Raw genomic sequence first — 72,089 nt, forward strand, 5'->3', positions numbered from 1 at the left:
GAACTGCAATGAATGGCAAGTTCATCGGGGGGGGGGGGGGGGGGGATTTTGTCCTCTTACATGTTTTGTAAAATGTACATTTATTGTGACACTAACTATAACAATAATGCTCAATTAGCCAGTTTGAAAGGTCAGATACTTACAGAGACGAGGTGTAACTGTTCATAGTATGTGGGGGGGGGGAGGGAGGGGACACAATTGAAAGGTTCTGGTGGTATGCAGCAGAGTTCTGGATAGGGCATATAAACCCTGGCAGAAATCTGGGGCTGGGGGGGAGGGATATGTGACCCCGCGTGCTCCTCCACATGTTGTCTCTGAATATTTATGCAGGAGGAATTCAGTCTAGATTAAAATAATGATGTTATGTTATTTTAAAATAGGTGGATACAATCATTAGTATAGGTTTTATATGCATTTTTTTCACTTCTACCAATGGACAGTTAAACAAATTGTTTCATATAGGCTTCTTGCTTAGTAGTATGAAATAAAGGCACGTTTGTGCTAATATGATGAATTTGAGCCTGTTAACATTATGGATAATCTCTTCTGTGCTAGCTGCTTTCCAGTCCCAATGACACACGAAAAAGTGAAGAATACAATATAAAGTGTATAGTAATATTACAACATAAAGTTGGGTCAGCTGCAGATTCAAGCAACATATTTACTTGGCAGGAAGTTCTTTTTTTCTGTTGAAAATAGTTTTGTTAGTGGGAAGCAAAAAACATTAAAATAATATTAATAATAATAGCCCCAATCCTTCAATGATATCCTCACAGGCTCTGGGATCTGCCCCTGCTGATGTCATTATGGGACTGAGGTCAAGGTTTCTACATCTGTAATTAAAAAGGAATATTTGAATTGAAATATTTTTGGATCTAGCAGAATTAATATCATAAACTCAAACACAATGATGTATCTCCAAGAATTTACTCAAATGTCAAAAAATCCCTAGAACATCCAGACGGATCTAATTAAACAAAAGGATTGGGCAGCACAACAGCAGATGAGTTTAAATCAAATGAAAAACAAGCTACTTTGGGGAATATAATCTGAACTCACATGCACTGATGAGATTTGAGCTGGCAGCATTCTTCCAGGAAAGAGTTCTAGGTAAAACTATGGATAAATGATTGTATAGCAAGTGTAAGGATTTGGGGATATGTCTGTACTAGGGTGGTCAATTAATCACAGTTAACTCACATGATTAACTCAAAAAATTAATCAAAATTAAAAACATTAATCGCAGTTTTAATTGCACTGCTAAACAATAGAATACCAATTGAAATTTAATAAATATTTTGGATGTTTTTCTACATTTTCAAATATATTGATTTCAATTGCAACACAGAATACAAAACGTACAGTGCTCACTTTATATTATTATTTTTAATTCCAAATATTTGCACTGTAAAAGTGAAAAAAGAAATAGTATTTTTCAATTCACTTCATATAAGTGCAACTTACTAATATAGATATTTTTGTTAAATAACAGCACTCAAAAATGTCTGATCTGGTATTTCAGTTCTCAAGTTCCCATGTTACATACAACCCAGTGTTCTTCAGCATCCATATGTGAAATTCAACCTCGCTGAAAAATAATTTGCAGAGCAGTAATCACTGATCTTTAGGATGTAAATAATCACATCCTTTATCTCTAACTTTACAAGCTGGAACAGCACACACAAATTGATATAATAAAATGCAGATTGGATTTATATCCACACATATGTATAAACCACAAACTTACTGGGGAAAAAATCTGGGGAAAATAACCAGAGCAATGAGCATATTCATGTTCCAAAATGCAATATTAAAGATATAAATCTAAATAAATGAGAAATGTACTTGATTTTTTGAAAGTAAAACTGACTTTCAAATATAGTCAATCTAGTATTATTCATAGGAAAGCAAGCTTTGTTTATGTTCAATTAAGGTAGAACTAATCAAGTTAAAAAAATATTTTATAATCTGGGAAATACGCTCTTACGGAACCGTCAGGTAATTTCTTCTACGTAAACAAATATTTCAATCAATTTCAGGAATTATCCCTTTTTTTTTATATAATTGCACTTCATTTAATGATACTAATGACTTACAATATATTTCCAACCAAAATTCTGACTTTCTGTTGTTGTTCTATTGCTTTTGATATTTAGTAAAATTTACATTTCTATGTACTATCTACACAAATTAAAATACACTGTAGTTTAATTATAGTACTTACATTTCTCCAAAGACTTTAGGTAGTTGGAAATTAAGTTCTTCATGTGTACCAGTGTTTTCTTAATGTATATGCAGAGTTTTATAAGGATTAAAATTCATTTTTTGTTTTACTAAAACTCACTCAAAGACACAGACATTCACCATTCTTTCCACGGTCAAACTGAAAGTGTTTAATACAACCTTAACCATAGTGCAGCTACTGCTGCCCCATAATATTTAGGTTTGGTTTACTTTTGGGTTTATCTCCAAAGTGACCTGCCAGCCATACTGAATGTAACTAGGAAGGTAGTGAACAAGGCTCAGAAAGATTCTAGCCACTCCTGACAGCTAACCAGATGCTGCTGGAAAGGTGTAATGAATTTATATGGTAAATTTATAGTTTACTGGTTAAAATGAATGCAAAGTTTTTGATGTGGCTCCCAATCACCTGTTGCTTCATATCTAGTGATAGCTCCTTCATCTCTATCACTCAAGCTGAATTTGACAGTACCCTTGATTTGGGTTTGGTTTATAGTTAGGTACAGTACTCTGTACAATGCAATTTAATTTCACAGTATTTAGTCACAGAACTCTTCCACAGTTCAAAACACAAAACATTTTGATTTCATCAAAGCAGCATTTTTCAACATTTTTGTTCACTGCTCAAAAAAAGTTTCAACTAGCTTTAATATTTGAAAGTCTTTTTGGGCAGCAACCATGGCAGTTTTAAATTGCTGGCCTCCTGTGAGCAAACATTTACTCAGTAGAAAGATGGCACTTCATTCCCAAATTGTGATGCAGGCAGATCCCTGATTTCCCTGCAGGCTGAACCACCAGTTTCTTATCTTTGGAAGCAAGCCAGCTGCTGTGTGTCATGCAGTAGGTGCACTGACGAACTTCAGCAAATTTGGCTATGTGGCTTCACATTACTCTTTTAATTATTCTGGGAGAGCGTCAATTTACACTTTTTTTCCAAATCTGATTTTTCTTTGTTTGGGCAGAAATGAAGGATGCTAAGACATGGGGACATTGTTCATGTAAGTCTTTGTCCCAGTTGATTCTTCTTAAGCAAGGTTCAGATAAATCTCTGTCCTTATATTTCCAGTGTCCGAGGAAGTTCTCCCTGAATATAATTAATCTGAAGTGACTTTTGAGACTTTTCTTTTTTATTTCCAAAACCAAATTCAGATCAATGTATACATTATCACTGGCATGTGATTTATGTTTAATTGTAAAATATACTTAAAAACAACACAGTACAAACCCAAGAATACAGGATAACTATGTTTATACATATGCCATCAGCAGCAGCAAAAATTATGGAGTAGAGTTTGGAGAAGTAAGTAGTATGCAAAGCAAATGCCAAATAGTCAGTTAAAGCAGTTAACATCTAATCAATCCATTATGCTCAATAAATAAGTGACCACGCAGCTTGTCCTGGGTCAGAAAGCCAGAACAAAGTATACAGCACCCATCAAATATTTAAGTGGAGAGGTCCTGTAGAGAGGCATAAGGATGGGACTGGGCTGGGCTGAAGTGCAGATGTGGAGATCTCACCAGAGCTGTGGAAAAATCAAAAAGCACAATCTGGGAGCTGTCTTGATGTCCTAGCCAGGTGATAAAGGACAGGGGAGGGCTTTTCTCCTTCCCAGGAAGTATCAAGACTGCTGGGGTCTTTGTTAGCATGTGGAGAGTGTGCTGGCCAATGGTTGCCCACATCTGCCATAATAGATCTGCAAAACTTCTTGTCCCAGTGCCATCCACTCTCTGGTAGTTCACTGCCTATTCTCTGTTTAGATGACTGAGCCCCCGCTGGTATTTCAAATAAAATAGATGAATAAATATTTGAGATCTCAGAAACTAGAAGAGATAGCACAGGAATTGCTAAAGGCTGGTAGCTGCAGCAGGTGTAAATTGTCATTTGACTTTAATTGGACTATGACAATTTACATCAGCTGAGAATCTGGGCCAGTGGGTCCAAAGCTACTATCACTGAACTCAAAAGACTTCAATGGGTGAAGGATTCAGCCCGACTGGTATGCTATCAAAATGGGATTATAAATCTTGATGCAGCAAAGCACTAAAGTATGTGCATAGCTTTAAGCATGTAAGTAATCTCACTGAACTCAGAAGGACTATGTACGTACTTTGTTGCAAAAAGCCCATAATTTCCATCTCTAGTAAAATACTGCATATCAGTAGATAAAATAAGAACATTAGTCTCTGAAGAAATGAAATTTGCATTATGGAAAAATTGTTTCTGTGGATAAGATTTTTATTGTGAAAACAACTCAGTATGCTAACACCTTTCTTACACATATTTTAAAAAGATACATCAGGGTATTGTCTTTACAGACAAAATTAAACAAAAGAATCTGCTCTCTCAGTATAATATGTTTCTAGGCATGACAATATAGATGTGTAATATCTATGTAATATTAAAAGCAATACAATTACATTGTTGGTAACTGATAAGGTTTTTACCTGATAACGACCAGGGTCAGGAGTTTAAAAGCTGCAGCAGAATATGCTTTGCACATAAAAACACCATAAAGTTGTACACTGAAAGTCAGAGTTAGAAGATTTAAAGGATAATACAGTGTTGCCAGTTCTCACAATTTTATTGCAAGTCTCATGATATTTGGTGTTTTTCTTAAAGCCCCAACTGCTGGAATCAAGACATTAAAGACATGAGAATCTCAGCTGTCTTAAAAACACACAAGGGTCTAGCCCATATGGTTGTGGAGAAGAGCTTGAAAATGTGAAGCAAGTGCACCCAAGATACTCAGAAACCAAACAGTAAATAAAAACAGTCCATAATTAATTACTGAACATTCCTCATGATTTTTAAGCCAATCTCATGGTTTTGGGGGGCTGACCTCTGAGTTTGCCTGGCTTGAGGTTGGCAGCACTGTGTTTATGAATTGTCTGAATGCTTTGTGGTCTGTCACAATATTTAAAAGTCTATCTTATAGAGTAAGTGATAACTAATCCTATTATATGCATTTAAGGTAAAAATAAGGGCATATTTCCCAGATGGAAAACTGGGAAATAGAAGTAAAAGATCTAAAAAAAGAACTAAAAAAAAAAAAGCCACATGGTGGCTTAACAACCACGTAAAAGAAGCAGTGAGAGATAAAAAGACTTCCTTTAAAAAGTGGAAGTCAAATCCTAGTGAGGCAAATAGAAAAGAGCATAAACACTGCCAAATTAAGTGCAAGAATGTAATAAGAAAAGCCAAAGAGGAGTTTGAAGAATGGCTAGCCAAAAACTTCAAAGGTAATAACAAAATGTTTTTTAAGTACATCAGAAGTCAGAAGCCTGCTAAACAACCAGTGGGGCCCCTTGATAATCGAGATACAAAAGGAGCGCTTAAAGACGATAAAGTCATTGCGGAGAAACTAAATGGATTCTTTGCTTCAGTCTTCACGGCTGAGGATGTTAGAGAGATTCCCAAACCTGAGCTGGCTTTTGTAGGTGACAAATCTGAGGAACTGTCACAGATTGAAGTATCACGAGAGGAGGTTTTGGAATTAATTGATAAACTTAACATTAACAAGTCACCGGGACCAGATGGCATTCACCCAAGAGTTCTGAAAGACCTCAAATGTGAAGTTGCAGAACTGTTAACTAAGGTTTGTAACCTGTCCTTTAAATTGCCATCGGTACCCAATGACTGGAAGTTAGCTAATGTAACTCCAATATTTAAAAAGGGCTCTAGAGGTGATCCCAGCAATTACAGACCAATTTGTCTGTACCAGGCAAATTAGTCAAAACAATAGTTAAGAATAAAATTGTCCGACACATAGAAAAACATAAACTGTTGAGCAATAGTCAACATAGTTTCTGTAAAGGGAAATCATGTTTTACTAATCTATTAGAATTCTTTGAAGGGGTCAACAAACATGTGGACCAGGGGGATCCAGTGGACATAGTGTACTTAGATTTCCAGAAAGCCTTTGACAAGGTCCCTCACCAAAGGCTCTTAGGTAAATTAAGCTGCCATGGGATAAAAGGGAAGGTCCTTTCATGGATTGAGAATTGGTTAAAAGACAGGGAACACAGGGTAGGAATTAATGGTAAATTCTCAGAATGGAGAAGGGTAACTAGTGGTGTTCCCCAAGAGTCAGTCTTTGGACCGATCCTATTCAACTTATTCTTAAATGTTCTGGAGAAAGGGGTAAACAGTGAGGTTGCAAAGTTTGCAGATGATACTAAACTGCTATAGATAGTTAAGACCAAAGCAGACTGTGAAGAACTTCAAAAAGATCTCACAAAACTAAGTGATTGGGCAACAAAATGGCAAATGAAATGTAATTTGGATAAATGTAAAGTAATGCACATGGGAAAAAATAACCCCAACTATACATACAATATGATGGGGGCTAATTTAGCTACAACAAGTCAGGAAAAAGATCTTGGAGTCATCTTGGATAGTTCTCTGAAAATGTCCTCGCAGTGTGCAGAGACGGTCAAAAAAGCAAACAGGATGTTAGGAATCATTAAAAAGGGGATAGAGAATAAGACTGAGAATATATTATTGCCCTTATATAAATCGATGGTAGGCTCTCATCTCGAATACTGCATACAGATGTGGTCTCCTCATCTCAAAAAAGATATACTGGCACTAGAAAAGGTTCAGAAAAGGGCAACTAAAATGATTAAGGGTTTGGAACGGGTCCCATATGAGGAGAGATTAAAGAGGCTAGGACTCTTCAGCTTGGAAAAGAGGAGACTAAGGGGGGATATGATAGAGGTATATAAAATCATGAGTGATGTGGAGAAAGTGGATAAGGAAAAGTTATTTACTTATTCCCATAATACAAGAACTAGGGATCATCAAATGAAATTAATAGGCAGCAGGTTTAAAACAAATAGGAAGTTCTTCTTCACGCAGCGCACAGTCAACTTGTGGAACTCCTTACCTGAGGAGGTTGTGAAGGCCAGGACTATAACAGAGTTTAAAAGAGAACTGGATAAATTCATGGTGGTTAAGTCCACTAATGGCTATTAGCCAGGATGAGTAAGGAATGGTGTCCCTAGGCTGTGTCTGTCAGAGGGTGGAGATGGATGGCAGGAGAGAGATCACTTGATCATTGCCTGTTAGGTTCACTCCCTCTGGGGCACCTGGCATTGGTCACTGTCGGTAGACAGGATACTGGGCTAGATGGACCTTTGGTCTGACCCGGTACGGTCTTTCTTATGTTCTTATGTTCTCATAAATCCAAAACACTTGTCAAAAACGTAAATTTTTAAGATTTCTGGCATCACATACATCAGTGGTTTTCGAACTTTTTTTCTGGCAATCCAGTTGAAGAAAATGTTGATGCCCATGACCCAATTGAGCTGGGGATGAGGGGTTTGGGGTGTGGGAGAGGCTCAGGGCTGGAGCAGAGAGTTGAGGTGCGGGGGTGAGGGCTGCGGGTGAGGCTGGGAATGAGAGGTTCAGGGTGCGGGAGGGGGTCAGGGATCTGGGTGAAGGCTCTGGGGTGGGGCTGGGGATGAGGGCATTGGGGTGCAGGAAGGGACTCTGGATTTGGGGGGGCTCAGGGCTGGGGCAGGGGATTGGGGTGTGGGGTTGAGGTGCGGGCTTACCTTGGAAGCTCCCGGTCAGTGGCACAGCAAGCTAAGGCAGGCTTCCTGCCTGTCCTGGCACCGTGGACCATGCTGCGCCCCGGACGTAGCCAGCAGCAGGTCCGGCTCCTAGGCAGAGGCGAGCAAGCAACTCCATGCAGCTCTCGTCCACAGGCACCATCCTCCCCAGCTCCCATTGGCCAGGAATTGGGCAATGGGAGTGCAGAGCCAGTGCTCGGGGTGGGGTCAGTGCGTGGAGCCCTGTGGCCCCGCTGCCTAGGAGTCGGACCTGCTGCTGGCCGCTTCCGGGGCACAGCACGGTGTCAGAACAGGTGGGGACTAGCCTGCCTTAGCTGCGCAGCACCGCCGATGGGACTTTTAACGGCCTGGTTGGCAGTGCTGACCAGAGCCACTGCGATCCAGGGCCTTACATTCTGCGACCCAGTACTGGGTCGTGACCTGCAGTTTGAAAACCACTGACATACATAATAGTACCTGTATGTTCATACTATTGACATTTTCCCTTGTTCTTATATATTTCCGAATACATGATTGCAGTAACAATTGGAGCAAGAGTACCATCAGATTAGTGGGGTAATGAACAATTGAAAACCAAATTCCTGCCCTCCTTTTCCAGATGGAAGCTAGGAAATGAGTAGGCACCTGAATACAATATGCACTTGTATAACTTCCCATTGCACTGCTTTAAAGAGCTGCTGTGTCCAATACTGAAAGAGCACAGGCCACACTTACAGGAAATAGAAGGTAGAACTTTGCTTAGGCCTCCTCAACCACCCAGAAGGTAGATCCAAATGGAAGTGACGATTCCTTAGTCTTTTAAAATTGAGGCATTTGCAGTTTGTGGACACTCTCACTGTTCCATTCTTCCTCCTCCAGCTTACTAAGAAACCTAAGCTATACAGCAACACGCATGTCCAAATTCATCCCTAACAGAGTTCACCCATCTAAGTAAATTGGAATAGTACACACATCTTTGAGATCAAGATTTGGCCAATATTATATAATCAGTTGCCACTGTTATCTCAAAGGCTATTGGTATGTTTTAATATATTTAGAAGTGTTTGTACTCTAATATGAACATGACATTTGCTGGTATAAACAAACATTCAAATATATTTAATATACATATGTCTATTGACTTTTTGGTACATGTGTATAATACTCAGGCTTGATCAAAACCAAACAATTTCCGCAGTCACTGCAGTGGGAAAATTGTGAGTTTTCTGTTCCCATTTTAGAGCAGTATGTCACTTTTCACTGGAGGATACTTTAACCATATCTCACTCTATATTCTCACCTCTATCTAGCTAAAGAGTCTAAACATTATTATTTCTATTTTCTGCCTGGCATTTACATTCTGCTTAACTGGGTGATTTCACCTTCCTTTTTGATAACTCTCACACTCACGCAGAGTTTGAAAGAGATGATTTCCCTCTCCCCCTCTTATTAATTACATACATGTTGATGGCTAAAATCTTGTGCTAATTAATGCTACCTTTTTTCAAGCTGCAACTTTGCTATGTGTTAAACTACCTCCTCTGATATATCAAACATGATCCATCTGTGGGAGAATTATTCTTAAGCAAGAATCATGGAAAAAATTTTAATTTGGTTTCTATGGATTCTCAGTCCAGGAAGAGAGAAGAGACAATGATGCATCATGCTGTGCTGTCAGAATTGAATCAGAAAGAAAATCTTCAAGATAATTATCTTTATGATATTGCATATTATTATGGTAATGTTGTAATGTTGTAATAAAGTTACAGTGGCATGAGTCATGAATAGTACTGAGAGAGAACCTCTTAAATGCTGGAACAAACTTATTTCCCACCACATCTGTTTAGCTCTGGGTTTTAATACCATATCCACCTCTGTAGTATCTGAACACATCATCTATTTCACGACTGTTTGTAATGATATTGGGGATGTTCCAGTATAATCGCATTATTCAGGAGGAAAGGAAGTGCTCTTAGGATATCCCATGGTACATTCATTGGAGAACTGATGGAATCTTCACAAGAATAACTTGCTCTCCTAGGTTGGTTCTGTACCTGTTAACATTCTCTTTCAAGGTTGTCCATACAATTGGTTGAGCCTCAAGCTTCCATGGGGTACGGGAAAATCTAAACACTTTGAGGCAGGGACGATAGGTGAAATCTTGGCTCACTGAAGTCAACGGCAGGACTCCCAATGACTTCAATAGGGTCAGAATTCCACCACATGTCCTCATATTTGTTTGTACAGCACTTCCACGCAGGGTCAGTGCCTTAGTGTGCTAACTTCTGAGCACTGTCTTAATATAAATATTGACATAACAATGATAATGGCCAAGATCTTTTTTCAATGGGTCGGTGCTGAACATTTGAAAAAAGGACTGAGGAGCCTACTTAGGAGCCCTACTTAGGCAGCCATTTTGGAAAAGTCTTTTCTATTATATATTTTATTTTGATTAATATGAATTTGCCTCTCTGTGTATCCGCTCCCAGAAGACATTGGATTGACCCTGTGTCACAGACTGAGTACAGAACCACGGAGATCACAAAAAGTTGTGCCTAATGCAGGTCTTGTTCTCCATCCTCGGATGAACACTCACACGCCCATTGAATTTCTACAGATGCACATATAATTCCAAGAGATTGTCTATTCAAGAAAATTTACCTGCATAACTATACTGGTATAACTCTCCATGTGGACATTCTTATTTTGGTATAAGAGTGTCCGCACAAGAAGTTATACCAGTAAATTTCCTTACATAGATAAGCTCTAAGAAGCAAGTTGATGATGAACCATTTAAATGCACTTTTTAAAATGAATTAGATCTTCCATAAATCTTATCTGTTCCAGGCCATGTTATCCCTTTGCAGAGAATGGAGACTTTAGAACAGAGATGGGCAAACTACGGCCCGTGAGCTGTTTTAAGCTGGCCCACGAGCTCCAGCTGGGATGCTAAGTCGGAGGCCACACCATGCGGGTTGGCCCCGCTCCAGTGCTCCAGCCTCTCCACACACCCCAACCCTCTGCCCCAGCCCTGATCCCGCCATACAATTTCTATTCCCCGATGTGGTCTTCAGGTAGGGTGACCAGATAGCAAGTGTAAAAAATTGGGCCAGGGGGTGGGGGGTAATAGAAGCCCATATAAAAAAAAGTCTCAAATATTGGGACTGTTCCTATAAAATTGGGACATCTGGTCACCCTATCCTCAGGCCAAAAAGTTTGCCCACTCCTGGTTTAGAAGAGATAGTGAGTTAACCAAGCATTGAAATTTATGCTTCATTTCTTCCAGATGCCCTTTACAGTGATGGAATTTTCTATCAGTAGATGGCCATATCATCTTACAGCTTATTTCCCCCTTCTGGTTCCTTGAATCAAACTTTAAAAGGGCAAAAGCTCTGAACTCTGTGGTGTGCTCGTTTTAGGAGCAATTTATGAGAGGCAAGGGAGTTCTTCCATTGTAGAACATGAATACCACAGAGCTGGTCAAAGCCTTATCAAATAAACCTCATACCAAAATAGATGAAAAAAGTTCAAACTCCATCCCCCCACACACAGAGGCTCCCACCTCTCTAACAACAGACCGCAAGATGCACTTCTGGTTGTTTAAGCACAGTCATGCTGTATCAAAGTGTAAAACAAAAGATAGCGGAATCCTTATTAGTCACGAGAGTCTGTGCATTTGTCATAGCACTTCTGTAACAAGGTCATCCTGCTCTTAAATGCTTGTCAGATGAATTTATACACAGCTTCAATATATATTCTATACAAAAAGCTACTTACTAGAGCGTCACGGTTGCAGTTAAGAATTCAAAAGGCAGATAATAGCAAAGCTCTAGCGCAATAGGTCCTGATCCCTAACTGGGACTCTTATGTGCTGCCGTAATCTAAATAATTAATAAAATATACGTGTATATTTATGCATCCCCAATTCTGTGCTCCCATCTGTATGCATTACACTATCATCTTTAATTACATAGTCACTTACTATGTCTCAAGTTACACAATATCAGGCAATTTCTTTGACAAGCAATACACATGGATAATACTTTGTATTATTTCATCATCAACGATCTAAAATTTTTCTGTGTTGATGTAGAGCCTGCTGCTCCACTCTATTATATTGGTATCATTCTATTGCAGTCAATGGAGTTACTCAAACTTAACATTGATGTAATGGGGTTGAGATTTAATATGGTAAGTTCTTCTCTCAGCTATATAATGTAATAATACTGTTAATGTCCATGCAGTACACATTTTCTGGGCAACCAACAGCAAAGCCTTCAATAAGATGCAATTCAGGGAGTAAAAATTCTTTTAAATCCCACTTTAGCTGAGAAATATTGTAATATATCACTACATTTTCAGTATTGCCATAAAGATATGTAGTATGTTGTATAACTACAGTTTATTGTACCTATATCAATGACTTTTCATTTCACTTCTTCACATATACAATGTATCAAATAGTTCTACAGAATGCTATACATGCTGTAGCAAAAGGCTGCATGATATTCTACTGTATTATTAGAGAAGCAGTATGTGTTTATGTAATTAAAGACTATCACATTGCACATGAATAACAGAGCAGAGTTAAGATTGCACATGCAACCTTAACTTTGTCATTTCCAAATTTTGGAGAGCCTCACTTTGCAATTTTAAACACTTATTTAAAGTAGATTAAAAAAAAAAAAAAAGAAAGAAAACAGGAAAGGAGAAAAAAAAGTGCCGTTTCCTTCAGTAGGATTTCTAAGCTCTGCTACCTTCCAATAATTTGGCAATAGCATGTGTAATTTCCATCATGTTGATCCATTTGGCTAGACACCACACACACCTTGAGAAATCTCTGAGAGACCATTCCCTGGGGAGTTATGGAACTCTAAAGGTCCATCAGAACTCCCTCCTGCACATGTTACAAAGTGCACAGCTGCCCTCCATACTTTACAAGATCTGCTGGGATTACAGGCTCCTCTGGGGAAGAGCGGGGGGAAAGTCTAAGTTATAGCACATGAATACCATAGTGTGGTGAATTACAAGGTCCTTTACAGACCTTACAAATCTAAGGGCTGGTCCACACTAACCCCCCAGTTCGAACTAAGATACGCAACTTCAGCTATGTGAATAACGTAGCTGAAGTCGAAGTATCTTAGTTCGAACTACAAGGTACTTACCGCGGGTCCACACGTGGCAGGCAGGCTCCCCCATCGACTCCGCGTACTCCTCTAGCGGGGCAGGAGTACCGGTGTCGACGACGAGCACTTCCGGGATCGATTAATCGCGTCTAGACAAGACGCGATAAATCGATCCCAGAAGATCGATTGCTTCCCGCCGAACCCGGAGGTAAGTATAGATGTACTCTTAGATTAACTTAATTTTGTAATTACCACCTAGATCCTACATTGAGACTTGCATTAGAAACAGATACATGCAGGACACAGGAATGTCCTCTAAAAATGTCTGAAAAAATATGCTGAAACTTTTTCGGAAAGATCGAAGCTGCAGACAAAAACAAGGTGTGAAGAGTGTCCTCAGGTCACGAAGCCCTCATTCACCCCCTTAAGAGGTACAAGTTGTCAATATCTAGATACAACGGAAGTAGCTTACCTACATTGAGGACTGCATCCAATTTGCAGCCACCACCTATCTTAAACAAAATCTGATTGGATTCACCCTGGTTATAAATTACACCTCCTAGGGCAGCCTGCACTTTAGGGGAATTTGCTTGAGGGAGGTCAGGCAATAGAACATCTGCCTCTTTCCCCCGCTTGGAGCTTTAAATTTCCACCAGGGGCTCCACAGCTGGCAGTAGCAACATGCTGAGCAAGCAGTTTTCACCAGCACCACACACTTCTCAAGATGCACTGGTATCCTACAGAGTTTCCAGCTGCTTTGTATGACCCCAGCCAATCCCTGCTGGACCAGCACCAACAGGTGTGGGTGAAACTCTTCAACCCAACTCTCGTTGCTAGGTGACTTATGATGATAGTTGTTTAAGGCAGGTGTAATAATAGGGGCCCTTATGAGGCTCCCCTGTACTTTCTGAAAAAGCACCTCTTCCTTCCCCAGTTGTGTTGTCAGTGCAGGAGATGCAGAAGAACAATTGTAAATGTCAAAAATACATGAATGAGGGATTAGGGCCAAGAAATGGAAAGGTCATGAACAGCTTCATTTCTGCTCTCTCAGTGACATACTACAGCAGCTGTTAAATACAAAAGATTCATCAGTAATTTGAATGTGTCACTCTGCATTTAATGTCTCAGATAACACTGCTCTACAGCCAAAATGCTTCTGAAATAAATGTAGTCAAACTTTACTAATTCTGGGTCACTGAGAACGAAAATGATGCTTAAAATTGTTGATTGGCTCTAGTTTTCAAGATATGCTATTGGGTCAGTATATATGACCTTTGACTTGGGAATGGCGGAGGATAAGTGAGTTATAAAGGGAAGGGATCTCAATTTAAACCAGAAATGACTAAAATACATCTTTGACTGGATCTATGAATAAATCTATGACTGGGTTTGGACAGTACTTGCTTTTTAGGCAAAACAATGAATGATGCAATCTGAAGCTGGTATTGTGTCATACATGATATGAATTGCATCATGTTATTCCTAGAAGTCATGGATGATGCAATCATAATGAAGCTTACATCACTCTGCTGAACAAATTGCCCTATATCAGCTCTAGAAATCATACAGTGTCATGTTCTCTTATTTGTCAGTGTTTGATTTTGCAAAGGGACACATTTCTGTTTAGCCAAAGTGAGCAGAGATGCCTCGTACTTGTGTGAACAGTGCAGATAAGTTCTGCTATGTTTGTGGTGAAGTGACTTTTGCATCACAAAAGCGCAGTATAACCACTATGGTTAAGAAAGCCAATCACCTTTATTTTGGCTGCAAAATTGGAGATCAGGACAAGAGGTGGGCCCCACACATATGCTGCAACACTTGTGCAACAAATCTTCGCCAGTGGTTGAACAGGAAAAGGAAATCTATGCCTTTTGCAGTGCCAATGATTTGGAGAGAGCCAACAGATCATACCAGCAATTGTTACTTCTGCATGGTGCCTCCAGTTGGGAAAGGTGTGTCAGAGAAGAAAAAGTGGACTGTGCATTATCCAAACATTCCATCAGCTATACGCCCAGTACCCCACGGAGAAGGACTGCCGGTTCCTGATGCACCAGAATCATTCTCACTTGAGTCAGACGAGGAAGAGGAAGAGGATGAAACTTCTGGTCCTGAACCATCAATGTCACAGGACCCACATTTTCTCCCATCCTCCTCCTCTGAACCACACCTCATAACACAAGGTGAACTGAATGACCTTGTCAGGGATTTGGAACTACCCAAGAGTAAGGCAGAGCTGTTGGGCTCCAGACTACAGCAGTGGAATCTCCTGGCAGGTGATGTTAGGGTTTCCATGTTCCGTGACCGTCAAAAGGATCTTGTCCCATTCTTCTTCATGGAAGGTGATCTTGTAGCCTGCAACCACATCGATGGTGTGATGGCAGCCCTCAACATCGTTCACGATCCAGATGAGTGGAGACTGTTCATTGATTCATCGAAGACGAGTCTTAAAGCTGTTTTACTGCATAATGGCAATGTTTTGCCATCAATTCCAGTTGGTCATGCAGTCCATATGAAGGAAACCTATAACAACATGAAACAACTTTTGAGGTGCATAAACTATGACCAACATCAGTGGCAGCTTTGTGGCGATTTGAAGGTTGTTGCTCTCTTGCTTGGTCTGCAGACTGGCTACACAAAGTACTGCTGTTTTCTCTGCGAATGGGATAGTCATGCAAGAGATTCCCACTACATCAAGAAAGATTGGCCACTCCGACAGTCATTGGAGCCTGGGAGGAAAAGTGTTCAGCATCCACCACTTGTTGAATCAAGGAAGATTTTGTTACCATCCTTACACATCAAGCTGGGTCTGATGAAGAACTTTGTCAAGGCCATTGACAAAAACACAAGCAGCTTTCAAGTACCTCTGTGGAAAATTTCCAAGGTTAAGGAAAGCTAAGATAAAGGAAGGTGTCTTTGTTGGTCCTCAGATTCATGAACTTCTTCAAGATGATGCATTTGACCATGACTGCGTGGCAAGGAAAAGATGGCATGGAAAGCCTTCCAGTTAGTGGCAATAAATTTTCTCGGAAACAACGAGGCAGACAACTACAGGTTGTTGGTGGAAAACCTCCTCAAGGCACACAAAAGCCTTGGTTGCAACATGTCACTAAAGATAAATTTTTTGCACTCTCATCTAGATTTTTTCCCACCGAACTGCGGAGCAGTGAGCGACGAGCACGGCGAGCGATTTCACCAGGACATTGCAACAATGGAGAAACGCTATCAGGCCAAATGGAGCCCATCAGTGCTTGCAGACTATTGCTGGACAATGACAAGAGATGCTCCATTTAATGAATACAAGAGACAAGCCAAGAAGCGCCGAGTAGACACTGAATAGGACTAAACTATGTACATAATAGTTTTTTGCCTTTTGTTTCATAATAAATTTTATTTATATAACCCTTTTGCTGATTTTTAAAGTGTTACATAAACAGGACAGGTGAAATGTTATCATGTAAAGCAACCATAAACACATGAAAAGACCTAGGTTTACAATTTATGATTAAAACTCTACTATCTACACAATATACATAGACATAAAATGTAAAAACTTAAATATCTTAGAAACGGTAGCCAATCAGTTGTTTTAATTGTCATATTTGAATTCAGCACATCAAAATACATAATAAATAGCACATTTTATCTCTGAAGCAGACGACTTCTCAAAAATTGTAGTCAAGTGTAATCAGTCTCATTTTGCTGTTTGTTATTATAATCCATTTGGTACTAATGGACTGTCATTCAGTCTCACCTATAACAGGTGTGGTTGGCCACCACTGAGAATGGATGTGCTCACACTCACAGCAAGAGTTATATACACAACAGGCTTCAGGATTTTAATTATGAGATGGCAACTGAGTCCACTGAGGTTTCCTCTGCTCAGCTTCTGTAAAGGATGATTTGGAGGGTATTGTTCAATCTGGGCTCCTGAATGCCCAGAGAAGTGCACAGATTCTTTTTATCCAAGACAAACATAAAAGCCCTCACAGCTTATGCCCATAGGGAAAGAAATATGGTTACAACTGCACCATGCACCTGACACACATGGCTTTGTCTCACCAAACACAGCTTCTTGCATGATCAGGAAATTAGCAGAATGGTCATTGGGAAATAGTTTGACCTCTCTCCTCTCTGAAGAGCACCCATAATCCTTCATTAACAAGTCACTCCTTCCAGCTCAATGCCCCTTACAAAATACTGCCTATTTTCCTCTGGCTGAAGACACCAATCAAGTATAAGTTCCACATGGCACTCTGTTACATTTTGTATTGCGCATACTATGGATTGCATTGCAGCTTCAGACTGTAAACTCTCAGTCCCTTGGTACAACTTTCAAAAGTGCCTAAATTGGATTTTCAAAAGTGATTTAGGAGCACTTAGTAGGCTAGGTCCATTTAACTTTCAATGAGACTTAGGCTCCTAAATCATATACATTTTTAACAACAGTGTTGAGAATGGATTAGCTCTCAGGCTTTTATTTGCACCATATACATTAGTGTCAAGTAACAGAGGGGTAGCCGTGTTAGTCTGAATCTGTAAAAAGCAACAGAGGGTCCTATGGCACCTTTAAGACTAACAGAAGTATTGGGAGCATAAGCTTTCGTGGGTAAGAACCTCACTTCTTCAGATGCAAGTCTAACAGAAGTATTGGGAGCATAAGCTTTCGTGGGTAAGAACCTCACTTCTTCAGATGCAAGACTAACAGAAGTATTGGGAGCATAAGCTTTCGTGGGTAAGAACCTCACTTCTTCAGATGCAAGCTTATGTTCCCAATATTTCTGTTAGTCTTAAAGGTGCCACAGGACCCTTTGTTGCTATATACATTAGTGTGTACCATATAGAGACAGGCAGGAGATCTGGAAAATCCCAAATTATAATTCTGACTCCAGGTCACCCCGGGCAACTGTCCCAAACTTCCATGCCTCATGTTTCTTGTGTGTAACCTGGAGATACTTAAATACCACTAAGTGAGGACTAATTAATGTTTGTAAAGAGCTTTGAAGGTATTTAGTACTATATATTATTATGTACTTGCCCGTTTGGATATTATATTGGGTAACAAACACCCACTCCCCCCAAAAGGCAAAACAGCCTCTAGCATCTTAGGTCAAGAAGCCATTGATATGCAAAGCTATCATGCTATTTTCTGCTTTTTTCTTCTTTATTCTCTAGATGCTGTTTTTGGCACATCTGACAAAACTTGTAATTTCTGGAATGTACATTTTGTTTTACAGTTGTGGCACTTTGTGGAGAAAGCAGGGCTAATGACCCACCAGCTCTGGGGCTGATTATTTCAGCCAGTAAAACTCCAACATCTGTTTCTGTAATAAAAATCCAAGAAGAGCAATGTAAATCATTTTTTCACCTCCATTTCTCCAGCATTTTAAAAAGCTGATCACCTACAGTCCTGGTCCTGGTCGCAAATGAGGTTGCAGTGTCTGAACTGATGGCATTCAATAAGATCAATATCTAAAACAGTAAAAAGTCAATGAGGCATACATTTGAAGTGGAATCTGTTGGAGCTCTAGCCTCAAGGAGTCAAATTAGCTGGTCTGGTTTATACAGCAGTGTTGTGTGCAATTCCCTGAAAAAGTAAAACATCTTTCAACTTAAAGATAACAGTGTTGTTTGAAAGAATTATTTTATCTGCAGTCCTGTGTTATATTACTGTCCTTTACTGAAAATTCTCTGCCAGACTATTTTGGGGCACTAAATATTTTGTATCTTAAAGCTAATAATGTCTGACAGTCAAAGGCAATGGCCACAATTAATTAAGAGGCCAATGGACATAAAGGCTGTTACACCAAATATTTGTATAAACAAAATGAATTTATGAGAGGTTGAGAAACATGGATTAATATTCACTACTCAATCATTAGGAATGTTTAGAAGACCATTAATTTACTTTTCTAAAACTGCAGGCAAATTTACAGTAATTTTGTGCAGTCTGTCTCTTAAAGATAGATCAGATGGGCAAATAATTTCAATATGAACCTTGCATCATTTGTGCTCCTTGTTAAATATACCACTAGGAGTTGTTGTTTTAAAGAAAGAACAACAAGGCACTCAGAGGAAAATGGTTACTACAATCTTCAGTGAGAGAGAAGCCTGTGTATTAAAAAGTGTAGACCTAGAAGTCTCATGACACTGAATCATGTTTTAAAGTATAGATATTACACATGTATGTAATCGAGAATATCCAAGGAATAAATACAGACAAAAAATCTAAGGAATAAATTAATCAGCAAATTCTGGACTACTTAATCACTTAGGTGCCTATTTGCTCCCATTGGAGCCGATAGAAAAATTCTCATTAATTTTAATGGGGATAAGATCTGGCGCTAAGAATATAAATGGTGCATTTACATGGGGCGGTAAATAATTCAGAGACAAAGGAGATGCATAAAGCCCAGGCCCAGCAGAGCACTGGAATGCTGTTCTGTGACTGATCTTTAAAATGTTCCAGTTACACTTACTTATCTCTTTTCCTTTGAATTGTCTCCTCCAACTCCATATACTGTTCTTTGAGCTAGCCAATAGTATTATTCATTCATTTTAAACTATAACATCATTATTATGATTCTACAACACATGAATGTGTTGACATACTTATAAAGTACTATTTCAATAAAGCAGTTGTTTTTACATTGTTTAAATGCTTTGCTAGTTATCTATTTAACCCCAATCACAATCCAATCCGAAACCAGCTTTTAACACAGCTCCCAAAACTACTCTAATCCTAACCTCCATAACCATGAATTTTAGATTCTTCTCATCCACTGTGCCGTTACTCAGTTCTGACCTATTGCACCATTGGCCACAACCTACTGAGCAGGGCCGGCTTTAGGCCGATTCCCCCGAATCGGGCCCCGCGCTCCCGGTCTTCGGCGGCATTTCGGCAGCGGGCCCCGTCGAAACTATTCGAATTGGGCCCCGCACTTCCTAAAGCCGGCCCTGCTACTGGGCCACGGTCCTCCTTATACTGTTCTGTTAAACTGCTGCAGGATTTCAACATATATGCATCTGGGGAGAAAGCTGAATATGGCACCACATCAGTAAATCAACTTAAGCACATGCTTAAATCCACCCTGTTCAGGAAAGCACTTAATGATGTGCTTAAATACTTTGCTGAACTGACGCCTGTTTCCCTACCATGTAGAAGTCTGGAGTGATTGTAGCTCACTGGAGACTACTGAACATGGGGCCAATACAGTGAAATAGCAAGTTATCTAATAGCCCAGCTTTAAAAAAAATATTTTACACTTCAAAAAGATGTCAGATTAACATCCCTAGAGACTGAACTCCTCTCTGGAGGCAGTGTTGTCCAACGGATAGTGCACTGGACTGGGACTCAGGAGCCCAGGCTTCTGCTCCTGAGTGAATTGCTGCATTACCTCAGGCAAGTTTCTTCATTTCTCTGTGCCTCCATTTTTCCCTCCCACATTTTGTCTTGCCTAGTTGTAAAGCTCTTGGGGCCAGGATTGTCTCTTACCATTGTACAATGCCTAGCATACTAGGGCCCCAATCTCACTTGATACCTCTAGGCACTACTGTAATACAAATAATATATAATAATCTATTTATGCACAGACCAGTGCAACATGGGCAGCAGCTCCATAAGTTCCCCTGTTTAATGGAATGCTAAACCAGATTATATTGTTCCATCAGTAAGTGGCACTGAAGCCAATCCATACCTGGTAGAGGCCCATGACACCCTGCACTGAGCCTACATTTTGATATGGAGAAACCATCTCTAGGGCATCATATTTGCAAGCACAGTAATTCTGATGCACACAGAGAAAGTTTGTGTACAATATTTATAAAACCTCAAATCTGAAAGTGACGTTTCATTATACAAGGGATCTCTCCTCCACGTAAAAGGCTAAATTCTGGTTTAACATACCCAGGACAATCCTACTGATGTCAGTGGACTGCACAGCATGCAACTAAGAGCAGAATGTTTCCCCAAAGCTATTTGTACATGTATTTCTAGTGTGGCAGACAAGAATGGCATGTAAGATGGCTTGGCTGTATTTTATGCTTGAGTTTGCTTTCATCTCTCCTTTTTATTTTTATTTTTTGTTAAAGGAGGAACAACTTCTAGATCCTTGAGCACAGTGTGTATACATCAACAAAATGGTCTTTTAATCCTATCATAAATAAATCAGAAAACATATGTTATCCAGTAATTGCAAATTTGGCACTAAGAACATGAACAATTCCTCTTTCGTCACTAACAATGTGTCACTTCCAATGAGGCCAGTCGTTTAAGAGAGACAAATCCGAGATGCCAAAGTTTAGCATTTGACAGTCACTGTATGAACAGTCTGCTAAGAGAAGATCTAGACAAAGTATGTGCAATATCAGGGAGGGGACCTGGCTGTACCTCAGTCACAGAGCACAGTGATGCAGTAACATGTATCGGTTTCATTTATCCTTGTGAACAAATTAATTAATAAAGAGAAAACTTTGCATTGTAAGACCTCTAAGTGAGCAGATTTCAAGTGTCAAAAATCAAGGGAATCATGTAAGCTTCCTTTCTGTTATTTGTAAGACTTGCAAGGTTGTCAATATTTTTCCTGTGGTAAAGTATAATACCTTGCTGAGATATATGTTTTAAGCACAGGAAATTCCTCAGAAGAGTGAAAATATTGGAGTGTAATAAATATTGACTTTTCCAGTTTATCCACCATACTGCAGGACAGAACAAGGGTCTACAGACTACTACTAAGGCTTGATATACTGTGCCACGTGTGCTACAGGACATAGGCACCGAGTGGGTAAGGGCAGAACGCCAGCATTTGCAATGAATCTTCACTGTTGCTTTAAGTAAGGCTCTTGGGGGTAAAATCTTAAAAGTGGTGCCAGGGATTTTGGCACATGACTCCATTGAGGTTAATGTGGTTCACACAGCCAAATCCCTTCACAGTGCTCTAAACATTTACTCCTTATGCTGTTTTCATATATTATTTTTGCAATTATATTTTGTTATTAACAGTTTTACCTAGGGCCAGTTGCTTAGTTTTTTTCCATGTCTCTATTCTCTGTCTGTAAAAATAGGAACAACAACTTACCACCTTTCTAAAACACTTTGAAATCCTCCAATAAAAAGCACTATATAATGAGTACAAAGTAGCATTAATATTTAGTACATTAGTAATCCATAGGCAGTATGAAGCCATTCAGCTGTCCCTGAAGGAGGAAAGAAACTTCTAAAATAGCTAACATGAACATTATGAATGTTGCCAACTCTCACAATATTTGGAGTTAATTAATTAATAAGTTAATTTGAAAGAGAAATTTTTAAAATATTTTCCATCAATATCTAAATAGTATGTGCAAGTCCAATAGCAGTTACATTAAAATGATACGGGTGTATCAGCTCTAGAAAACCATATCACAGTAGTAGTCAGGTCAGGGCAGATGTTCATGAGAGTGGTAAAAATGCCTGAGCTCTGCCTCCATTAGGGGCTTACACCACAGCTACTACCAATGCTGATACACTGTTGTTGGCAGTTGCTGTTAAGACTTGTTTTTCTAACACAGATGATCTCTGTGCGGGTGTCACGTCGGGAAAGAGCCTACTGGGTACAGCTGGACCAAAAAGACCATGCATCCAGCTGGTGTTGGAAAATAAAAATCTTTACTTAAAAAGAAAACAAGTCAACCCTGTCCCAAGCTGGGTGGGGGTTAGTATCAGGGCCAGGGGTAAAGAACCATCTAATTCATAGCTAGACCTTCCCTTCTCTCAGGAAGACTTGGGCTCACTTCCACCCACCAAGTGGTTGAACAGTCTGTTGACTGAGTCTTCCCTTTTCCTTGGAAGTATCTTGTCTTATTGTCTGACTGTAGTTTCCAGGCCTGTGAACCAGCTCCATATAAGGAGAGGTATCCCTTTGGTCAGGGCAGTCACTTTTGTACCTTTTCCCCACTTGTTATTAATTCAGTTGCAGGTGCTTCCTCCAGACCTTGCACTTTTGGCAGATGTTGTGGAGCAGGACGAATTTAAATCTGTATTACCAAGATAGACCACTTACCCATTCTTGTCCTGACCTAGTGTGGGGTTTGCATACCCCATCACAAGGCTATATTGGCAGGGGCAACCTTTGGTCAGATAATTCCCTTGGCTAACCAGAAGTTGCCTCCTCCTAAAAGGCAGTCACCTGGGGAAGAAAACTCCCCTGTGAACAAGCTGAATGCCAACTTCACTCTCAACAGAGCAAACACACACACTGAGATAGGGTCAAAACCCCACTCTCCTTCCTGGGATTCTCCTTTATGATATGCTTTAAATAGATAAAAGCACTCTTGGCTTCCTGAAGAGCAGGGTGTTTCTCACATTATTCAAGAAATGTTTCCTGTCTGACTCTAGTACTTTTTGCCTCAGAGAAAGAGCACAAACCCTTTCATACTCACAGATTGGAGCTACCTTGTCTGACTGCCAGTCGAGTAACCCTGCTGCTCTGTGCAGAGCCCTGGAAACTGATATCCAGTCACATGCCCTCTATATTTTAAGACAAGTCTATTTGCATACCAAATGCCATGTGAATTACCATTGACACATACATTTTCTGTATTTGTCCATCTTCAGAACTGTCACAATGTCAACAGGGCAAGTGCATAGTTTGGGCTTAACTCCTTGATTCTGTTATGCATTTTAGTGGAGTATTTTTTTTACTATATTCATTTTTTAATTAATTTTAAAGAAAAAATAGAAGATTGGTACAAGCGTCTATTACATTTTACAGTTTGACTTCAGGTCTCCTGTGCACTATGTATGGAACAACATGCTATGTTTTCATGTCTGTCTAGCCTCTCAAACTGTGCCCTCTCCTGGCTGGAATGTTATTGGCAGTTCGGCTGAAGTATGTGTGTATGGGATTATTTATTATCCTCCAACAGTTGCAACATACAAAGGATAAAGTCCTAAGGAAGGGGGAGGAGAAGATGAGAAAAGAGGCTACTTTTGCTGTCATAATTCTACCAAATCTCAATTCCGCTTCTCCCTCCTCCCTCCCCCCGTGAGTACAAGTTAGACAATTTTTCCCTCTGTTTTCTCTTTCAAATCTTAGATTTTTTTCTCATGAAAGACACTCCTATTAAACAGCCTAGTTAGTGGAAAGTATACAAAACTTGGAGGCTAGTAGAGGTGGTCAGGAAACTGCAATGAACAGAAAAATGAGAAAAAGAGCTACTGGTGAAATTGTGTAGAGATAATCAAAGCTATGTTTTTGATTTGATGGGGTTAGAGCTCTGTCATGCAGTCTCATAGAAATTCAATTAAAAATACATTTCGGATTATTCCCAGCCCCAGATTAAGCCATGCTTGACAAAAATATCTCAGATTGATGTTGGTATAATCATAGTGGGAGGAGAAGCCTGGAACATGTTCCAAAATTGGTAAATATCTAGTCTACGACCCAGAGATAATTAGAAATATAATGAATAAGCTATTTCACTGGAATAATATCTCAGCTACTTAAGGCTGATCTCCTCTCTAGTCATTGACTGCTCTATTTATTGCTGTTACTTGTACAGTGTTATGGTACATTTAATATATTCAAGAAACTTCTGTTCTTTATCCATCAAACTACGAGACAGAAATCAATTTTAAAACTGAACAACTAAATAACACTGTTAAAACCAAGCTATATTCCTAGTTTAAAACCATTGCTTTAGAAAACAAAAGGCTTGGTCCTACACCTATTGAAGTCAATGGCAAAACTCCCAATGACTTCTAAGACCCTGACCTTCCAATAGACTCAGTGCAGTCATGCTTGTGATATGGGCGATTGTGTCTTTAACAGATGAGCGTCTCAGACAGAGAACCTGGTCTGTGTTATTGTTACGCACAGCCAATTGCCAGACACAAAATAAAGCAGAGCTGTTGCAAGCATTTTAAGCACTGAAGCCCCTATCATCAGGCGTATTAGATGCCTAACTCCCATAGAAATCAATTATTTCAATGGGAATTAGGCACCTAAATCTCTTTGAGGATCTGGACTTGAGCGACCAGTGAGCACCACAATTTCCAAGTACCCATGAAGTATCCCTGAAGTCAACAGAACTCTGCACTGGGCCAGGGGTCTGACTGTGTAGAATATGTTGCAGGATCAATACAAAATTTGCAGTTAGTTGGACAACGTGCAATTTAGATTTCAATCTTATGCAACTTCAAAATAGCTGCATAAAGCCCTTGTACTCCAAGTCCCTCTCTGTATGGCGTCCACAGTGGGAATGGCAATTCAAGGTCAGATTCAGGAAGAGTGGGCTCTTAGTTCAGCAATTTTGGGGCCTGTAAACATCACAATATCACATACAATATTTGATGGGCCATGCCTATTCAACATTATGACATGTGAGGACTCCTGCAATTATAAAGCTGTTAAAAAGAGGATGGTGAGCCTCCATGTCTGCAGAGGGTCGGACAAGAAGTAATTGACTTAATCTGCAGTAAGAGAGATTTTAGGGAAAAACTCTTAAGGGTAGTTAAGTACTGGACAAGGTTACCAAAGGAGGTTGTGGAGTCCCCACCACTGAAGGTTTTTAAGAACAGGTTAGATACACAGCTGTCAGGAATGGTCTAGGTGTACCTGGCACAGAGGGATGGACTAGATGACTTCCTGAGGTCCCTTCTAGCCTTACAGCTTTATGATTCTATGCAACTTCATGCTATGGCCTGCATCAGCCTAGTCAATAATCCAGCCCTGTACCAAGTGATCTCCAACTTCAGCATTAACATAGTAATGCAGTGAAACAGTGGGCCAAATTCTATTCCCTGTATGAATCCAGTCAGACATCAAGCAAGAGTTTCGCCTCCCTTGCACCAGGGTACTGGTGCAACTTCATCAGCGTCAACGGAGTTATTGCTTATTTACACCAATGTGAGTAAGGCAATAAGTGGATCAGGGATGGTTAAGAGAGAGGAATTGTGTATCCGTTATGTGGGTGTAACTGACTTCATTTGAGTTACTCCAGATTTACCTCAGTGTCAATGACAGGAAAATCTGGCCCACTATCTAAAAATTATAAATGGAAACAGTGCATTTTAAACTGCTGAAGAAATGCCAGCAGCACAGTTTTTCCCTATCGCACTCATCTGTTTTGATTCACTCCTTGTATGCTGGATTTTCCATCACTACGCTCTTAAAAAACCTTTGTCTCCTTTATTTCCACATGTAATAATCTTTCTCGCCACATAATTTACTACACATGCTATCAGTAATAATAATAATAATAATTTTCAATATGAACTGAAAATCAAGCAGTAAAATGAAGTCCCAGGGTTCTTTCTTGCAATTTAATTTGTAAAGCCTCTTGAGTTGTAGTCTCACAGCTGATGGTATTAACTAGAGGCACCTCTGGGATATATTACAGTTTCTCATGTTCAGTCAAAGACTATGTATTATCATAGTGATGCTTTTCATGTTACTATATATAAAGACTGTGACAAATTTGGGGGTTTAGATCATATAGATACGTGTTTAAGACGGTGTTGTCCAAACTTTGCAATGCTGGCCATCTCATTAGCAATTTACCAAGTCCCTGAGGCCACACCCTGTTTGTGAATGCATTGATAAATGTTCATACTGTGGTGTATTGAAAAATGTGTTAAAATTATAAGCTATCAATTTAAGTTTGTAAGGGGTTTCAGGGTCCTGCTTGCAGGTGAGGGGGCTCTATTGGGACGTGTGCAATCTAGCAGCAGTCAGTCTGCATGGTCGGATGAGTTGTGCCCCTCTGCCTTAGAGAGCAACCTGTTTTTTCTCTCTGTTTTTGGTTCTTGTGTGTAAAGTTTCTAGATTTTACAAAATAACAGTGGTTGGTTGGCAGGGGACGGGGGGGAGGACTTGACTGAATCAATGTAAACATATTTCAAAACATTTGACTTTGAATTGAGAAGGGTCTGAAGAACAGCTTGAAATTTTTGGGAAAAGTGATGGGATTCTCCAAAAATGCCAGGATTTTAATTTAGCCTCTGTTCTCTTCATTCAACACTCTCTCCTCCATCTTTACTTTTCAAGCAGCAGTGAGAAGTTTAATGTCTTAACAATACCTATACCTGGCCATTTTGAGCACTGGGGATGACAAAATCTCAGAATTTAGGGTTTTTCCTGGAACCTTCATATTCAAGGTATCTTGGGTGTGTTTTACAAATAAATAAAAGGTGATGAGAATACCAAGTGATACTCTGAGGACAGAAGGAGGTAATACATCTAGGTATTGTGGAGGCCAGTGCTCTATGAATATGGAGACCGGCTAGATTAGACAGAGAGGTAATCAGAAGGCAATAATGGCATTCTACAAAAGTATGACATTAGCAGACAAACTTATCATTAAAATACTTATCAATCACATCCAATAGATAAAGTTACATATGCACAGATATAACAGAATACAAGTTTCATAAGGGTACTAAGATGCTGATGGTCTATTACAAGTCACAAACCTACATAATGGTCAGCTAGCGCCTTTACTTAATCAAATGATTATATTACAAACAAACTCAAAACATTGACGAGTCAACTACAAATATTCTCTAACAAATGAACACTGTTTATATTAGCATAAGGTTTCGCCTTTGGTTAGCTAAAATAACTCTTAGCTGGTTACTCAAATGACCCTCAGACTGCTTCCTTCTAGCAATCAAGAATTAATTCCTTGGACTTGAACCCCAGCCTACCATTTTTTGCACACAAAATTATGTGTGCTTAGCAGGGCTGATAGAGAAATGATGTTTCAGGAAATAGATAAAACATATTTAGATCATTTCCTCTGACACACACAGTAGTAGCAAGTAGCAGGTTGTTGCCAAATATTGTGATAATTTGCTAATGGAAGGAGTGTTGGACTAACTGTCTTGTCCCTCAATTTACTCATTTTGCCAATGTTTTAAATGGCAGCATCTCACAGAAGTTTTACTCTGTTGACAGATATTCAGGAATATATTAGGGAGAGCTGGATTTTTTTTTTTTTGTTTAACATAAGTCAAAATGATATATTTCAATCATTTCAAAACTTAGTTTTTTGAATCAAACAATTTGTCAAAACCAAGCCTTTCCAATGAAAAGTGACAGTTTTGACAAACTGGTATTTTCCAGTGACAAAAAGTTGTTGCAAAAAAATTGCTGACCAGCTCTAACAGTAGGTAACTATTTTCTTCTAACATGTATTTTCACTCTGTTATTTCCTTTCCATCTTGGAGTATCTCTCTTTGGTTTCTTAAAAGTGATGCCATTGGAAGACACTCCGGCTATAAAACAATTCCATTTCTCATCATATAATTGCCTGAGTACAAACACAGTGGTTATTCACCTGGTGCATCAGGAGAACCACTCTCCTGAGTGACTGAAAAGAAGTGGTCCATCATTAAAATAACAGTCTCACTGAGAATGTTATATTCATAGTGAGAACTGGGATTTACTGCACTCAACTATCCAGTATCCATATCAAAAGGTAAGAGCTAAGAGTACGTTGACTGGAAGTGAAAGAATCTCAAAAGATTCAGAGTTCAGGATCAGCTTGCATAAGCATGGTCTGAACCTCCAGAGGTTGCAGAATTGGTTGGAAATCTTGCGAGAACAAGCCATCTCAGCAGAAACATCACAATCAGCCTCTCATAGTATAATAATTTCTGGTCCAAAATAAAACAGTGAAGAGGTGGGGAAATGATAAATAATGGGGAAAACAAAACAAAAACAAAAAACCCAACAACCTAGCGTTCTTGAACTTAACCTGCCTTCTGTGATGGGAGTCTCTTTGGAACAGATTGTCTCCTGTTAAGCAGAAGAGTCACTGACCTTTTATGTTCAAAACCAGCAAAACTTGTTAAGTATGCATAAGCTAGCTAGGAAAGAGGAAGCAAGAGAGCTTCCCATTACTTAAGTGAACTGACAATTACTTCCCTACAAAGTAAAGCAGTAGAGTATTAATATACTGGAATGTCCCTACGCAAATGCAGAGTCATGAAAAACATGCACAAAAAGTTGTTAGTGATGTTAAAATTCCATAAACTCCATCATTTAATCTAGTGAGCTGAGAAGAAACATTTGCTTATCAGAACTTGAATATCAATATAGAGGAATTAGATCTATATGTAAGTCCAGTGGTCTGAAGCTCTAGGTAAGGAGCTCTATATTTCTATATATAAATATAGTGTTCCTGTGTTTTCACAAATTAATGTTGTGTTCCCTATTTCACTACTGAAGTTTTCCATGTTTCATACAAAGACTCGGTGCTGGTGTGTGGGGAAATACTGCCTATTAAGTTTGTTCAGCTAAGGTACTATTTAATGATCCCAGAAAGTCTGGGTGGGATCTTGAATTGGTAGTATTTGTTAGAGGGCTCTCTAGCTATTTGAACCCAGTCCTTGTTGCTGCTAACAGCATCTGCAGAGGGGTTACATAGAAAAAGAAGAGGTAGAGTGCTGTTGCTGAATGTTAAAATTAATTACATCGGCAATCTGCAATTCAGGAAACAAGAGCACGGTGGTGAAAATCTTTGTAAAAAGAGAAATGACATGAGTACTGGAAGAGAGGAAGGAGAAAACATTAATGGGCCAGTTTTTGAGGTGATCTAAACCACAACACACCATAAGAGATTTTAACTACTCGTGTCAATTGCCAAACATGCCTCAGCAATTTCTAAATTAGGAAGGCAGCAAGAACTAATGCAAAAATACCTGATGAGGTTAGAAAAACAAACAACCTATCAAGATTGCCCCTAACCAGAACTGAAGTATCTGTACTTAGAAGTTGGTCCAATAAAAGATATTACCTCACCTACCTTGTCCCTGTCAAAACACCTGGATTCAGTTTGGAATAATACGAGCTAATGCATTTGGGGGGAGGGGGAAGGAATGGTCTGAAACACACAAATACACAATGTGAGAACTTAACTGGGAAGCAGTACATTTGAGAAAGACCCCAGCATAGCATGGATTGTGAGTGGTTTATGGTGCTTTACACTCACTCTAGGCCACTAAAGGGGGTCTACAGCCCGAGTCCCAGCTGTAGAAGGGTAATTCTGGTTCAAGGTGTTCAAAAGTTCTTTTTTTTTTTCTTTTCTTTTTTTCCAATTTTTTGATTTCAGACAATATTTTTGAACAAACAGTACCCTACTTCTGTATTTCAGAAGGGAAATCTTTGTTTTTTCTTTCTCTCTTTCTCAGCAATATGGTGGAATTGAAGGCTCATATTTTATGAGATAATAACTAGAGAGCTGTGATTCATCCTTTTGCTTTCTTGTTGAGTATTGTATGTACTGACATTTGTGAAACCATATTTCTCACCCTTACAATATCTGAAACTACGGAATACATTTTTTAAGTGAGCTTCGGCTACCGTAGGCTGCTTGTAAAAAAAAACAAAACAGAATTTGTGCCTTAAGACTTAACAACTGTCTCTTTGAAACAAGCAAGTAAATAAAATATACAATATTACTGCTCCAAAATTAGAGATAGAGTGCAGGTACATGCTCAGATGGATTACAGGAGAATTCTCAGTACATACATTATGTAGGCAGCGTGAGGGAAAGAAGAATGTTCTTCTAGGCACTGGGTTGGGATTCAGGAGATCTAAATTCTGTTCCTGGCTCTGCACAGACTTCCCATGTGACCTTGGCCAAGACACTTGATCTCTCTCTGTGCCTCAGTTTTCAATCTGTAAAATGGGGATAGTACTTCCTTTCCTCAGAGGGGTATTGTGAAGATAAATTAGTGGGGCACACAAATATTATAGTAGTGAGGGCCATGGAAATAGATATTACTACTGTATATTCCTGGGAATGCAACCCATTCTAAAAAAGGACACAGCATTTGACAAGAGCCAATATAAGATCTAGTGTGTGGAATATTTCTATGGAATACTGCATTTTCAGTTTAAAGATTTTAAATTTCCAAGACTTAAACAATTGCATTACTATCCTTATAAAAAATATTAACATAATTAAGGCCTTATCGATGTAGTGGTCCAAACCACTGAAACTTTCAATAATGTTTCGAGCTATTACTGTAGTATTTTTAATAAGGGAGTATTTTTCTGGTTTTTATTTAGCTGTATTTAAGGGACCAAACTTTTCCTGCAGTCACTAAATATGTGCAATGCCATAAATATGAAATGAATTCTATTTGGTAGATGTAACTTAATTGGTTACATGGATGTAGCTAAGAAAAAAAAATCTTATCTCACTTTGTTCAGTGTTACTATGGGCCCCATCCTGGATTACTCGCATGTCTAAAACTTCCACTGAAGTTAATGGAACATTGGAATACACACCGATAAGGCCTTAATTATGCAACTGTAACAAGTCTCAGCTCATGAGTTTTCTAACCCACCAGCCAGAAGAAGAATAGGCTATCATTATTTGACAAGTGCTAACATAGTATCATATCTTGTTGTACTTGAAAAGTTTAATAAAAAGAGAATTATAAAAAAACATTAAAATGACACACACAGGATATTTAATAAAGCAGATTTAAAGCTGGTGTTTGATATTCCAGTTCTACACAACTACTATTCATTTTTATTGTTATTAAAAATGATCGAGAGGCAAACATTTCACATTTTTCCCACCACATGAGATTCTTGTAAATGCCCTCCTCTTGAAAAGAGATAGCACAGAATGAAGCTGACTGGTAAGTAGAGACATCTAGTAGCAAGAATGGCTTGTGACCATGACTGCAAAGTCAAGGCACAGATGGGGATTTAATATCCCAGCAATATATAGATGAACATAATCATTCATGCTATGCTTTCCTCATAGGAAGTTTCTCTTTCAGAGAAGGATGCTACAGCAAGTTTGTGCTGCCATTGCTCTACAACAGGTCCAGCCATAGGAAAAAGCAATATGCAGATTGTTAGGTACTGTGTCTCCAGGCAGCCTACCACAGTGGTGAGCCTCCATAATGCCCCTGTGCATGGGCTGGGGCTTAAGAACCACTCTGCAGTTCCTTATGTTTCAGGTTTGAGGCTTTCATTGTTTTCACTATAAGAAAAGTAATAATTTAACCCAGCAACAACCCTCCCCCCAAAAAACCACTTCAACCAACCACAACCTAACCAGACCCTCTTGTCACAGCCTAATCCAGCGGGTTTAGAGCTGACCCAGATACATATGCAGAGGTGAGCCTGTGGCTGTCTTTAGTTTAAAATAAATAAATGAAACCAAAATGTTCCCACTTCCAGCAGCTGAAGAATTTTAAAAGGAGGGTGGTGACTTCAGCAAAGAGTACAGCCAAGCTTTGCATTTGGCCACACACAGTGCTCAAGTCTAGACTGATTGGCCCAGACATCGCTTCAGCCACATGTTTTCAAATTAAATTAAACCTCCTGATCAAAGAACTAGGATCACTCAAAGCTTGCCATAACTTCTTAATGATACATCTTATTATTTGATTGGAGAAAGAAGTAAAGCAGTGATATTCAATAATTTCATCCCTGGGTTAAAGAGAGCTGCTTACGCTGGAGGAGCAATACAGAAAAGCAACATCCCATTAAGTACATATTTTATACAAACTTCTGAACAAAAAGGTGAGTGACAGCTGAGTGTGCTGCACTAGGCAAAGAGGTAGAGGCATGCATGTGAGCCAGCGTCCTGTTTAAAAAACACTCTGGTAGCCCACAAAAGGGAAAAATCCATTGTGGGATACAAATAAACACACACAGTAGTTGACCCCATCATATGAAAAGTTTTGTTGTGACTCTGAGCAGTAATGTAGCCTTTCCTACCCAGTGTGTTAATATCACTTGTTTCTGCCTTAATCAGGTCAGCAATGAACATTTCATTGTGAAAATATTTACAGTGTAGAAACTCTCATGTGAAGACTCATAGACTTTAAGTCAGAAGGGACCATCAGGATCATCTAGTGTGACCTCCTGCACATCACAGGCCACAGAACCTCACCCACCCGCTCCTGCAATAGGCCCATAACCTCTGGCTGGGATACTGAAGCCCTCAAATCATGATTTAAAGACTTCACATTACAGAGTATCCACTGTTTACTTTAACCAGTCAGCAGTGCCCGATGCTGCAAAGGAAGGTGAAAAATCCCTGAGACAATAAAGGGTCATAGTGTGTGTGTGTGTGTGTGTGTGGGGGGGGGGTTTGACAGTGAGAAGGAAGGTTGTCTTCATCCACACAAATCAAATCTGTTGGGGTTCACATCTTTGGGAATGGATGCCCTGTCCTTCCTGTAGGGAGGAGAGCTCTGTGTATGTGTAAGGACAGACAGGAAAGGAAAAACAAACAAACCAAACCACAATATCCATGTTGTATATAAAATCAGCACCGCTGATATGACTTGTGCAATTTGCTGAGGTCCAGAATTTAGCACAAAACAACCTCTACCCTCTTAAAACCTCGCTCGTAGGTCTAATTAGACCCAGTGATAGTGGGGTTCCTGAGGGTGGCTTTTCTCCACCTGCCTGCTCCAATCCAGAGAAGTCCGCACAACCAAGTCCTGCTCTGATGTGTGCTTACCTGGTTCAGGTCTGCGACATCAGCTCTTCCACCACTGGTCTGATCAGTCCTCACTAGCTTGGGAAGTGCTGTGAAGCCAGCACTGTCTTGCTACCAGTCTGATCAGTCCTCACTGCAAAGCCAGCTCTGTACAAGCCAGTTCAGCTTGGTCCAGTCCTGCAGGATCACTCCACCCATGGTTCAAATCTCTAGAGAGAGAACCCAGAGAAAACTGGACCCTTAATGTCCCTGCTCTCTGAAATAGGGCTCCTAACCTCAAAAGCAAGCCCTTGTTGAACTTGAATCCTGTTCCCTCATCAGAGTCCATTGCCTTTGAAGGCATGGTGATCATTTACTCCAGGCATTTCTGCACAATACCTATGTCCTTTCATCAATACAGGTACAGTAACAATCATTATATAATCAAATTTCCACTACAGCAAAACAGATTGTGGAACTATGGGTAAGCAATATTATATTTCATGTAAATGAGGCTGTCCAGAGCTTGCTTTTCCCCTGTAGAGGCAGCAGAAAGTTCCATTCTTTTAAGCCTTCTAGCTCTAGGGCTAACACAGATGGAAAGCAATAAGGAAAATTATTTCCGCATTCATCTCTGTTCTCTTTTTTGCTCTATGCATGTATCTGCACAGGGGGTAAAGGGACATTAGACAAATTTAGATCTTTATTAACCGTACAGATGTGCTTTGTAAATGTTTTACTGTTGTAATGAAACAACAGAACTCAAAACACAATAAAAGTCAGTGCTAGCCTTTATTTAAACAATTCTCTGGGTGTGCTAGAATTTGGTGACCTGTCCCTCCCCCACAAAACAATTGGAAACAAATATTCTCCTCCAACCCCAATGTCACCTCTAATTTTGTGGTCCCCTGGGCAGCTATGCATTTCATCCACTCTGCCATCCAGTCTTGACAACCTGTAAAACAAGTGAACTTTTTAGTGTTTCATAAAATTACACTTCAGGTCTTCATTTATAATGTGTGGCAGGTAAATTTTAAGGGATTGGCAAATTGACTGTATATGGGTTAATCATTACATTCACTCTGAGATTAGAGTCTGTTCAGCCATGTCAGAATAACATGACTTAAAAATTAAGAGCCTGTGATAGGAAACACCATTGTGACAGACAGATGGAGCTAATCACAAAACAGTAGTTTAATGAGGTGATACCACATGACCATCATGTTGAGCTTTTGTCCCAAACATTTTACCACAGCTATGTTTATAACAGAATTCATTTATGGCTCAGGGACAGTTTTGAGCTTTGTGTAAATGACAAACTGCACGGATATTATTTATCAGTGGGCTAGCAACTAATACAGGGAGGCCTGACTTCATAAATCTGTACATCTGGATATGCCAAAGGCCTAAAAACAGTATTGTAGCATGTACTGGGTGTACTTGTGACTTGCTTACTGAAAACCTAAACATCTTCTTGAGTTTAACCAGGATTTAGCACTGCAGAAATATAAGCCCATTCCGAGTTGGGAAAAGACTTGGATGCAGTTTCTGGTTCTGTTGCCTCTGCAATAAAACTGGACCATTCTGCCTCAGGCATCAGAGTAGGAGTCAGGAGACTCAGGTTTTATTACCAGGTTTGCCACTGACGTACCATTAGATTTTTTTTGAATTAATGCTTTATTTGCCAAAAAATGCAGGTTTTTTTACACTTTTTGATTTGCCAAACTATTTAGAAAAGTGTCATTTTTGGTTCAACCCAAAACAACATTCCCCCCCCCCCTCGATTTTTTGAAATTGCCAGAGAACCAAAATAGGGGTGTGAAGAGGCGGGCCCTCATGGAAGGGATGGAGTGGGGGCGGGGCCAAGGGCGGCGGGGGGTGGTGTCAGTAATGCAACCCTCAGGCCAATGTACTAGTCCTCATGTGGCCCTCATGGTCATTTGAGTTTGAGACCCCTGATGTAGGCAATCCCCTCTTCTGGAACTCTCAGCTCACAAGAATTGCTTCCAAGTATAAATAAAGCAGAGAGCAAAGTATTTGCTCAAAAGGACACCTGCATAACAAACAGTAACAATAATATTGTGTTTCTTCAAAGCCTAAAAACTTCCTCACATATACCTCTACCTCGATATAACGCGACCTGATATAACACGAATTCGGATATAACGCAGTAAAGCAGTGCTTCGGGGGGGTGGGGCTGCACACTCCGGTGGATCAAAGCAAGTTCAATATAATGGGGTTTCACCTATAACGCGGTAAGATTTTTTGGCTCCTGAGGACAGCGTTATATGGAGGTAGAGGCGTACTAAGAAAAAAAACCCAATCTAGTAAAGCTATGTGTAACATCACCATCTGATGACTGCTGCCATAACAGTGCTTTGTTCATTTAGTTAAGATTTTTGGAGTGTCTTAATTATACACCTGTGACCCAATTTGCCACTCATGTAGATGTGAGCCACTCCCATTTGACTTCTTTGGGAAATATGTGTATCCCATAAAGGGAGAACAGGATCCCAGAGTTTTAATATGGATATTAATATAGAAGGGAATTTTTAAAGCACATTGAACATTCTCCTACAAAGTTTATGGCTATAAGGTATTTCTTTAATTTTATGGCATGGGTCTGGCCGAACAGGAAAATGAGACTGTCCTGGAGTTCCTTTTTCCAGCTTGATTGAGAGACGTAATCAAACACATCTTTGGCATAAGAAGTCAGAGGAATTATGACCACTTATGCCAGAAGTGAATTTAGGCCATTGGATCTATTTTCATTTTGTTGATAAATCCCCAAAATATCCAATCTCCAAAGCCTTTCAAAGAAAGACAATTCAGTGATCAGTAAAGCAAGCAATTCTCTGCAACAGGATATTTGATATAGCTCAATTCCTCCATTACCGGGGTAAAACACATCTACTAATTTACTGTAAGGTTCAGGCAGAATTGTGAAAGAAGAGCTACACCATTTGAAAAATCTGAGCTTCATAACTGGAAGTTTTGAGCTGTCACTATTTAATGACATCACCATATAGCAAAAGGAGGAAGTGATGCAGAGACCTTCCCTTCTTCAGCCTCAGGCAACGGATTTTAAAATAAGATGATGTGAGTCTGGATATTACATTTTGGATGTTGGTCAAGTCTGCATACTGCAACCTTTGCGGAGTATATAATCTTTGCAGCCCTTGCTCAGATAATTGTCTGTTTTGTGTCACTTGGAGCTCTAAGTTCAAAAACACAAGCCAATGTTCTGGTTTTGCTTTACAGCATGTTCTTCGCATCACGTCAAGTGATGTTTGTTTCCTTTCCACTGTGATCCCAATTTCTATAAAGTGATGTAATACACTGCAAAGAGGGGCAAATAAAAGATTTTAAATATGCATTCCACTGTGAAGTGCAACAAGTCAAGTCTTTGGAAGGCTGAAACCAGTTTTTTCAAAACAAAAAACAAAAAAACAAAAAGGCATTGCAGTTTAGTTTGGGTGAAGTGGTTCTGTTAAATTAAGAAGTCAAGTACTCCCAAACTGAAGCCCATCCTTCAGGCTGAACTGAGGTTCCAGAAATCTGTGATAGGGACTCCATCTTCCTCCCAATACAGCCCCTATATCTTCCAGTCCCACCTCTCCCCTTACTTGCTCAAAGAATATGATCCAGTAAGAGAGAGAGAGAGAGGGTGAGGGAGGGGGAAGCCCAGGTCTTACTAACCACTCTCTTACATTGGAGTTTCTTCTTTTGAGGCAGCTAGACAGAATGCTCTCCCACTATGACATTTGCTCTTAAGGGAAAAGTTTGGAGGTTTGCTTCCTTGGTCCATTCTAGTTTCATCCTGTTGGGATAACCAGGTTCCTAGCTTGTAGCCCAGAGCCAGGAAGCTTTCTGCTGGATCTCATTAATCTGAGTAATGGTATTAGTCCCAGCGTCCAGACCAGATTTCAGTTTGGGTTACAAACTGTAGAGAGAATTTTGTCTGTGTGTGCAGAATGTAGTTGCATACAACACTGTTAACTCTTCTACCCGAGCAGCTAGTCAAAATTCAGGGCTTGCATGTTGTTTCTGTTAGAATGAGAAATTGATGACAGCATCGGGTCTCTTTGTACATCTTTACAGAATGCCCCTTTCAGCCAGCATTCAGCCAAAAAAGCTCTCTCTCTCCAGGCTTTTCTCTGCACCAACACTGAGCTCTTGTTCAGGATGTGTCTGGAGCATCTCTCTCTCTCTCTTGCTTTCTTACACACACTCACACCCCTCCCCACACCCACACCCAGGGCTGACTCCAGGCACCAACGCAGCAAGCAGGTGCTTGGGGCGGCCCATGGAAGGGGCGGCACGTCCGGCTCTTTGGCAGCAACTCGGCGGTGGGTCCCTCAGTCCCTCTCGGAGGGAAGGACTTGCCGCCGAATTGCCGCCGAAGAATGAAGCAGCAAACACGCTGGAGTCAGCCCTGCCCACACCTTTCCACCAAACAATACCCAGAGAATCCTCCCTTCCACCACCACACAGTTCAAATTCCTGAGCAGACTCACATGTGTCTTTGTTTTGGGCAGTGACATTTGCCTTGATTTGGTTTGAGGTTCCTATTGTTTCTTACATTTATCCCAAGTGAAGAGCAGTTGCTACACTCACCAGTTTTAATGAGGTTTAACCCAGCCTATAACAATATTCTTCTTTGCTTATTGCCCTGTAGTGTAGTGTTGCTATGTGCTGTTAAATAGCTGTTGCACCTCACAACAGAGGTATTTCAGTGATGGCAGAGTAGCTTTCTGTTCACAATTTATAAAGGGCTTTGGGATCTTTTCAGCCACATAATACTACATAATTGTAAGACTTAATTAAATTTTAATATCAGGAATTATTGATTACAAATCAGAGCTGTGGCTAGAGAGTTAGGAGAAACTCCTTTACTCTCCTGCAGTAATTGGGAAGATTAGATAATAGAATAATAATATAAAAAAATAGAAAAGGATAGAATAATAGAATCGTAGGACTGAAAGGGACCTCCAGAAGTCATCTAGTCCAGTCCCCTGCACACATGGCAGAACTAAGTATCACCTAGACCAGGGATTCTCAACCTTTTTTTTTTTTTCTGAGGTCCTCACAACATGCTATAAGGTGCATGCCCCACCTGTCACAACCATTCTTCTGCATATAAAAACCAGGGTCAGCATTAGGGGGTAGCAAGCACAGCAATTGCCTGTGGCCCCATCCCACAGGGATCCCTGTGAAGCTACATTGCTCAGGCTTTGGCTTCAGCCCTGGGTGGTGGGGCTGAGGGCTCCGGGCTTCTGCCCCATGCAGTTGGGCTTTGGCTTTCTGCCCTGGGCCCCAGCTAGTCTAATGCTGGTCCTGCTTGGTGGACCCCCTGAAACCTGCTCGCTGCCCCGGACCCCTGATTGAGAACCACTCATCTAGACCAGCGGTTATAGATATTAGTTCCTTTTTGTCGTTAGAAGGAACTAGGTGCACAACTTTGGTGAAATACATTACAGTGGCACCGTCTTGCTTTAGAGGGATAGTATAAACAAAAATAAGCACACACAAGCCTGCCTCAGTTTCCCCTCTTGCAGGCAGTGTAGTTCAGCCCACTGGTCTATCCCAAAACATTCCTCCCCTTTCAATGTAAAGGAGATTCCAACAGAAGTCCCCCAGATTTCCATCTGTTGGTTTAGGGGCTCACAAGCAGTCTTTTCCGAGTAGACTTCTTTGAAGGAGAAGCACAAATAGTTGGTGTTCCTGCTCTCTCTTTCTCCCCCAGTCCCTCCTTCAGTCTTTAGTTTTCTCATCCAAAACACCATTCCTTCCTCCAGGTGCTTTCCCTAGCTGTCCTTCTATGCCTGTTCCTGAGCTCTTTGTCTGGAAAGACCCAACAGCAGTTCCTATTCCCTTCTAGTAGAGAGACTCACAACTAATTTCATCTCTTCCCTGGTTTCTGTCTTACTGGATGTATTACTTACTGACCAACCTATATTCTCCCTGCTCCTTAGGAGTTCAAGTGCCCAAATACCTTGGTTCTGGGTGGACTCTGAACAGGGTCAGAACTGGACTCAAAACTCCTTAAAGGGACAGCATGTTTATAACTGGTATGTTATGAGACCCTATTGTTACATTACAGTATTAGAATTTTGTTAGTGTAAGCAAACCTAGAATTGTGGTATTCTAGAATCTAGAGATGGAATGACTTATTAGGTCCTCTAATCTATGTCTCTGACAGTGCACCACTGCTATCTACTGAATCCCCAAATGACCTGGAAGATTTTAGCACTCTGAATGAATGCTCACACTGGCTCTTTGCCAAATAATGAAACCGTTTATGGGCAAGACTTATTGCTTCCTCGCCATCCCCTCGGCCTCCTCCCCCCCGCCATGAACTATGTTAATCAGTTAAATTCTGCTTACCAATCATTTTTAAACTGTGTGATTCAAAAAACTGACAGTCTGACCTGATCAAAACCAATGTCAGCCATAATCTAAAAAGAAGAAAGGCAAAATTGATAGTGGTTGAACATGACATAACTTTAATTATTATAACAAGGCATGGGGATAATGCAATAATCCATATTCAGACCTGGAGCAGGTGGGTGCAACTCCCATTAACAGCGTTTTGCCACCTGCTTAATCCAGGGCTGAACGTGACCCTTTATTTCCCGAGGAATTTTTTTCATATTTCCCCTTTGTGCAAGCGGAATCCTCAGTCAATGTAGCTTGAATAAGGATAGGGTTAAAATTGAGTAAAGACCTCTAGATCTAACCGCTAATTATTTCTTTTCCCTGTATCTACATTCCGTATAGATATCACAGCATGTTTTCTGGTGCATTAGTTACATTCCCTGAGCACTTAACATAAGAACAGCCATACTTGGTCAGACCAAAGGTCCATCTAGCCCAGTAACCTGTCATCTGACAGTGGCCAGGCCAGTTGCCCCAGAGGGAATGAACAGAACAGGTAATCATCAAGTGATCCACCCCCTGTCGCTCATTCCCAGCTTCTGGCAAACAGAGGCTAGGAACACCATCCCTGCCCATCCTGGCTAATAGCCATTGATGGGCCGATCCTCCATGAATTTTCTTACTATTTTTGTTCAAAATTTTCAATGTTATTTTAATGCATGAATTCTTTCCTATTATTTCTTTTTTTTGTATTATTGTATCCTCTTTCATTAGATATTTATTTATTTAAGATTTTATTCCTTTTCTGATTTTTTTATTTTAATAATTTTTCATTCTTATTAATATTTCTTTTTGATAGCTTAGCTTTTTAAGCCTTCCACTTGCTACATGCATAATACAGGGAGACTGCTTTTAAAAAGCTTTAGTATATAATACATGGATTATAATTTTTTCATTGAAAGATTTTTTGATGAAAGATGGTTTTTGATCAAAATTCAAACTGCCATGGAAAAATTTCATTTGGGTCAAAAGTTTTCTCCTCCTCTCTTTCCGCCCCTCCCCCCAAAAGAGAAAACCCTAAACCAAAAACCAATTTTTTAAAATAAATATTTTGAGGTTTTGTTAAATCTGAGGGGCTTTGGGTTTTGAAACCAATTTTTTTTTTACCAAAAAACTGAAAAAGTTTACTCAAAATTTTTGAAACCCAAAAAAGATTTTGGTTTGTTTTTTCATGGAAAAAGCAAAACATTCACAGGATTCCTTTTTTAAAAGATTTTTTAAAAATTCTGCCAAAGAATAATTGCCATTTTCAACTGGCTCTAATAATTCATGCTAGGTGAGAAGGAACACAGTGTTCAAGCAAATAGATGGTAGATAAAACAAGCACTGTTTCTTTACCTGAGAATCCTATGGGTGAGGTGAGGAAGTAGGGAAGGAGGAGATTTAATATCCCACACAAAGGAATTATATGTATTATCCCCATAATGCAGCATTTTGGCACAATATTAAATCTGAAATAAAACTACGGAAAAAAGAAAGACTCTGTATACAGCAACATTATTATACTCTGGCTGCCAGTCATGACTGAAATAACATTACTATGGGGAAAATCACAGAAAACCTCTCTCATACTCATATCATATCATCTGAAAAGAAAATTTCCACCTTCTTGTCATGTCCCTCTCTCACCCCCACCCATCCGATTTTGGATTTCCCACTAGCTGAAATGTTTGTCTCCTACCACAGTCTCACTTACATTCTTTCCAACTTCTGTGAGTCTCATTCAAATGTGAATCGAAATCAAAACACCTCCTCAGAATTTCAAATGCTCATGATTTCCCCATCATTTATCCTATTGTGCCAATTTTAAGTCATTCTTTTCAACTCAGTGAGCTCAGAATTTGTTATGAATGGAGAATATTGGAGCATCATTAACATTTTAATACCATTTTATTAGCCTATGTACGGACTCAAGACTTAATGGAGTGCAGGAGTTGTGTGCAGACCTCTTCATGCAATGTACTGAAAAATCAGTCCCAGGTATGGTTTACTGAATGGCTAACAATTTTGAAGACTCCTCCAAGGAGTCATGTTTTTCTCTTCCCTAAGTGGATATTGTATATAAAAAAGCTCCTTGCCAAGTATCTTTTCTCAGCCCAATTAGGTGTGAAAAGCTAAATATATCATATCAAAATGATTCCTTTTGGATCATAAATTCTACCAAGTGCCTATGAGCTCTTTCATTCTCAGAATATTGGTCAGTAAAACAAGAGCCAAGGATGCATATTAGTCACAGTGGGTACACTTGATAATGTCTGGATTTGCAATTCACAAGCTAAATATCATGCATTATAGTGTGCATATAGACTATAGATGGCATTTATGTGATTAATATGATTAAATGGAGAGGTATGTGATAAACTGCACCAATATGTGATAATATAAATTTATCCTCACCTCTCTTAGGTCCTTATAACTATCTCAGGTACTCATTACCATAGATGCTGAGTGCTACACAATCTTTTTTAATCATAGAAATGTAGTCCTGGAAGGGACCTCAAGAAGTCATCAAGTCCAGCCTCCAGTGCTGTGGTAGGTCAAGTAAATCTAGAACATCCCTGATAATTGTTTGTCCAAACTGTTCTTAAAAACCTCCAATTATGGAGATTCCACAACCTCCCTTGGAAGCCTATTCCAGAGTTTAATTGCCATTATAGTTACAAAGTTTTTCCTAAAATCTAACCTAAATCTCCCTTGCTGCAGATTAAGCCCAGTACTTCTTATCCTATATTCAGTCGGACATGGAGAACAATTGATCACAGACCTCTCCACAGAAGCCCTTAACATATCTGAAGGCTATTATCAGGTCCCCCCACATTCTTTTCTCAAGAATAAAGATGACTACTTTTTAAGCCTTTCCTCATAGGTCAGGTTGTCTAAATCTTTTACCACTTTTGTTGCTCTTCTCTGGACTCTCTCCAATTTGACCACATCTTTCGTGAAGTGTGGAGTCCAGAACTGGATGCAGCACTCCAGCCGAGGTCTCACCAGTGCCAAGCAGAGTAGGACAATTAGTTCCCATGCCTTACATACAACACTCCTCTTAGTAATATGTATATCCTCAGAGAGCCCTGTGAAGTAGTGTTATTCCCCCTTTTACAGATGGGGAATTGAGGCACAGATAAATTAAATGACTTGCCAAGTGTATGGCAGCACAAGACATTGAACATAGGTATCCCAACCCCCTGACTAGGGCCTTAATCATTGGATGACCCTTCTTGTCACATTGCCTCTCTACTAATCCATATTCCCAGGATATATGGTAGCATACCAGTCCCTCAGCAGCTCCAAACAGACACTATCTGAGACTATAAATCAACTTGCAGAGAAATTTCTTTCTGTTTTCCCCAAATATGGAATTTCCCTCAAAAATTATAATGGCCCAAGGTCCAAAACTGGTGACGAAGATGCATACCATGGCCATTGATAGTTTTTCTATATGTAAAGATGTCATTGATTTAAAATCTGATACCTCACAGCTCTTTAGAGGTCAAAATATGAACTTTGATACCACTGGGACATACACCACTCACTTCTAGCCCTGGAATTTAAATTAGTGATGTTCTTCTGTATTCAAAATTATTTTTGGTCATTTTCTGATGGGGTTTACATATGTGTGTTTTCATTTTTCTTTCCTTCTTAAAGCTGCATAACTGGACACATGGTAACTAAGGCACCTGGATCTATAGGCCAAGGGATACAAGACATAGGCTGAATAAATATTTTTAAACTCTCTGAAAACTCCTAAAATAGTTGTTCATGTGACCTATCCGCAATACATGGTGAATACAAAGGTTTTTATTATGCCTAATGAAAATATTTAGTAACTATTTTTTCCATTAGTCCAATTAGTTCACCATTTTTTCATGTAACTGAGCATATTATTCACAAATGGCAAACCCACAAGTAATGTATGCAGCACTTGTCTGCGATGACTTGCATAAGTTTCGTGTGTGTGTTTGCCATTTGTGAGTAATGCACTATCTCAAACATTTGTGTATGTAAATATATACTGAATGTGCAGCTTTGAGCTACTATTTTTATTTACATGTTAAAAATATAATGTCACATGGGAACATAAGATTTGCCATTTGGTCCTGTGACAAGATAAGTTCACTGTGGTCTGTAAAGGTTAACAGGTCCTGCCAGTTGCAGGCCGTTCTGACAGAGTACAAAAGGAAGGGTCTCTTCTCCTTTGGAAATTATTGCCCAGTGTTTTTTGATTGATTTACTTTGTTTTTACCCCAGACAAAAACAAGCTCTGAGGAAAGAGTCCTAAGCTTCAGGCATTACTATTTTATTTCTCTTCCATGACTGGTGAAATTGCTTGCCAGCTTACAGGTGCACCTAGTCAACTATTCAGCCTCATTCAGTAGGAAAGCAGGATGAAGCCCTACGTGCTTGCCCCCTAAGCCCATTCCAGTGAAGCACTTGAGCACATGCTTAACTTTAAGCTGGTGAATAGTCCCACTGACGCCCCAATATCTGACATTTCAGAGAAAGATGGAAGAAAATCCATAAAGTTCTTATTCAATTGTGCAATACTGTGAATGGAATCAAAATTTCCCTTCCTGACAACTGTAGCAATGTCACAAAACAAGAGATTTGATTACCCTCATGTAAGTGGACGAATGTGTATGTGTAATAAATGTTGGCTTGCCGACTCAGAACTCCTGTGGACTTCCAGGGGAATTCTGCGTGCACAAAAATACAGGGCTGGACCCTAAACATGTATGTATTACTTTCAAAAAGTTTTATTTTCCAGTTATGCCCCAGTTATTTCATCTCACTATTACCGTGTGCTTCCTCCCCATCTGCGTTTTGTATGCACCTGTCATCTCTCCTCTGCTACTTAGATTGTAAGATCTTCAGGGGCCATCACTATTATGTTTGTACAGAGCCTAGCACAGTGGGGAAGAGCACCCAGATACTATTGCAGTACAAAAAATTAAAAATAATAATATAGAACACAATCCGTGTGAAAGATGGCAACACTTTGAATCAAAACCCTATGAATAATTTTAGCATATTGATCCTGGGATGGGTAGAACAATCATCCCTAGAAGTGCTGAGAACGTTCCAAGCACCCCTCTGGATCATGTCCATATTCTGCAATATGGGGAATGCATATCCAAATGACATAGTTAACATACTCTATTTTTGCCGTGTTAATCTAGTGTAATTGAAATTAATTTTCACTCCATCTCCTGTAAATGCAGAAGAGAAAATTGCAATAAAATATTTGTAGGTTTTACCTAAATTGGCTGACTGATGAAAAAAATAGTTACTAAAGTTCTTAATTAGGTACAAGGGAAAAAAAAACAAGTATTAAAAACAATTCACACAGGCATTAGTATCTATATACAAAGAAGTAAGCCAAAGGAAGAGGGGGAGAGAAGGTTTATTTGAATGTATTTAGGGCCTGGTTTTCCACTCTGTTACACCACTTTTATTCCACTGAACCTCTGCTGAAGTCATTGGGGTTACACTTGTGTAAAACTGGAGAATGAGATTCAAAATGCCTGAAAGAGGGCTCAACGCTGCAAAGGGCTATGGGCAACCTGTGCAGTTCTGAGCACCTTCAACTCCCACAGATTTCAGTGGGAGTTGAGTGCTCAGCATGTCACAATAGGCTCTCAGCAGCTTGCAGGATTGAGCTCAGAGACTGAAAAATGCTTTTCCTAAAGGTGTTGCTAAAGAACTACACAGTTTGAGAATCTAGTGCTCAATAATCACTAATAGAAAAAAGAGGAGTTAGTAAAAAGTGAACCTGTTAGTCCAAAATAGGAGAATCCACCCACTGACTTGCACTGAAATAACTGAAGGCATGAATTACAACTCATTTAGCTGTTGTGGCTCCAGTTACTGTGTTGACAAGCCCTGAACTACTCAGTTTCCCCTACAAGCTGTCCACCTACACCAGGGTTGAGGCACTTGAATGGTACATTGTGGGGAAGCTTGAATTGCTGCTGCTCATACTATACTAAGCAGAATTAGAAGATGTTGGTCTCCAGTGCTGTGAGTCCAGCAGTTTATCAAACCATTAGAACTTGCTTTTTAAAGGAAAAAGGATAAGGACTTCTGAATTAATTAGATAAAATACTAGGGCCAGCTCCTTGGGTCTGGCTGAGCTGTTCTCATTGCAGGGCCTGTGAGAAGATTGGGGTAAACCATCTTTTGTACTCTCCTTATCCTGGGGTTACAGGAGGTCACTTTGGCCTTCAGGGCTATTAGTTGCACCAGCACTAACAGTTCCCCAGAAGCCTTTCTGCTTGTTGGGAAATCACCAGGGCTCAAGGCACTCTAGACTTGCTGCTTCTGACATGCCCCTTATGCTGAAGGATGGGAGGAGTAGGTTGCATAGAGCTGCCCATATTGGCTTTATTACACCAGGGCTGCCAGGTGTATCCTCACTGCAGTGCAAAGCAGTCAGGAAGGCAGGGGAGGCTGTAAAAGGCCCTAAATACACTTAATAAACCTTCTCTTCTCCCCATCTTATTTTTTTCCTCTCTCACTCTTCTTTTGCCCTACTTCTTTGCATACAAATACCAATACCTGTGTGAAGTGGTTTTGTCTGTTGACGACTTCAGAGGAGTTGCATCTGCTTATGTCAGCACTGAATTTGTTATGCTTTATGTATATATTAGTGAGGACTAGTTATATAAAACAGAACTGGACCCTACAGGTAATTAATATTATCAGTCCCACCAGAAGGAATAGGATGAGGATGTTTTTTAAAACGGAAAGGTGGCACTTGGGATTCACTATTGAAATACAAAGGGGAGGTCATCATACTGGCAAGTAGAGGAAGTTAATGGGGTGTTCTACTTTGGGACTGGCTGGCTGGCTGCTTTTCAGTGCAAGTACCGTGCCAGGCATATGGGGCTAAGTGCCGAACATCTGTGAGAAATGCCAGCCAGAAAAATAAGAGACTTCTGGCTGTGGTTGCCTTCCACAGAAACCCAACATTTCAGCAACTTGGAAACAGAAGACAAAACTTGCTGCTATGGCTCTGTCGCTGTTTCATAAGTAATCAAAATCTTAATACTTAAAAAAAAAAAGAAAAGGAGATAGAGAGGAAGAAGCGACAAAGAGTCCTGTGGCACCTTATAGACTAACAGACGTATCGGAGCATAAGCTTTCATGGGTGAATATTCATCTATTAGTCTATAAGGTGCCACAGGACTCTTTGTCACTTTTTATAGATCCAGACTAACACGGCTACCCCTCTGATACAGAGAGAGAGAAGTACTTAAATAGGTGGTCCCAGCACAGAGCTGCTTTAAATACTGTCTTACTTCATCTGTGAATACTGGCATGACCATTTTAATCTCCCTTTTTTCATTGTTTGTACATAAGAGCTTTGACACTGAGACAAAAAAATAATATTCTAACATCTGCTGCTGTGAGAAACCAATACCACCGGTGAAAACCTCAGTAAACTAGGGGCTGATCTTGCAAGGTGCTGACCATCTCATTTATTTCAGTAGGAGCTTAGGGTTCTCAGCAGCTAACAGGGTCAGGCCCAAAGGGTCTGATTCCGCTACCATTGAAGTCAGAGTCTCCTTGATTTCAGTGGTGCGGATCAGGTTCTAAGTACATGATAGCCATACAAAGCACCCTTCCGTGAAGAAGCCTATTTTAAACAGAAGACAGTTTCTTTGCAAGATTTCATATTACAGGACCTTGAAATGAAGGCAGACTGGACAGTGATTAGAATGCAGCACTATCTTGGAGATTAGGACCTTCCTTGTAATAAACTGCTTTGTGCCTAGGTATTATCTGTTTTCTCTTCCCTCTTTATAAAATATACTTTTGATTTCCTGTATGAATGGCCACATACAGAACTATCCTCATACCCTTATATCCGGGTCAAAGGCACTCTCTACATAAAAATACTATCTTTTTTTGACCAACTTCTGTCTCTCTCACCAACAGAAGTTAGTCCAATAAAATATATTACCTCACCCAAAATGTTCTGTGACCAACATAGCTACAACTCATGCATACATTATGTCCATTCTGAGTCATAATACCTTCTGTTAGGTCACCAAGTAATGATAGAATATAATTACTATATTGTCAGTAGCACTTTTGTCTCTGGACCAGAAGGCCATGGGTTCAAATGCTGTATTGGGATTTAGGGTCTTATCCAATGCTGACACTTCAGAGCACTACAGCGGGCTAGAACCCAGGTCTCAGAGACAGGTCTTGGGATCTATTCTGGACTCTGCCATGGCAAAGTGATGCCCCTGCTTTGTAAAATGCATTGAGAATGATAGAAGAAAAGTGCTAGAAGATCTAAGTATTATTTTCAAGGCCCCTGGGAATGATAAAGGAGTTCACAGCCATATTGCCTGGAAATGTTCAATTCAGAGTGCTTAACTTCTTAAATTTACTTAGGAAGGGATTCACAAAGGGGGACTTAAGCCCCTAAAGTAGCAGGTAGGTGCCTAAGTCCAAAATGTAGCTTCCCAAAACCCCTGCTCAGTTGCTGCTAAACGTAACAGGCACCTAAACTGCTGCTGGTGGAATGTGCACGGCTGCTTTAGTCCTGACACCACCAAGCAGCTCAGTGGCTGACATAATGGGATTCACAAATTAGGCACTCCCTCTAGCTTGCCTGTGGGACCTTAGAATGGATTCTAATTCACAACCCTGGTTAGTTCCTCATACAATGGTCCTTTAATTATCTCTTCCCTATTTTCTCTGTAACCCATCTACTAAACAAAGTTAACTCTCTCTAGACTGCTGTGCAAAACAAGGGTACTACAGCATAATCTCTGAATTTGGCAATTTATGTTTTTATCCTTTTGCTTAGTATATTTCCAGTAGTTATCTGAGCCAAGGAGACTGAAAGCAAGACATGTGGTGGTGAAGTATGAAGCGCCCAATCCTGCAACATATCATCTGTCTGCTGAGGAGTGATCAGCATTTTTACCTACTATTGAAACGAATGGGAGTTGGGTACTCAGTACATGCTTAGCAGAATGAACCCCATGCAAGACTGGGTCACTTGAACTGCTGTGGTGTGAAGTGTCAATGAGTTCTCAAGAGTGATTTTGGGGAATACATTTAAAGCTTGCCTGGAACCCGAACTCTTTGCTCCATACCATATCTAAAATTGCATTAGGAGGAGTTTAACAGTCTGAGGCAGTATCGAGTATTCTGTCCAATTCTGCATTAATGTAAATCAGGCTTGTGTATTAATGTGATCCTGGCAGGAATACTGTACCTATTTCAGTATGGCACATTTTTAATAATGTCACTTTCTTTAGCTTTCAGTTTTGCCTTTCTTGCTTTGTTTGTGATTTTTTATACTATTATGTGAGTACATAACCTTCAGTTAACAGAACAAAAGAGAACCTGTTAGGGTATGTTATACACTATAAAAGATCTCCTGGCACTTTTCAAACAGTAGAGGAGACTATTCATGCCAGTGTCCCAGCCAACAATCCCTGTCTCACTAAAAGCAGATTCTAATTTGGCAAAAGGTTGTGTCTGAGCTTGTCACGAAGTGGGGTTTTATTCATCTTATGTTGCATGTGAATCTTACTGTCCTATTTCCCTATGTACTGTACCAATATTTCAGTGGTGGGGATTGGGAAATCTTTGCTGAGGCCCTCGGGGCAGGTGAGGCTGCCCAGCTGTCTGCACATATGTAACCTGAGACCCAGAAAGGGGGTGAGACCAAGTGACACCTTTTGCCAGGGAAGCAGGACAAAGAGGAAGAGCAATGGGGGTGTCAGAGGTTGGGGTCACTGGAAGCTGGGCAGTCTGCTTGGGGACTTGAAGAGGGGGAGTCCAGGACATCTGGCCCAGGACTCCCTAAGATGGACTTGGCTGAAAGTCATGGATTTCTGTGATAGCAAGCTCTGTTCTATGCTGTGTTCCTGTCAGCTAATAAACTGTTCTGTTCTACATGCTGGCTGAGAGTCACTGCTGACTGCAGGAGTTGCGGTGCAGGGCCCTCTGGCTTCCCCACGAGACTCGCCTGGGCAGACTCACTGCGGGAAGCACACGGGGAGGAAGGGGATGCTGAATACTCCGAGGTTAGATCCAGGAAGGTCAAAGCTGGGTAAGCTTCTTGCCTTGGTGACAATATGCTCAGAGACAGGAGGCATGCTACAACCAGAGTCCTGGCTGGCTTTGTATGGAGTAGTTCCAGAGCATTGACCCGGTGACTGCATGACAGAGCTATAGCCAAAAGCACAATGATTTAGCTGTATTTGCCTACAGTCCCTGCGTAGCCACACCAATATCTAATTATTATGTGGAACAATATAGGATATCTTCAGTGTAAAGGCATTGTATAAAAACACATTCCAGTCTATTCCAATAACAAAACAGTTCTCAACCTAAGGAGATCTCATTTGTATTGCACTTGCTAATATGTGTTTCATTAGACTATCTATATTGAATACAAATAACCTTGTATTTGCCTTTCTCCTCCCATCTCTCTTTAATCTGTACCAAACAGCTGTAAAGGCAAGTACAGTGCTGTGGACCTCTATCTTCCTCCATAACTCCAATACTAAGCATGGCTCTCATTTTTTAAATGCTAGATCTACCCCAGTTTATAGATACTGTTTAAAAGCACATAAAGTAAATGTTAAAGGTACTGTCTATTTAGCTGTTTTCAGCATTGCTGAGGCACTTCCTAAGCAGGGCCGGCTCCGGGCACCAGCCGATCAAGCTGGTGGCAGATTCTATGGGGCGACATTCCGCCCAATCCTAGGGTGGCACAGCCGCTTTTTTTATTTTGGTTCAATCCTGTAGGGGGCGGCGGCGCAGAGGAGGGGAGCGCCCTGCGCGCTCCGTCTGCCCCAGCTCCATCTGCCCCAGGTCTGTAGCAAGCCCGGCAGGGCAGCCCGTGTCCTTCTCTCCTCACCGACCGGAGCAGCGCAGAGCTCTCCCAGCAGGCAGCGGGGCGGTCGGGGCCACGTGGCGAGTGCCCCATTGAAGCCCTGGCCACCACCCTTCTCTCTCTCCCCCCGATCCCTCCCCTTCACCCCCGCTAACCGGGGCATGTCTGCGGCACAGGGAGTCCGCCTGCACCCTGGCTCCGGCTGCCCTGCAGGTTTTTTTTTAAATTATTATTATTTTGCTTTGCCGTTCTGGCCACCCCCATTTCTTTTTTTCTTTTTTTTTTTTTTTTTGCTTGGGGCGGCAAAAAAGCCAGAGCCGGCCCTGTTCCTAAGTTTTGGAACCACTGAGAAAAACATGTAGGAATGAGACTTTAAATTACTACAGGCAACTGTATCTCAGAGGTGCAGCCTAAAAGGGATTTAGTAATAATAATCTGCTGTTTTTCAGTCCCTACATTTTCATTAAATATTTAACATTTATTATTGTTGAAATATTGGAAAATGTTCTAGATGCCTCACCAAATACACAAGACCCTCCATTGTGCTAGTTGCTGTGGAAACACATAAGAGCCAGTCCCTGCCTTGAAATGCTTACAGTCTAAATAGACAAGACAGACAAAGGGTATCAGGGTAAATCACAAGCACAGAGAAGTAAGCTACTGAAGGTCACATAGCTAGTCAGTGGCTGAGTCCAGAATAGAACCCTGGGCTCCCAACTCTCAGGCCAGTACCCAATCCACTTCCTCCAACCCGAATGGGTGCTAGCGACATTCAATATTACACAAGTGAGGGTCAAACAGACCAAATTACAATGGGAAGGAGGAAGAGGACGGACAAACATGTGGTTGATCCGTACGGTCTCAAGTCTTACAAACTCTTCTGCATGGGCTTTATTTTAAAAATGAAACCAACGGCATTACTCACATGCTTAAATCTAAGCATGTTCATAAGTGTCTGCAGTATTGAGGCCGTCGTTATGTACATCTCTTGATCTTTCTATTAAATATTTCCCCTCCCCCTAACTTCTTGTAGAGAAGCAACAGAAGTGAGTTATTAGGCTGGATTCTAATACAAGGAGCTGGCTTAGAAAAAGGCTTTGGTCAGGACATTCCATGCATTGGGGGTAAGGCCTAGAAGGTGACCCCCCCAGACATGAGAGTGGGAGAAGAGAACAAAAGGAGCATCAAGGCGGGCATCATTAGTGGAATGGCAAGGGTGGGGGGAGGGACACTGAAGGACACAAGGTCAAGGGTACAGTTTGGGGCATTGATCCCTTTTAGTTAGGAATTAAATCAATATTATGATTAAGTAATAGTAGATTACTTGATTATAGTATTTGTTCCCCCAGAGCACAAAGCTGAAAAAGGACTAAAATGCTTTGTATGGGATTTTTAAAGATTTTTTTTTTTTTAAACGTAGACCCATAGGATTTACCATGCTGGTTCAGCTCTCTGATCCACTTAATCTGGTATTTTATCTTTGGCAGTGGCCACTGCACAATGCCTCAGAAAGTCAAATTCCCACTGTAGAATGTACCTCGTTGGTTCTGCAATGCTGCAGGAAAGGAGAGAAATTCCATTCTTGCTCTGGCAGGTGTGCAGCTCACATCCTGAAAAGAAAACAATTACCTGTTATACTTGGTCTCTGAAGAGATAAAAAGCCTTTGTCTTCCTCAGTCTCCCTCTGGGGGACACACAAACACAGCCTCAGAGGAGCCTTTCAGCTCAGCTGTGTCCAGAAAAGACTCCTGAGGGTTTTCCTCTCACCAGTCCATTTGATCCCAAATAGACTCACTGCATCAATGTGGGAGGCAGCTGTGCTGATACTGGTGTTGAAACTGGCTACACTGAGATTACTGATGGCATTGACCATATTGGCAGGTTGGACACGTGCTGAAGAGCACAAAGAAATTAGGCTGAAGAAATGAGCTTCAACGCAGTGAATTTAGTGCAAACCTGAGCTTTGAGGAAACTCAAGCTTTGGTTGGCAGTATGGCAAATGCCCCATCAATGCAGATCAAGGAATGTGGTAGAACAAAACCAGGAAAGCTGCAGCAAGGGTTTTGCTGTGTCCTGCACTCACAAGTGCTCAAAATCCCACAAGTGACCAAATCTGTGTCTGTCTAGGTTAATACTGGTGCTCATCACTATAGTAAGGACTATAAAGATATCGCTGTCTTCCTTCCCTGCTGGCATGAGGCAGGTTTAGGGGCGTTATTTAAAAAAAAAAGAGTATATATTTAAAGTGATAGTTTTGCAGTGCTAAGAGAAGAGGTGGATGTTGCATTTCTCTCCAAGTGTAGCAGGATTGCCAATCACTCATTATTTTGTGTGGCATGCAATTGTATAAAGAGTCGTGAATGGAATTATCTATGTATTTATAAGGCATCCATCATGATAGCATGTTGGAATCAGAAGCAGAGGCAGTAAAAGGAACAGTGAGAGAGATTCTCAAGAGACAAGGAGGATGTTGAAAAGAATCTGCACTGACCCAGCAACAGCTGGACTGCAGCAGGGAGCTGCTTTACTGTCATCTGACAAGTAAAGAATTGATGGTTGGAGGATTTAGAGGTGATTATGGTTCAAGAGCAGGGCCACCATGCTACACTGCTTGTTGGGGACCAACTTTGGGATCTGACTGAGGAGCCTTATCTGTCTATGAAAGTACATATCTGGCCTTCATTTCCACAGTATCTGAGTGAATAAGGGGCTGATTGGGCCCTCAGTTCCACTGCTGTAAGTCTTAAGTAATTCCATTGAAATTAAGAGTTGTACTGGTGTAAAACCTGCATAAGCGAGGCTAGAATCAGGCCATAAGAGTGGCAATCTATTGTGACTGCTTTTGGAAGAGCATGAAATTTGACCATCTTTATCATATTACCTTGCATCATGTTTGACTCAATGACCTCCATGGTCCAATTAGTTTAATTACTAATGTACAGTAGATTCCCTGGGTATTTGTCCTAGGCCTTGAGCTCTATATAAAGATGGCTATTGGGATTAAATACCATCAGTTTGTCAAGTCTGGTACATAACTCTACTGGCTAGTATTTAAAATGTTTCACCAGGCTAACCACACCTGAAGGCATGAAGGATTTTTACTAATTCTTTCTGCTCTTTTTTATTTCATCCTTCCTCCCTTTGTTTCTTGCTTTCTTTCTCCTACCACTTCCCTTCTCTCTCTGTCAGCCCCCCAACCTGTAGCAGATGGTTATTATATTATACACTGTCATAGTCTAAACTCTAATGTGCAAATTAAGTGCCCAGTCAAGAAACACTTAAAGGACAATGAATCTCAGAAGGCTCCAATCCACATAAGAAGTCTACCTGAGGATGTTCAAGGTAACATAGAATCATAGAATATCAGGGTTGGAAGGGATCTCAGGAGGACATCTAGTGCAACCCCCATGTAAGCAATGGCTGCTGCCTGTAAAAACTGAGTCATTCATGGACATGTGACTTGCCCATGTGACTCCAAAACTCCATCTTGGAGCTGGACTTTGCATAGGAGAGAGGAGAGGGTCTCCACCCACAAGAGAAAGTCTATTTAAGCCCGTGGGAGACCCCTCCATTTTGTCTTCAGCTGGCTAAAGAGATAGCCTCTCCGCCCCCAAGGATACCTGAAAGAAAGAAGAAAGGCAGTTACATGATGGTAAACATCACATGCTTTTATTGTCACTATATGCTTGTCTTTCACAAATATAGATTGTAGGTTCTGAGACCTTTCCTCTGTGTGTTTACTGCGTAAGCATGTTGTGCTGCTTTTATCATATCTAATAGCTATTCCACATAACAGAACTATTGGAGGTTGTATTTTTGTGCACAGCTGTCTTTGAATTTATTTATAGTGTAATTATGTACGATGTGAGATGGTACTGGGATAAAATAAGTGGTACACAAATAAATGATTATATACTATGAGTAATCATTAGGCTATAAATAATATCTGCTGGCAGCAAACACAGTTAAAGATGCCCATAAATAAATAAAAAAGTCAGTTGGAATAGTTGGAAATGAATGTGTTTTCTGCAAGTAAGCAGGGGGACTGATTCTGCTCCTACAGAGGATAATGACAAATGGCCCTTTGACTTCAGTGGGAGCATAATGGGTCTGTGATTCATATTTCTAGAATTGAATCCTCATGCAGTATAAAATGCCTCTGACGTCAATGAGAGTATTTGAGTAAGGCCTGAGCAAGTTCTTCAGGGTTGAGCCTGTATGAACAAATCTTTGCTATAATAAGAGGTTTAGTATCATGATTGTACCCGAGTCCCCTATCATACAACTCTATCCTGGGCAAGATATATTGTACATTTAGAGCCTAACTCAACACCCATTGAAAGTATGGAAAAACATCCAGTGGATCAAGTCCTTAAAAATAACACTGTAATTGTACTATGGGGCTTTGTAGAGCTCAGTCTTAAGCATCCGAAATTTAAATGTTCAGAAGAAGCAGGTATTTCCTTAATGCCAGTAGTTCAGGAGTGTGACTACTTTTAGGGAAACATGTAAGATTGTCCACAACCCTGTGTCAAAAAACCTTTCCTTGTGGATCTTATAGGCCAAATTCTACCTTGGGATATACCCGTATGACTCCAGTTGGAGTGGGTTGCACATTCACATCCAAAAGGCAGAGTTTGGCCTTTCCTGTAGCTCTTTAACTACATTAAGAGCCAAATTCTCAAAAATAGGGGCTTGAGGGTTCTCACAGCCAGTGAAAAAGAAGTTATTGTACATGCAGAAAGAAGACAGAAAAGATCTTACCAGCTTTCACTCCAAGGTGCATTTTTTTGACTTTGCCTTCTCCAAAATAAACACATAGCAATATGTGTACTAAGAAAACCCCTAAACCCAACCAAAACAAGACCCTCCACTGCACAAGCTTTTCCCCCTGGGAAGAGAATGAGAGCAAACACATGACAGATGTGTAGTCACAATGCTTAATGCACTACTAGAAAGCGCTTGGATACTATGGGGACGAGCATAGTATAAGAATCCATCTAGAATAGAATAGAACCTGCTGTTCTGTCTCAAATTGTGGTAATTCTTGAATTACTCGATTGAAATACACTGCTGAAGTACTGAAGGGTGATCTAGTCAAGTAAACACTGGACTGGGTCTCAGGAAACAGATTCTATTCCTGGCTTGGCCAGTGACCTGCTGTGTGATCTTGTGCAAGTCTCTTCATTTCCCTGTAACATCATGGATGAAATCCTGGCCCTGCTGAAGTCAGTTGTAGCTTTGCCATTGACTTCAATGGGCCTGGGATTTTATCTGTTTCTCTAAGCCCTAAAACCATGGGACCCTGATCTCAGCTGGGGGCTGAAGGTGCTACTATAATACTCCTAAAGACATTACAGTTTTAATTAAATGCATCCAATAGGCCTGCAAGTGTTCCTGCATATGACAAGTCTTGTGTAAACTCTGTGGTGGATACTTTTAGGGTTGTCTCTCTTGGTCATGAGCACAGATGAAATCTTCCCTGGACATTGCATCTACCACGTATGTATATATTTAATTCAAGGTGAAGAATAGGAAATAAAAATCAAGCACTGAAGAATTATTCATGTCAATGAAAAAATGGAAGTCAAAACACTGGTGGTACCATCACCATTTATTTCTCAGTCAAAATAGTGAATATACATTTGCAGCTTCAGAGTGTCTGTTGAACTTTTTTGTTCTGTTTTAACTTTCAGTTTGTCCAGCTATGTTACTTACTGTACAGTGGTATTTTTATAATATACTTTATCAAAAACCTTTACTGTAGTCTGAAAAATACTACTGTACATACCGAACTCTGACATTTCTCTAAACTATATTTGTCACTAAATCAGCTAATTGCACTGTGATCACTAATACAGTATTATGGTTTATTTAAGTGGCAATTTAAAAAATCTGTTAATAAGAACAACAACAAATATTGATTTTTTCCCCCCCTTTAAAGACAAAGTCATTGCCAGCATCATTGGGCAGCCATACAGCAGCATCTAACCTTTATATGCATGACAGAAGGGGAAAACTTCAACAAGGAATAAGGTTTCATTTGCATGATTCCAAGGCAATATTAAGATAAACAAAATGTGAGATACAAAGATTTTCAGAATGATGAAAAAAATACCTTGACAGTGGCAATGCCTTTTTAACATCTTACTTTTAATGAATAGCTGCAAGGAAGCATTTTGTTGTCCTGCATTAGCTACTCTTAGAAGTCAAACAGGAGTGGGGGTAGATTCACCTCTCCCCTCCATTCCCCCATGCACAATATGAAGGCAATCTTGGAATGATCTGGAAAGTTTTTATGAGACGAAAATAAAAACCCCACAGCTGAACTGATTACTTTCAGAAGATGGAGCACTAAGAAGAGCCTGAAGTTAGTTTTTCTCCTTGTTAAATTCCTGCAAGGGAAGAATTGCAGCTTTTTTCCCAGCCAAGTGTAAACCACAGGCAGGGAAAGTGTGAAGAAAAGTCCCAATATGGAATCCATTAATAAAATCCTTTCATCTTGTTCCTGAGGAAACTGGAACTGAGGATTTTATTATTTTTGTTGTATTTATTTGTCTGGGTTGAACTGAAGAGGAACGGACATTGAAATGACAGATGATTTTCAGAAAGGAACAGAGTTGCCAAAACTTTCATTCAACCTGTGAGGGGTGGGGGGGTTATTTTAAAAGGGCCTTTCATGAAATTGCAATTTCCCCATTTTCTGGATAGCCCAGAACTAACTTTTGGTCTTGTATATTGTCTACAAACTCTGATATTCCAGTGACAATAGTATGACATCATGCAATCTTATTGCATTAGCTAAATAAATGATTCTGGTAAAATGATATCAATTCCAGAAATATATTATTTCTTTTACTACATGGGAAAGATGTCACAGAAAATAGGAAACCCTCTCATTCAATGGGTCTTCCCCATGGGACACTATTCTCCAGTATAAACAGATCTCACTGTTAAGATGATTTTTCCTAAATTTTCTAGTATAAAATTTTCTTTTCTTAATTTGGTATTATAGCTCATATTTATAGAATGGGGCTCACACAGGGGGAAACAGTTAGGAAAGGATGTACGGAAAGAGATTCAGCAGCCATGAAGAGAGAAAAGATGGAGGGGTTACTTGGGGGAGCATATGACAAACAAGGCATGAGTATAATTCCACCTTTTTTTCCACCAGTTCTAAACCTTTACCTACCTTCCCCTGATATAATGTACTGCACTACGCTCCTTAAACTACTGAAGTCTGCTATAAACTATGCATAGGGCTTGTCTTCACTAGGAAATTTAAGTGTGCTTGAACACAATTTTGAGCAATTGAGATAGGTGACAAGTTGCTCACTATGGTCAGACAAAGAGAAATTGCAAAGTAGGGTTTGCTCACACCTATCTGACATGAAGTCTAACATGACTTAACCTATCTATACTGACCAGTCAGCATCAAGTAACTCAACTGTTAAAAACAGAGATTAAACATGATCACATTTCCTAGAGAAGATGCGGCCTTACAGGATGCGCCTTTAGGGCATATATAGATTCCTTGATTATGGAAAAAAACAAAAGGGGAGAGAGAGAGAGAGAGAGAGGGAGACAGACAGACAGACCTTGCTAATTCTGAACTTTCGTCTTACTGTACATAGTATGCTATGAAATTACAAAACTACTCTGCTGTACTTCCAAAGGCATTTATATGAGGTGATAGAACATTCCCATCTATTTTAAATGAGCTGTATAAGATTAGAATACCCTGGGGCTTTAAACTAGCAAACACAAGAAACGGGGGGGAGGGGGAGAGAACACTTTGATTCAATAATGCATGAAGACAACAAGAAGAATTGAAATACATCATCATGATTACTTTGAAAGACCAACAGGTTAATCAGAAAGTGAGCAGGAAAATCAAATGGTTTATCATACTGACGTCACTGCTTGTCTTTTATTAAATTGCAAATTGGAGGCTTTCCTGTTAACAGAGGCCCCAGCCTTTCTCTCAGGTCTCAGGTGAATAGATGATGGACTTCCCGAGCAGAAGAGGACTGCTTTTGTTTTCATAGATTCATAGATTCCAAGGCCAGAAGGGACCACTGTGATCATCTAATCTGACCTCCTGTATAATATGTGATATAGAACTTCCCCAAAATAATTCCTAGAGTATATCTTTTAGAAAAACATCCAGTCTTGATTTAAAAATTATCAGTGATGGAGACTCCACTACAGCTTTTGGTAAATTGTTCCAATGGCTAATTACTTTCACTATTAAAAATTTACACCTTATTTCCAGTCTGAATTTGTCTAGCTTCAACTTCCAGGCATTAGACCGTGTTATACCTTCTCAGCTAAATTGAAGAGCCGATTATTAAATATTTGTTCCCCATGTAGATATTTATAGACTGTGGTTAAGTCATCCCTTAACCGTCTCTTTGTTAAGTTAAATAGATGGAGCTCTTTAAGTCTATCACTATAAGGCATGTTTTCTAATCCTTTAATCATTGTCATGGCTCCGCTCTGAACCCTCTCCAATTGAACAACATCCTTCTTGAATTGTGGGAATCAGAACTGGACACAGTATTCCAGCAGCCATCACACAAGTGACAAATACAGAGGTAAAATAACCTCTCTACTCCAGATTCCCCTATTTATGTATCCCGGGATCACATTAGCGTTTTTAGCCACAGGGTCACACTGGGAACTCATGTTCAGCTGATTAACCACAACGACCCCCAAATCTTTTTCAGAGTCACTGCTTCCAAAGATAGAGTCCTCCATCCTTTAAGTATGGCCTACGTTCTTTGTTCCTAGATGTACATATTTATATTTAGCAGTGTTAAAGCACATATAGTTGGCTTGTACCCACTTTACCAGGTGTTCCAGCTCGTTATGAATCAGTGACCTGTCCTCTTCATTATTTACCAGTTCCCCAGTTTGTGTGTCATCTGCAAACTTTATCAGTGATGATTTTATGTCTTCTTGATAATGATGAGTTTTCCTCTTCTCATCCTCTGGTTGAATGGCATATTTCTCTGCTGCTTCAGGTGCTGTTCTCATGACTATAGCATTGTTCTTTGTTATGACTAAACTTAAATATATATTCTACCACCGTCTATTCACTCTTCACAATTTTTACTATGCCTTCTGTTTGAATTACAGTAAGGTTGCAGACAACTTCATTTTCAGCTAGTGTGCAACACAGGTCATCAAAAAGTAGAGAAATTAATAAACATCTGGAACACTGGGCCATGACTACTGACATAACAGGAAAAGAATACATATTAGTCCAAATGTTAGATGAAAGATGCTTATGAATGGGCATCAAAAAGTATTCTCAAAAACCCGCTGCTTGTGAAAAAAATTAGAGTGCTCTTATCAGCTGACAGGACCTGCAGGAATCTTTCAGAGAGGGGGACGCATACATTGCCATTAAACTTTCAATATCCAGGCATGTGTGAGCCCAAAATATTACATTAGTGATTTTTCATTTGTGGATAATTATATCTCTTCTCCCAACTTTAAACATGCATAAGTCTGAAATGTTATTTCTGATGAAGTTCACAAGAGCCTCTACTTTTGCAGGAAATATTCCATACTGACAATGAACTTAGCTGTTGGTGTCTTAGGTGAATTTCAGCAATAGTCTTTGACTATCTCCTCAATAACATTGCAGACAATAAACAAGTGCGCCAATTTATGTAGACTGGCCAGCACAGGAACAAAGATGATGTCACGATCTTTGCTTAATCAAAATTGGACTTCAGTCCAGCCTTTGTATGGGATTTGAGTTCCATTGGCAGCTTTAAGATCAAGGCCATCTTCTGTTTCCAGTAACTTGACAAGCTTTCTAAAGCATGTTCTTGGGAGATTGCCTTTTACATATTGACCTGAGATTTTGCGCACATGTATTCCAGTGAGATTTTACTGTACTGACAAAACAACACATCAGATACCTCTTTCCAACTAAGCTGGCTACTCTGACTTGTTGTTTTGGGGTTAGATGTAAATATGGGCCACTCCTGTTAAATTAGATGTAGTGCTCTCAGCTCTGTCTGTGCTTTCTTGTGATTTTCCTGCATGATATTGAGATTGATTTTGGAACTCTGAAGTTCTACCAGTTACTCCTGGTCCCATAAGGGGTCATCCTCTGCCTTTCTCCTTCTGGCCAGTTTCCTGAGTGATCTTCTTCACCTGGCATCCTGATTGGTAATATTCTTTGCTCCCACATCTGAAATAGTGGTCACAATTACTGCCATTGCCAGACTTCTTGAAGCTAACACACCCTCTTCTCTGGGGCTGCATGTCTCCACTTACCACAACTGGGCTAAGTCGACATGACACACTACTTCGGGCAGCGTGGAGGGTATGTATGGCTACATACTGCAGTGAAAATCAGGCTGTACCCACACTGCGGCAGATAGCTACATGTCTCAGTGAAAGGCTCTAGTATCTGGGAGGCAGCCGGGAAAGGCTTCAACAGCTCCCTGCTGACAGAACCAATTCCATGCAGCGAGGAAAGGCTCTGGAAGGAGGAAAGCAGCATGGAAACCTTGCTGCCTCCCCCTGCCACAGCCTTACCCTCTAGCCCGAGTCTTTATCTGTGGTGGGGAAGGGCCTTTCTCCACCATCTCACCACTGCCAGAGCCCTTACCTGTAATCTTTCCCTGCGGTGGGGAAAGCGTCTATCAGCAGAGAGCTGGCAGAGCCTTTCACTGCTTCAACAGCATTTCCCCATTGCTGGAGTCTTGTCCTGTGGTGGGGAAAAGCTCCAGCAGCTGGGAAGCAATGGGACACAACACAGTTAAAAAAGCAGTGTAGACTGGAAGGCCTGGTTTGGGCGAGTGGAGAGCTGTATTGGGTATATACTCAGGGGTGTCTATAATCCACTTGCCTGAGCCATGCCGCATGCTCTACACTGCTACTTACGTCTGTGTTAGAGGGGCTACACAAGTATGTATTCTACACACAGCCGAAGAAAGCAGGCAGCATAGATGTAGCCTTAGTGCTTTTGTCACGTGTCTAGACAACTTGCTACTGAACCATCCTTCTCTTCTCAGTAACTCTCCATTCAGTTACATGATGAGCAACTACAAAGAAAACAGGTGATTATTCTTCTGGCACCTGTGCTCTTGTGTTCTGTTTATATCTACTAGTAGTGTATTTACTTAGCAAAGGCTCTGCAGAAACATATAATTACTAATTAATTCTCTCTGTGCTTACATGCCACAAACAGTACCAACTGATATTTTGTAGTATACTTTTGTGGCTTGTAACTTAAAGCATCAGAGTATCCTGGCTGTCTAGGAATAATTCTACAGCTTCTGATACTATAACAGAGATGTGGTATTGTCTCTGAGGAACAGAATATTCTAGAACAGCGGTTCTCAACCTTTAGCAACCCGAGGACCCACATTTTTATTTAAAAATTCTTGGGGACCCCCAAGCTCTTGTGCTCAGCCCTTGACCCACCCCCTTCCCTGAGGCCACGCTCCTACCCCACCCCCCCCCTCACTCCATCCACCCTCCCTCCGTTGCTCACTCTCCCCCACCCTCACTCAGTTTCACCAGACTGGGGCAGGGAGTTGGGGTGCAGGATAGGGTGCGGGCTCTGGGAAGGAGTTTGGGTGTGGGATCTGGCTGGGCAGTGCTTACCTTGGGCAGCTCCTGAAAGTGACCAGCACATCTCTCTGGCAGCAGCTCCTAGGCAGGGAGGCACACAGGCACCGCCCGCACAGCTCCCATTGGCTGCAGCTCCCACCAATGGGAGTTGTGGAGTTGGCGCTCGGGGCAGGGCAGTGCACAGAGACCCCGTACCCCTTCCTTGGGCCTCAGGGATGTGCCGGCCACTTCCAGGAGTGGTGCAGAGCTGGGGCAGGTAGAAAGCCTACCTTCACCCCACTGCGCCGCTGGACCTTAAGTGTGCATGAAGCGCTGGGAGGGAGGGGGAGGAGTTGATCAGTGGGTCCTGCAGACACCCGGGTACCCTCAGGGACTCCCAGGAGTCCGTGGACCCCAGTTTGAGAAACGCTGTTCTAGAAGGACACAGGAGACCAAGAGACAGGGAGAAAGCTCAGGAAAGGTTCAGACTGTGTAAATATTTCTTGCTCATTCACTTAAATAAATAACTGTTTTTGTTCTAGTTTAAATGTGTTCTGCCTCCCTACACAACATTACCAGTTCCTCCTCCTCCTTGCTACAAAACCTCTGGGAACAAACACACAGAACTTCTGAGGCCAAAATGTGGAGCCCTTGGGAGTAAAGCATATGGTGTCTCAATGTCAGCTTGCTGGCTGAGCAATGAGGAATTTGCTTGTTTTGTAATGGTAAAGCCTAGCTATAAAACAGAGCGGTGAGGACTTGTTGTCATTAGAACACCTGTTATGTTTAACATTCGATTTCTTCAAACACAGTTCTGGAAAAGCCACATTGTTCAACATTTATTTTTCTGAACCTGTCAGACTTATATGCCACACAAGACTGTCAGTCACACTTCTCTACAGAGACCTACAAGGAGTAACTGATAAAAAAAATTGTGTTGGGAAGGATGTGCCTCCATGTAAGTAAGGGAGGGAGAAACAGGAAATAGAAGTTCAAAACTATGGCCTGGTCTACATTAGAAAATTAGGTCAGTTTAACTATGTCAGCCAGGTGTGTGAAAAATCCACACCCCTGAACGGTGTAGTTAAGCTGACCTAAGTACCTGTGTAGACAGCGCTAGGTTGAGGGAAGAATTCTTCTGTCTCTTCACCCACCTTTCCTCCCTAAAATTTCCCTTCATTGCTGATGATGATTGAGCATCAGAGATAAGAGTGCTAGTTCATACAAGGTTACAGGTAGCCTGTGTTTTAAACACTCTCTCACTTGACCCCGTTTATAGAATTGCAAATATCTGAACATGGTAGGTGTGATGATGAATTTCCACCTACTTTGCTGCTACATTCTACTGAGGAGCTGCTCACTGAAGATTATAATTTGTACTTCGGAAAAAAAATTGAGTTTTGAAAAGGGATTTGCATGAGATGGTGGTCATTTGGCACACAAGACAAAATGCTGTTCCAGGCATAAAGGGGCTCCATGTAAGGTGTGAAGATGGGAGTGGGAGGAGATAAAGGGCCTGTTTCAACTCATGTTACATCAATTGGAGCCTCTACATTCCCCAAAGGGAGAAGACTAGGTTGGAGCACAATGAGCAAGACAGGGAATAGGAAGAAATGAGCACAGGAATGATGAGCAGTGTGTTGATTAGTAAATGAAAGAAATTCCCCCAAAAGTATGGAACTTAGGCCAAAGGGTGCACTAGTGTTGTTTTTTCCCCATAAGAAATGTATGGTTCTGAGTCATTCTGTGCTCTCAGATATGGGGATATGCAGTTGTTTTAAGATGTCCTGTTACTTTGGGGATGCACTGAAGTTTCATAGCTACACTTGGTCTGCAAATCTATACATAGAGGGGAGATAAATATTTAGAATGTCTGGTTGAAAACATCATGTTCTCTTCGGAGTGCCTACCCCATACATAGCTGGCATTGCATGGTAATAACTTCATGAATGCAATGTTATACAGGGAGATAAAATAAACAAAACATGAGGTAGAGGGAAAAGGCTCAGAGAAAAGTAAAACATAAAAAGTTTAAGACCATGGAGTCTATTGAGCCAGTTGTTTCACTGTAACTGTAACTTTGGCTTTCATTTTTAGATATTCTGATTTGTTTTTAAAACATTTGTCATTGGCTCACATGATGATTATTTAATCTATAGTAAATATTTAAAATAGTGCTAATAACTTATAAGGATACCAGTAACCTAAACTAATCCTATCTTGAAATGGCCACACTGTAAGGTGCTGGCGTATTGCCAGCCCACAAAGGATTCACTCCAGCACCCAGAATCCCTTTTCCAGGCAGTTCCGTTTCCCAGATATAGGCAAACCCCACTCAGACACAATTCCTCAATTCACCCTGGGCTACAGCTCCCAAGGGATTTTCCCCTTTGTCTCTCTCTATTCCTTCTGCAGGATTTTCCCATGCTCTGTTAACTGAGCACTGTCTCCCAGGGCGCTCTCCCTGGAGCTGCTTTCCCCCAGTAGGTTCCTACTGCCTCCCTGCCCAGCGGACTCTGGCAGCCACTCCCACATAAGTCCCTGCTGCTGTTCCTACTCCCACTACCCAGGCCTCCTGGCTTCTGGCAGGCAGCAAGAGCTCCATGTCTGCTTTCTCTACCCCTTTCCTGACCGACTAAAGTCTGACTTATTCAGGCACCCCCTGAGGCCTTCTCTTATAGACCAATCACAGGTGCACTGGCCTTTTCTCTGTTAAAGGGCCTATGCCACCCTGTGACATAATCCTAGAACTGATGGACTGAATCCAATTTAATGACTGCAGCCAATTCACTTTCCCTATATCCATGACTTACAGTGAGAAGTCAGGCCTTAAAGTATTCCTTCGAGAAAGCCGTACCCGTAGGAATGACTTGCAGAGCTGGAACCAGTGTACTAAAAAAACAGTGAAGCTTGCTACCCACATAGCTCTATGTTATGTGTCAGCACGCTACACATGGGGTCCCACAGGTGTCTGTCCTGGACCTGGTACAATTCAATATTTTCATTAATGACATGGATAATGGAGTGGAGTGTGCACATATAAAATTTGCAGATGACTCCAAGCTCAGAGGGGTTTGAAGCTCTTTGAAGGAATTCAAAGTGGCCTTGACAAATTGGAGGACTGGGCTGAAAACAACAAGATGAAATTCAATAAAGACAAATGCACTACTCTTGTCTCTTAGGAAGGAGAAATCAAATGCACAGCTACAAAATGGGAATAACTGGCTAGGCAGTGGTACTACAGAAAAGGATGTGAGGGTTGCAGTGAATCACTAATTGAATACAAGTTAACAATGTGAAGCAGTTGCAAAAAAGGCTAATATCATGTAGGGGTGTATTAACAAAAGTGTAGTATGAGACATGGGAGGGAATTGTCCTACTCTACTTGGCACTGATGGAGTACTGTGTCCAGTTCTGGGTGCCACATTTAGGAAAGATGTAGACAAATTGGAGAGAGCCCAGAGGAGAGCAACAAAAATAATAAAAGGTTTAGACAACCTGACTTATGAGGAAAGGTTTATAAAAACAGGCATGGTTAGTCTTGAGAAAAAAAGACTGCGTGGGAGCCTGATAGTCTTCATATATGTTAAGAGCTATTATAAAGAGGATGGTAATCAATTGTTTTCCAGGTCCACCAAGATATGACAAGAAGTAATTGGCTTAATCTACAACAAGAGAGATTTAGGTTAGATATTAGGAAAAGTTTCTAAGTATATGGATAGTTAAGCTCTGGAATAGGCTTCCAAGGGAGATTGTGGAATACCCATTGTGACAGGTTGGATCACAGAAACCCCCTGGGAGCTGCCACCTGATGTGCCAAGACTACTTCTACCCCTGCCTTCCCTGCCAGCTCAGTACTCCAGCACCCCGTCTTGCTGAGCCAGACACTCCTGTCTGCTCCAACATAGACCCAGGGTCTGAATTACTTGCCCCAAAGCTGCAGGTTTACCTGAAAGCAGCTAACAGAAGTGTTCCTGTCTTTAACACTCAGATGCCCAACTCCCAATGGGGTCTAAACCCAAATAAATCTGTTTTACCCTGTATAAAGCTTATGCAGGGTAAACTCATAAATTGTTCACCCTGTATAACACTGAAAGAGATATGCACAGTTGTTTGCTCCCCCAGGTATTAATACATACTCGGAGTTAATTAAAAGGTAAAAAGTGATTTTATTAAATACAGAAAATAGGATTTAAGTGGTTCCAAGTAGTAACAGACAGAACAAAGTTAGTCACCAAGCAAAATAAAATAAAATAAAATGTGCAAAGCTATTTCTAATCAAACTGAATACAGATAATCTCACCTTCAGAGATGCTTCAGTAAGTTTTTTCCTCAGACTGGACCCCTTCCAGGCCTGGGCACAATGCTTTCCCCTGGTACAGCTCTTGTTCCAGCTCAGGTGGTAGCTAGGGGATTCTTCATGATGGCTCCTCTCTTTGTTCTGTTCCACCCCTTTATATATCTTTTGCATAAGGCGGTAATTCTTTGTCCCTCTCTGGGTTTCCACTCTTCCTTCTCAATGGAAAGACACCAGGTTAAAGATGGATTCCAGTTCAAGTGACATGATCACATGTCACTGCAAGACTTCATTGCCCACTTGCCGGCACACATGTATACACGAAGACTTACAGGTAAAACACACCCATCTGCAGACAATTGTCCTGGTTAATGGGAGTCATCAAGATTCCAAACCACCATTAATGGCCCACACTTTGCATAATTATAATAGGCCCTCGGAGTTATATTTCATATTTCTAGTTTCAGATACAAGAATGGTACATTTATACAAATAGGATGATCACACTCAGTAGATTATAAGCTTTGTAATGATACCTTACAAGAGACCTTTTGCATGAAGCATATTCCAGTTACATTATATTCACTCATTAGCATATTTTTATAAAATTATATAGACTGCAATGTCACACCCATCACTGGAAGTTTTAAAGAACAGGTTAGACAAACACCTGACAGGGATTGTCTAGGTATAATTGGTCCTGCCTCAGTGCAGGGAGCTGGAGTAGATAACCTCTCATAGTCTCTTCTAGGCCTTCATTTCTATGATACTTTGATACTATGTGATAAATTAATGAGTTCTTCTTATATGGTTCATCCTTATAAATTAACAGCTAATTCACAAATAATTGTAATGTTGTTTGGTTTATGGTGCCCACATGGAGTCAGAGATATTTTGTGACATTGAGATCATGGGTCAAATCAGAGAGTTTACTGCAAATCTAGGGGAAAGTACCTTTTGACTGATGTATGTCACAATCTTCAATTCTTAATAGTCTAGGAAGAATTCAAGGCTGAAAGTTCATACATTTAGAACGACCAGTTGTGTACACGATATATGATTGCAAGGATACTGTTCAATGAGTTCACATTAAAATCAATATTTCAAAAACAGAGACCTGGATTTTCAGTTATATTTTATGGAACTCCAACTGTACTGATAAATCATCACCATGGCTTCTGTCAGAATAAATAATGGATTTCAAATGTCCTATGTGATGCAGAAAGGCTCAGTGCAATCGAGCCATTCCTGCACCTGGCTTTACTCAGTACCTAGGCTGTTCATTGCCTAACACAAAGCACGTTTACATATTGCCTGTCTGAGACAAAATAAATGCACTGCCTGGATTCTGAAGTGGCTTAGTTCTAAAGTTGGCTTCTCACAGTACATCTGTCTGGCAAAAGAACAATAACTTGGATCAAAGAAAGCAGAGGCCTTTAGGCAGCTTATAAGTCTATTGTGTGATATTGTGTGTGCTTATCCAGTGAACACGTGCTTTAAATTAAAAGCTATGAAAGCAGGATAAGTATGTGTACTGTGTACAATTCACTTTCTCTTCACTCCAAACAGCTTTGCCTTAAACCTCCATGCCTAGATATTATATCAGCATCTTCATAAAAGAATGCTTTTGTTACCAGTACGTCAAGAATAAAATCTGCTCTTGTTGTGTCAGCAAACAAGAATGGAATGCCATGCTGGTAAGATACAATAGGAAGCACACAATGGGGAAAGCATTAACAATAAGATGAGACAAGGTATATGTTACTAACATATATACTAACAGACATACTAACAGACTGAGACACATCTCAGGGGCATTAGGCTGGTCCTTACCTTTAAAGACCAGGAACCTATGTAGTTAGTTATAATAATAATATATAGTAATAAACCACTGAAATACATTACAATGATTATAAATTTGGCGACACACACTATGATCCTTTTCTTAAAAAATAAGTCTCAATGCAATGAATACATCTTTCCACTTTAAGAACTGCAATAATTGAAGCTTTTAAAATTGATCTTTTAAATTTAAAAAAAAAAATTTTCTTTAAAAGTTAACAGTCCCATCTATTGATTTGGTGCTAAAGGAGTCCAACAGAGTTAAGAAATCTGGGGACCCACAAGTAGCTCATCTACCAATGCACTCTCCCATTGACCTAAGGAACATTTTTCCTTAAAAAAAAAAAAAAAAAAAAAAAGTTAATGTTGGATTGAAACCACAGGAGACTGGACTCATCTATTTATCCAGTGAACAGGTAGCAGACAGAGCAAGCCAACAAGGATGTCAACTCCTGCCGTTTTTGTTATAACCATCATTTTTGCGATAGAATTACCTAACAACTAGCACCCAATTGAGCTAAACGACAGACAACTGAACACTCAACATACAGTAATGCTTATTGGTCACAATCAGCTCGGGTCATTTTCCATACTGGTGACCTTGTGATGAAAGACGTATTCTTTCATCTAAAGCCCCAGTCATTCAATACCCTGAGACAAGAAATTTAAAATCTAGCAGCAAATGACAATTGTAACTTAGAGGGGTGAGCATTGCTCGTAAAGAGCAACTGGAATGAGATGTCACTAGAATTGAACAGCATTAAAAATTAACTAGTGTTTTCATATAACGTATTTTCTGAAGTACTTTACATAGCAATGAGTTAGACACTGGTATAGTGACTGCCTAGACAAACAGTCTACATGTGTTCAGTAATTGCTCATATACCACTAGGACATTAGAACCTGTTTTATTGAGAAAAGAAGCACTGACAAGGAGAATTAGGGGTAGACCTTCTTCCAAATGGGTCATTTTAATTTCACTAGAGACAATCACGTTTGACTCTTATGCATATTTACCAGACTGAGTGAGTTATTCTGATGTCCTGAGCCATCCACTTTTCCTCTGTTGTAAGGACAATGAAGGGAGCTGATTAATTCTAATATTACTATAAAGTCAAACTCCAGAAAGAGCTAATATATGAGACATCTGATGCAATGGGAAACACAAAGAAACCATAGAAGTTGAGGGCACTTAGCACCTTGGTGAAGACACTTAGTACCTCACTAAATGAGTCTCTGTTGACATAACCTGCACTTTTAATTACTTTTAAGAAATATACCATGTTGGGGCCTGATCCTGCGAGCTACTGAGCACCACCAACTCTCATTACCTCACTAAGTGATAAGGAAAAGTACCTGAATGGATTGTGCTTTTAGAATTCACAAATCTTTTTGTAGTTCTGAATGTAAACTCACCCAAGTTGGAAAAAACAGCCTAGTCCTCAATCCACTGGAGTTCCAAATGTAGAGTGCCAGTAAAGCTAATATAGTCCATAAATGCATTTACACTGTAGCCTTTACTGTCCGCTGAGGGATTAATGGAAACACTCCCCCTGGCTCTGGAGTCCATCATCTCTGTTCTCTTTTCTTTGCTGTTGAAAACAAAAAAACAATGCCCTGCTGAGAAGAGAATCCTCTGGCCATTCAAAGACAAATGGGACTAGATCAGCTGCCCCAGGATGCAATTCATTTACAGCAATTTTAGGCTCTGCCCATTTCACTGTGTCACACAGACACACTTGAGGAACTCAAGAATTTGCATTTTGTATGAGCTGAAACCCCATTAAATGCAGCCCCGCTCAATGTGGGTATTTTTAAAGATCATACTTCTGAAGAACTAAAGAAAACTGATCTGTGACATTTCTGAGAGTCAGAAACTAGTAACTAATTTAAGGGAACTGTAGTGTATTTTGAAAACAATGCAGCAGTGAAAAATAAATGGAGAGGCAGAAGGTTTGCATATATTTGCCAGCTGTTAGGACCTACTGACTCATATTTACTATTGTTATCCAGATGGTCTTTTCAGAGCCTTAGAGGTTGCTAATTCACTATACCTAATGCTTTGGCAAATAAATCTGAAACCAAAATATGAGTAATAATAAAGGAAAGAAGAAAATACAGAAAGAAATGTAAACAGCCTAAAGTAAATGGGTTCCATTTCACCCCTTAAATGCAGTAAGAGAAGGAAAAACAACTTGTCCAAAGCTTCCAACAGACTCCAGCTGTGTCTCTTTAGTAGTTTCTTTCATTTTCAGACACAGCAAACCATCTAGTTTTCTAGAGTAGTTTCATCAGTTTGGACAATGTGACCTTAAAGCTCAAATAAAGTTGAACTGATTATTAGAATGTTTTCTGTGTGTTGCACCATTACATATTGTTGAGCTGGTCAACATTATAATTTATAACATACCTCTTACCAGAGTGCTATAAAAATCAGGGACACCATTTAAAAAATATATATTCAGGGACAAAGAATCAAATTCAGGAATGGTCTTTGTAAAAAGAGTGATTAATGACTCCAAAACCTATTAATTCAAATAACATCAAAATAGAAAAGATAGTTTGAAAAGGAACAAAACCTTGACAACATTTTTTTTAAAATTACACTCTTTCTGGTTCTCTAATAAAATAGCTAGGAAGAGAGACAGTCTATAGAAGGGCTATTATTATATTTGCTAAAACATCATTAATGAAAGTAAGGAAGACATGAGAGGTATGTTAATCAGTAGAGTTAAATGAATAATTCGCGATGAATTATTGGATAAATTTAACCTATATTTCTGTTCACAGATATTCCCACAGATCACAACTACCTTGGATTAATTCATTTTTGTAATATATTTTAATAACTCAATGTAGTGATCACTAACAGTCATTTTCTGCTACCCTTCCTCATATTGAATAATACTACACACTTTAAACAGTATCACTTGAGGACTATTTTAGGAGTGAGGATGTGTGTGAGGGTAGCAGACCCTAGCCCTAACATTTCTTTGTAAGTATTTTATAGTCAATATTTGCTATTGAGTTGAGCTGGTTAATTGTGATTAGTCAAGTAAACCACATGGTATTGTTTGGCTAGTATATTGACACTCCTCTATAGAAGAGATATGCAGATAACAACAACTCATCTATATGAAAAGATACATGCCTATGGACTCAATAATGATGTCAAATGATGATGATGTCAAATGATGTCAAATCTCACGTTTCTGGAGTAATTTGACTGGGGAAACATGAAGGCACTGATTCAAATCACACTTATTCAAAATGGTGGAGTTGTACAACATGAGCAATTCTACCATGGATATGAAACGTTTTTTCTTTTCTCCTCATAGCTCAATGTCCCTTGGCTTTTTGATGGCTACTGGACTGTGGGAAACTGGAGATATAGCAACAGATGTCATCATATCATCATGGTTCAAATTCCATTTGAATTATCAGATTCCATTGCTAGTTTTGCAGTGGGTCAAGATTAATATTTCATTAACTGGTGGGTTAAAATAGGCCAGAATGAACCGCAGTGCTTGGAGAAAATAAAATCCCATACATTAGACACCAGCACCTCACAAACAGAACTGCTAATTGGAGATCCTTCACGTTGGTGGTGGTGTGTTTCTATTACAATATCTGTCCACAACTCCTATTCATACATTTGAAAGGAACCTTTAGTGTGATCTGTGTAAACAATACTGATCAGCAATTGCTG

The 72,089-nt window shown here is 40.2% G+C and overlaps 1 long non-coding RNA gene across 1 annotated transcript; it reads right to left on the reverse strand.

The window, feature by feature from the left end:
* Nucleotides 1-3,541: 3,541 nt before the first annotated feature.
* On the reverse strand, nucleotides 3,542-52,903 carry LOC117879255. Its single transcript, XR_004646214.1, has 4 exons — nucleotides 52,199-52,903; nucleotides 34,247-34,311; nucleotides 33,399-33,586; nucleotides 3,542-3,764 (listed from the first exon to the last, which is right to left on the reverse strand). It is a non-coding gene; the product is annotated as an uncharacterized LOC117879255 (long non-coding RNA).
* Between the last annotated feature and the right edge of the window lie 19,186 nt (nucleotides 52,904-72,089).

This window comes from Trachemys scripta, chromosome 6, assembly GCF_013100865.1.
Source record: "Trachemys scripta elegans isolate TJP31775 chromosome 6, CAS_Tse_1.0, whole genome shotgun sequence".
In the NCBI taxonomy this organism is placed as follows: Eukaryota; Metazoa; Chordata; order Testudines; family Emydidae; genus Trachemys; species Trachemys scripta.